Genomic DNA, 59,290 nt, shown 5'->3' with positions numbered 1-59,290 from the left:
TATATATATATATATATATACATACATATACACACACATTTTCAATAAGGATATAATGGTTTATGTAGTGACAAACTATTAGGTCTATATGGTAATGTTACCATGTTCATTCAGGCCTGTAGCAGGTAACATGAAATACAGATACTGTGTACTGTAGTTTCATTTGTATACCGGGATTTAGAGTTAACACCCCCCTCCCGCTCTTCTCTCATTCTGTTTTCCACATGTTTTATTTTACATTTTCTTCTTTGAAGTGCACCATAGATTGGCCAAGTGCAAAATTGTACCTTCCAGATAGTCGAATGCGGAATAATGCGCACTAAGGAACACCTACTACATATTAAAACATGCTGCACTCTAAAAGTGCCATTCCATTATATTTATTTTCTTTATAAACTTATCTCCAAATGAGCCATTAACACACAAATAGAGTCTGGTTCCTGTTATTCAGTGGTAACTTGGAAATTGTGCATTTTATATAACTAAATCTGTTATAACATTTTGAGATGTATTATCAAATATCATTGTTCTTGAGCACTGCTACTGCCACCATGTGTCCAGTGTGCATACTGTAGTTGTGTTTCTATTTGAGAAAACAGTCATAAAAATGCAGCTGATCAAATGACTAGAAACCAGTGACTGCAACACACTTTCCTACGTAATAACTATTGGCTAAGCCCAAAACATGGCTGATAGTCTACTTGAAACCAAACTTACAACAACGCTACCAATCTCCTGTTACAGGCATTAAGGGGTTTTTATGAAAAGTAATCCTCAATTTTTATGCTCCAGGATCTTCACATTTTTTATTCCAGTGATTAACTCATAAGAATCCAGACTGGAGGCATCGAATGTTGTGCCAATTGTAAAACGGTCTTCCCTGAACAAAAGGTTGCGACTAGGGTGGCCAATCCCAGGATCGGGATCGGCGGCATCCTGGGATTTGGCCTCAAAAAGTCCGGGCATCTCATCGCACAGTACAAAAAGTATGTGGTGCACATACTTTTTGTACTGTCTTTTGATCACATCACATGCACAACGCATGTAATGCGATGCGATTTTAGCACAAAAAGTACCGGGTAATCAGTAAGTGTATGGGCACCTTGAGGCAGGATAATAGATCAGGATAGAAACCCTTTCTAGCCTTCCCCCAGATGGCAAATTAATTGAAAAAGAATACTGTTCTTTTATTTCGGTTTTAGTTTAAAGGCCCCCCATAAATCAGGGGAGAAGTCACAGCAATCCACGTTGAGCCGCCCAGTACCTGATCACATGGGATCCCAGCCAAGCCTGCCCAGCTCAGAAGCAATCCAAGAGATTGCTTTTGCAGCTGGGGTGACTCGCAAGCTCCGATGCGTGCATCGGACCTGCTGTAATTAGGCAATTTAAGCTTTTTTTCCCCGTGATTGATTGCTGTAATCACAGGAAAAGAGCTCAAATTGCAGGAAAATTGCAAAGTGTAGTGGGGGGCCTTTAGATTGCATTTATACTTCTGTATATTTTTGCTACATACTTACCTACCTGACCCTCTCCATGCTCTGTTCCTGGACTTTCCTGATAATGTATGATTGCCATCACCTGTGGTGAGCTAGGTAATTGATAAGAAAGGCGTTTCACCACAGGTGATGGCTATTCTACATTACCAGGGAAGTACAGGAACAGAGCATTTTCTCCCTGAAGGAGAGGGTCAGGTAGGCAAGTATGTTTTGTTAACACTAGACATTGTGACTTATTACATATCAAATTGCATTTATTTTTTTAAATTTCAACTTTATTTACGTTTTCCTTTTTTGCACATAGAAAAAGTTACATACATTTAAAAAAACAGAAATACCTTACATACACTGCCCTTCAATTTCCCCCATTTACAATTCTCCATTCTATTTTATGTTGCCGAGTTACAGCTGATCTTTGTATCGGGGGGCGAACTCCACCTCTCCTATATTTTCATAATTTGTTTAATTTAATTTATTATTTCTTAGTGCCTTCTTTAGTCCTTACTTTTATCAACTTTTACTATAACTCTATGTGATTAGTGTTTTATTTATTCAGTGATACCCCTTACTATCACTATTTGAGTTTTAATTTTTATCCCCCTATCCCTACCTATATTCTATTACCGCCTTTCATCTGCTACTCTTATATATAATTTCCTAAACTTTACTTCTTCTATTTTTGAGGTAATTTCAATGTGCTTCAACTTTTATTTGTTTCCTTATTCAGTATATGTGAAATTTAAACACCTATTTCTTTTAAGTTTCATTTAAGTTTCATTGTGCCCTCTATTGTGTCTAGTTTATTCCCCCCGTGTACTCTAAATTTTTATTTTATCTTCTTCTGATATATGTGAGGTTCAAGTGTCTATTTCTCTAAATTTCATTATTCACTCTATTTCGTTCCCCCCCTCTTAAGGAGCCGTGGGGTTCGCCCCTCGATTTACACTTATACCGCTTCCATCCTCCCATAAGGGAATTTTACTTTTTTGTCTCATTCCCATCAGCCTTACATTGTTCCATAATTTTGGGTGTGCATTCCGGCATTTCTGCATTACATCTTACCATGACATTTATAACTAATTTCTATCCCTCCTCCCCCCCCCCCTCCCCTCTTAGGTTGATTTTTATTTTTCTTGCCTTCACCTTCTATCCTCATATTGTGACCCTGTGTCCTTTGATCTTTCTTGACTATTAAAACTCATCTTTCTATATAGTCCAGTTATTCCAGACCCTATAAAAAGTACTTATCTTCCCCCTTGCCATGTACGTAAATTTTTCATGCGCCATATTAGTGTTCATAAGGGCTTTCCAAGTGTCTACATCCGGGCCTTCTTTGGCCATCCACTTTCGGGCTATACAGGTCTTAGCCAGAGTGAGTGCTATAATAGCAAACAGTCTTAGATGTTTTTCCATCCCTCCCTTCTTTATATTGGACAGTACACAGGCGGATGGTGTACAGCTTTCCTTGGGAACTCCTCTATCAACCAACCCTTTGATTACATCCTCCCAGAATTCAATCACCTCTGGGCAGGCCCAAAGCAAGTGCCAAAATGTACCTATGTTGTTTGTGCATTTGGGACAGTTAGCACTATCTCTCCCCCCAATTCTATATAATAGTTCTGATGTCATATATGTTCTATGAACTATAAATAGCTGGATCTGCTGCAGACTCACTTGGTTGGTTGCCAACCGTATATTTGCAAGGGTCTCCTGCCATTCTTGTTCGGAGATCGGACCTAGGTCTATCTCCCATTTAGACTTTAACTCCACTAGATCGCCCCTATGAATTACTTGGCCGAGGGCCCGATATATATAAGATACCTCGTGGCTCCCTGGGCATTTCTTCAACAGTTTTTTAGTTTCCGCATGCTCTAATTTTGGGCTAACCCTCCCAAATTGGGTATTACAGGCATGGCGCAGTTGTATATAACTAAACAAATATTTATTGGGGAGGGAAAATTCCAATTTAAGGGACTGGAATGACCTTAACTCCTCATTCTCATATAATTGTCCCAGTGTTTTAACTCCTTTTGGTCCCCATATCTTCCCTGTTTGCAATTTCCCCAATTCTGTCAAAGTTTTAGCCCCATACAGCGGCGTTTCAGGGTCTATTCCCCGGCTTCCCAGTAGTCCCTCCGCCTGTTTCCATACTAAGCTCATCTGCCTAATAATTGGTGGCCATTTCTGTCTCATATTGCCACTCAATAACATCTCTAGGGGGGTGTGTCCAGAGGTTAGAATCCTTACTATCTCTCCAAAGCCATCCTCTTCTGTCCCACTTTGAATCAGTGATCTCAAATGTGCCAATTGTGTGGCTAGATAGTACAGCCAAAGGTTCGGCAGTGCCAACCCTCCCTCCCCTTTTGGTCGAGTTAGTGTTTCTAATTTCAATCTTGGTCTTTTATTAGACCAGATTAAAGATATTAGCCCATCTATCTTGCGGAAAATTCGCCTTGGGAGGTATATTGGGGAGTGCTGTAACACATACAGGACCTTCGGCTGCACTATCATCTTTACTAAGTTGATTTTCCCAGTTACCGTCAAAGGGAGACGCCCCCAAGGCTCTATTTTAGATTTAATATATTCAATTTGCGGGGTTATATTTAATTTCTCGAACCTCGAGGTGTCCCTAGTTACTTTTATCCCTAAGTACTGGAACTCCTCAACCCATTTAAGTGGGGCCAGGGCCGTCACCAATGGGGGGCATGGGCCCTCCAGGGGTAATATACATGATTTACTCCAATTGATGTTAAGGCCCGAATATCCCCCGAAACTCTCCACCATCCCCACCACCCCCGGCACTGCCTCTAGATGATTATGTACAAACAATAAAATATCGTCTGCATATAGGGCTATTCGATCTTCCTTTTTCCCAATATTAATTCCCTTTATTATTCTACTTTCTCTTATAAGGCATGCCAGGGGCTCAATGGCCATGGCGAAGAGACCCGGGGACATCGGGCATCCTTGTCTTGTTCCGCGTTTAATCTCAAATCTAGGGGATATGTAGTTATTTACCGAGACTCTTGCGGCTGGATGGCAATATAATAATTTTGTCCAGTTAATAAACACTGGGCCAATCCCTATCCACTCCATGGTTTCCCATAGATAGGACCATTCAATGGTATCAAAGGCTTTGGCCGCGTCAAGTGAAATGACAGCCGCATTCTGCCTCTCCTCCTGCTGAACTTGCAGATGGAGAAACAGTCTTCTCAAATTAGAGGTTGTGGACCTTCCTGGCATGAACCCGGCTTGATCACTATGTATAACTTCTGTAAGGACCTGACTTAACCTGTTTGAGAGGACCTTGGCCAAAATCTTCACATCATTAGTTAGCAAAGATATTGGCCTATAAGATTCCACCTCCTTAGGGTCTTTGTCTTTCTTTAAAATTACCGTTATTAAGGCTTCTGACATTGAGCTAGGAAGTTTTCCATGCTCATAGGCCTCATTAAACAAAGTCAAGAACCTAGGGGTGAAAAATCTGCTATACTTCTTATAGAGTTCTTGGGGTATCCCGTCCATTCCTGGCGCTTTTCCCCCTGGTATAGAGATTACAGCAGCATCAATCTCCTCCAGGGTTATGGGGGCGTCCAGGATTTCCCTAGAGGCTAGAGACAGGGTCGGATGGCTTATATTGGCTAGATAGCTTCGGATCTCCTCTGGGGTATATATCTGACTGGATTGATATAGCTGGGAATAGAATTGTCTAAATTCCTCGGCTATCTCTGGTGTCTGATAGACTGAGCTTCCTCCTTTTGCTTTTATTTCTATTACTGTATTTGCGAGCCTGTCCTGTTTTACTATCCCCGCTAAAACTCCCAGGTCTGTCCCCTTCGATATATCTTAAGTGCCCTGCGTACAATTCTCGCATTTTTTCCTTCTCCGCTAGACATTGTTGCCAAGCATCTTGGGCATCCCTCCATCTTACTTTGTGTTCCTCTGTACTGTTCGAAAGATATACTGACTCCGCAGTACAGCAATTGTTTTCCAGCTCCCTTTCTTTAGCCCGAAATGATGCCTTTCGGCCTGCTATCTCCCGTATCAAGGTTCCCCTAACACTGGCTTTAAAGGTGTCCCATATGATTTCGATGGGTGCTGAGCCATTATTAATCATAAAAAACTCCTGCCACATAGCTTCAAATTGCTCCCCGGACTCAAACTGTGTCAGCCAGAATGTATTTAATTTCCAAAATGTGAATCCCCTTTTATCACCTAGGTCTATTTTATACATTATTGGGGAGTGATCTGAAATCCCCCTTGTTAGATAACTGATTTCCTGGGTATTCGGGATCAGTTCTTCGGACACCAGCACTAGATCTATTCTCGAAAATGTATCGTAGGAGCTCGAGAAGCAAGAATATTGTTGTACCTCCGGGTATTTTTCCCTCCATACGTCCCGCAGCCCCATTTCTTTGACTATTTCTGGGAACCCAGTTTTCCGTGTTATGCCTCCCGTGTTCCTTACCCTCTTTCTATCCAGAATTGGGTCCATCACATTATTAAAGTCACCTAACATAATAATGGGAACATTAGGATATAGTGCCATAAAGTCAGCTGCTGCCTTTAGTACGTCATAACTGAATGGTGGTGGTATATATACCGACATCAGCAGCAGAACCCTGGGACCGATTCTACATTTAATGAAGATGTATCTTCCCCATTGATCAGCTATGATCTTATCATTGGAAAATGGGACCCCCCTACGTATCAGCACTGAGACCCCCCTGGAGGTGGAGGTGTGAGTTGAATGATAGGCCCACCCTATCCAGGTTTTTTTTAATGACAACACCTTGCCACCCACCAGGTGGGTCTCCTGTAGACATATTATATCTGCTGCCTGCTGGCGGATATACCTCATTACAAGGGATCGTTTTATTTTGTTATTTACTCCCCTCACGTTCCACGTGAGTACACTATAATTTACCGACATTCAATTTTCCTTTCGTACATATAACAAGGGGTAGTTACTCTTATCTCAGTTTCACAACATGAGGCTTCCTCCCTCCATTTTTTAATCAACCTATCCCTTTCCCTCCACCCCCCTCCCTGCATGCCCTCCCTCTCTTCTACCCATGACACGCTTCATATCCCAACCCACCCACATCAGCCCTTTCCCTTTCCTATTTACACTGTATTGTGTTGAGGCAATCAATCTAATGGCTACAGGTTGGGGGCTCTCCCCCGCTCCCAGAACCATTATAATCACAGGATCCCCAGTGAGATAATTAAACTTTTTCTATCATGGAGGAGTCATTTTCCGTATTCACCATCATATTATCAACAGGAAGGAATAACCCAGTCATATTCCTAATACCCCCTTAAAAAAAAAAAAAAAAAAGGGAAAAAACCACCCCTAACCCCTACCCTCTAATAATAATTATTTCCATTTGACATACGTACTCATATTCCTGCTCTTAATTCTAGCAGTTAATCAGACCAACCAGGCCTATCTTAAATAGACCATTACTCCTTGTACTGACATGTTAATTAAATTCATTATACATTTGCCTGTAGTTTTAACAAAACCAGGGTACATGTTGAGGGTTCCCTCCCGCTCCCGAGACCATTATACTCATAGGATCCCCAGAGAGACAATTAGTCATTTTTTATCGGGAAAAAAAAAAAGGGGGGGGGGGTCACTCTCAAAAATCTCTGTTACATTATCAGACAAGGGTCGGGAGCCCACTCACATTCCCGATATCCCCTTTGTACCTTTACGATCACAGAGAGAGAAAAATAGAAAATAGGGGAGGGGGAGGAAGAAGAGAAAAAAAAAAAAAAAAAAGAGGGGGGGGGGGGGGGGCACAGAAACACTTTTTGCTCTTATACTTATTTTACATTTCTACACATTTAGACATTTCCCTGCCCCGGGTTTCAACCTATAATTAAAGCTCTACTCTGCTCCTTATCCCCCAAGTCAGCTAGCATTCAATGCACGTTTGCCTGGAAATTTAGAGTCCAACCAGGCTGCAGCTTCCTTTGGTGTTAAAAAGAATTTTGTATTTCCCTCATGAACCACCCTGAGTTTAGCCGGGAAGAGCACTGCATATTGAATCTCAAGCTCTCTCAGGCGTTTCTTGATCTCATAGTATTGTGCTCTTTCTCGTTGAACCCCAACAGCATAGTCCGGGAATACTGAAATCCTTGTGGTGTCCCATAGTAATGGACCTTTGACTCTAGTTAATTTAAGAATTGTGTCCCGGTCTGAGTAATGGAGTATTTTTGCAATAAAAGTACGGGCTGGTGCCCCCGGGGGGGATGGTCTCATGGGAACACGGTGGGCTCTCTCCACTGAAAAATATTTAGAGAAGGCCTCTTGCCCATATACTTTTATTAACCAGTTCTCCAGGAACGTTTCTGGATTAGCTCCCTCTATCTTTTCCGGCAGCCCTGCAAATCTCAAATTGTTTCTTCTGAAACGTCCTTCCATATCCGTCATCTTTATGTTAAGGGACTTAAGTTGCGCAGCCATATCCTCAAATTGTGCTACCAGAGGGGTCACTGTATCCTCTAATGACGAGGTGCGATTTTCCACTTCTTTGACTCGTTCTTTAACCCTCTGGACGGACTGCTTGATCGCGTCCAAGTCCTCTTGCACCTTCTCAATTTTACCAGCCAAACGCCCCTCACTTGCCGCGAGGGCATCCAGCACTTTTTGTATAGAGGATTCACTTTGTTCTGGCTCTGGAGGGGTTATTGGAGGTGAAGTCCCTTCTCTGGTAGTAGGTGTTGGGGTGACATACTGCCTCGAGAATTTTGCCAGCTTATTAGCTGCTGCTGTGTTCTGGGTTTTCCCCATTTTACAACTTTTAGGGGCAGGCTGTTATGCTTTCTGTGGCTTTAGGAGGAATTCCTATACTAGGAGGGAGGAGGCCAAAGGGAGGAGGAGTATGGAATGTCTTTTTATAATTTTTTTTTAGGATGTTTAAGTGATAAAAAAGAAACAAGGCAAAACCATACACAGCAAAAAAAAAAAAAAAACCAAGGGAAAACCCGAAAAAAAAATAAGAAGGGATTGCGGGTTACTCACATATGACCCTGGCCACTGTGCTTGACGCCACTCTGCTCCAGTCTCTCCTTCTGGAACCAAGCTCCTATTTTTTAGGAGATGTCAGTCCCGTTTTAGCTATCAGCAATATTATCAGTTTTGTCCGGCTCAATCCTCCCCCAGCCAGCCACCCACACGCTCCTTGCTCCCAGCCACTGTCTGAAGCTCCCAGCCACTTGTCTCAGGCTTATGCTCCAGCTCCCAGCCTGCCCGTTAGTCAGCTGCAGCTGCTGGCGTCCCCGTCCTCTTGCTAGAAGCCGGACGCCTGTTCACTGGGCACTTCTCCTCTCCTAGCCGCTCACAGCTAGTGCGGCGATGCTGCTGTACGGCTCCGTCCTCGAGCCCTGTCCCGACGTCAGCTCACTCGTCAGCCCGCCCGTCAGCCGCCTACGTCACCTCCGCTCCCGGCGTCCACCTTCCTCGCCCGCAATACAAGCCGCCGGTACGCTGGATTCTCTGCTCCACGCGATGCTGCAGCCCAGCGCAGGTAATAGACGCCGATGATGAGGAGAAAAAGACTCCTTTCTTTTGCCGGCCTTGGTCCTTCCTCACTGGGGAACTCAGTACAGGATAATTACTATTAGTATGGAGCGGGAGAGAGCAGCGACCTGCGTCTCACTCCCTACCCTCCGTAGCCACGCCTCTCTATCAAATTGCATTTACTTTGAAAAGTGCTACATAGTAAGTTTAACCTCATGTATATTTTCTCACCCTTGGTTAGTACTTTATATAGGGTAGCTTACACAATGTATAGATATGGTTCCCACACGTCTAATTATACCCCTGCAAGAAAACCTCATCACTGCCAACTTATTCAATGTACCTTCTGAGACACTGGGCGAGATGTACTAAGCTTTGAAAAGTGATAAAATAGAAAGTGATAAACCACCAACCAATCAGCTCCTGTCTGACATTTTTCAAACCCAGCCTGTGACATAACAGTTACAAGCTGATTGGCTGGTGATTTTTCACTCTCCATTTTATCACTTTTCAAGCTTAGTACATCTGGCCCCAATTCTTCCCAATGCTTACAACAAGGAATTTGGGTAACACTCTGGCTCATAGCATCCTCTGACCTAAAACCACACCCAGACCAAAAAGAACAGGTAAATTACAGACCATTTCTACGGAGAAAACAGTGCTTGCTGCATTCAATAATTCAATTTCAATAAATGAACTTGAAAAGATTCAATGGCTTAGAACCCTTTCTCTCTGCAAAAGAAAATAAAGAGATGTGTTACACATCAAAGTCTCACAGAAATAGTATATCAAATAACAGATGTTTCTATTTTTTTTTTTATTCCAGGTGCAGGTTTCTAGGGGAGAGAAACCTTCATCAATTAAAAAAAAAAAAAAAAACACGGGGCAAAAGCAAACCGTACAAGACCCAGAAAGTATCCTAGCAGTGGGGATCCTGACCGAAGACCGAACACAGAATCCCAAAGAACAACATTTCATGAGAGTTTATGCAACTAGGGGTTATATTTGTGATTAGGGAGGGGTGTTTTGGAGGTTCTGAGAAGTAAAAATACAATGGAGGCCTACGGCCCCTGGAATGGGTGATGGAGGGAAAAACACCCCCTAGGTAAATTTTTAAATTACATATTTTAGAAATCTCTTCAAACAAACTTCTTCAAAACATTGTTAAATTAAAAGAAAATATAAAATAATTTGAGCGGTTTTGATGATGTGGCTTACTTCCCTCTCAAGGCATGTATTTTAATAATCCCTAAAGACCATGCCCAGTGCTTGAGTTACAGTCCGATCTCACTTTTGAACTCCAATATAAAGCAATTTGCCAAACTTCAATCCAATGGATTAGGGTAGAGGTCCCAAACATGGCCCTAGATACACTAACAGTCCAGGCCAGGGAGTGGGGTGCAGGGATGGCGTGTAATTACAGCTCTACCACTGGGATTATTTCACGGTGTGGGGCATATGTATAATGGGCATCTCTGTGTGTGGCATATGTATAATGGGCATCTCTGTGTGTGTCATATGTATAATGGGCATCTCTGTGTGTGCCATATGTATAATGGGCATCTCTGTGTGGGGCAAATGTATAATGGGCATCTCTGTGTGGGGCAAATGTATAATGGGCATCTCTGTGTGGGGCATATGTATAATGGGCATCTCTGTGTGGGGCATATGTATAATGGGCATCTCTGTGTGGGGCATATGTATAATGGGCATCTCTGTGGGGCATATGTATAATGGGCATCACGGTGTGGGGCATATGTATAATGGGCATCACGGTGTGTGGCATATGTATAATGGGCATCTCTGTGTGTGCCATATGTATAATGGCCATCACTGTGTGTGCCATATGTATAATGGCCATCACTGTGTGTGACATATGTGTAATGGGCATCACGGTGTGTGACATATGTGTAATGGGCATCACGGTGTGTGGCATATGTATAATGGCCATCACTGTGTGTGGCATATGTATAATGGCCATCACTGTGTGTGGCATATGTATAATGGGCATCACGGTGTGTGGCATATGTATAATGGGCATCACGGTGTGGGACATATGTGTAATGGCCATCACAGTGTGTGACATATGTGTAATGGAGCATTACGGTGTGTGGCATATGTATAATGGAGCATTACGGTGTGTGGCATATGTATAATGGGCATCTCTGTGTGTGGCATATGTATAATGGCCATCACTGTGTGTGGCATATGTATAATGGCCATCACAGTGTGGGACATATGTATAATGAGCATCACGGTGTGTGGCATATGTGTAATGGAGCATCACGGTGTGTGGCATATGTATAATGGGCATCTCTGTGTGTGGCGTATGTATAATGGCCATCACTGTGTGTGGCATATGTATAATGGCCATCACAGTGTGCGGCATATGTATAATGGCCATCACGGTGTGCGGCATAAGTATAATGGCCATCACGGTGTGGGACATATGTGTAATGCGCATCACGGTGTGCGGCATATGTATAATGGGCATCTCTGTGTGTGGCATATGTATAATGGCCATCACAGTGTGTGGCATATGTATAATGGCCATCACAGTGTGTGACATGTATAATGGGCATCACGGTGTGTGGCATATGTATAATGGAGCATTATGGTGTGTGGCATATGTATAATGGAGCATTATGGTGTGTGGCAAATGTATAATGGAGCATTATGGTGTGTGGCATATGTATAATAAGCGTTACGGTGTGTGGCATATGTATAATGGGCCAATTCTCTGCGTGCAGGTTGCAAAACCGCGGTATAAAGTAGTCTTTTCCTGTAATGCTGTGCCCCTTGAAGTGAGGCTACACCCCTGTTTTTTGGGCATGCGCATATTCTCCACTTTGCTTCTGGGGATTGTTATGTTACTGCCACTGTTGGGAGGAATTATAGGTTTTTTTTTACTGTAATGCCCGCCCCTTTTGTAGCTCCTCCCACATCACCGCCCACTTTCTGCCCCCGCCCACAGTTCCTGAACCTATTTTCCTACAAAAATAGCACTGAGCAGAAGGGTACGCTTTGATGAATAGGTGTGTTTTCAGTGCCCGTTTAAAGCTTTGCAAGGTCGGGGAGAGTCTAATGGAGCAAGGAAGTGCTGCACGGGCAAAGTCCTGTACTCTAGCGTGGGAAGCAGTGATCAGGGTGGAGGAGAGATGACAGTCGTCGGCCGACCATAGAGGGCGGGAGGGTGTATGAATGGAGATGAAGTTAGAGCAGTGGTGGGATTCAAATAAATTACCAACAGGTTCTATGTCCTAATGACCATTTTAAGTATACCAAAAGATATATAGGCACCATAATGCTCATCGCCACCCTTCACCCAGTGTCTCTCTTTTACACACCCCTTCACCTAGTGTGTCTCTCACACACTCCTATCAACCCCAGCATGCCCCCCCCCCCATTCTGTGTGGCCACCATTACCACTAGCCTGTAGCCCTCAGTCCCCCTTCCTCTGCATTACCCTCAGCCTGTGCCCCTCAAAACACCCCACTACACTTGGTGTGGCACCTGTCACTCCCATCCCATGCCACTTATATTGCCTACACTATGACTTGTACCCGCTCCCTATCAGAGATCTCTTTTTTGTTGTACTTACCTCCTCCGGCATCTGCGGGTGGACTGTCTCCTGCTCCCCATAAGCACTTCTGTCTCCTGCTGCCGTTCAGCGCACCTGTCTCCTGCTCCATATCTGCACATCATTCTTCTTTTCACCATGAGCGCTCCTGCAAGGCATTTGCGGGCAGGCAGCCAGGCCAAAGCACAAGGTTGGGGGGGGGGGGGGGGGGGGGAGAGGGACATATGCGCAGGACGCGGGGGGTCATCAACCTTAACGCAGCCGTGCTCAAACAGGGATATAGGATCCTGCCTTCTGCAGGCTGCTGCTGCACAACCGATTGGTTGGTACAGCGTTAATGCTCTGCGGGAGGCGCTGGCTGTAAGTGGATATCCAATTGGCGGGGGGGGGGGGGGGTGTAGCCCTGGGAATGGTCACCGGTGCTGCAGAAGCAAGCTCTGCTGCGGCAGCTAGTCATCTCTCCTCCTCAGGGAGGCTCAGTCAGGGTGGCTGCAGTGCAGCGTTGGAGGCCAGCCCACGCCCAACACAGAGCTCTCCTCTCCCTCAGCCGCTCCTGGTGAGTACGACGCCAGGAAGTGCTTAGGGGCTTGCGCAGCTGCAGGTGAGCCCGTAATGGGATTGTGTGTGGGTAATTCAGTGGTAGGATTCAGCCTCTGCCGGGCCGATGGCACACTCATTAGCAAACGGGTATTGGTTCTGCAGAACCGGCGCGAACCGGCTGAATCCCACCACTGGGTTAGAGATATATATGGAGCAATGGAATTAGAGATGACCTTGTATGTGAGTGTGAGGTGTTTGAAGAGGATTCTGTAGGGGAATGAAGCCAGTGCAGATTTTGTTGAAGAGGAGTGGCAGAAGTAGAGCGGCGGGAGAGGCAGATAAGCCTGGCTGCAGAGTTGAGGACAGATTGGAAAGGAGCCAGTTGGTATTGAGCAAGGCCAGTGAGGAGAACAGTGCAGTAGCTGAGCCGTTAGATGACCAGTGAGTGGATGATAAGCTTAGTTGCATTCTGTGAGAAAAGGCCGCAATGGCGAGCAATGTTGCGTAACTAGAATCGACAAGATAACCATTACACCGTCCGTGCTACCCATGGACAGGTTTGGTAATTGCCAGAATATGATATGAGATAGTACAGTAGACACAATAAAGCATTGGAGGTGGTGGTTTTATGCTGTGTGACTGTTACAACTGGTCTTACAAAAAATTTGTCAACCCAGATGGACAGGCCAGCACAGACTACAGATCTTAACTCCATTGAGGATGTATTTTAGAATATGGTGCGTTTTAGGCCACTTCGACCTTCTTCAGTGTCATAGTTGCTTACTGTACTTAAGACAGAATGCAAACAAACAGCCTGCTGTTGTTCAGGAACTTGTGGACAGTTTGCCAAAAAGTCTGTCTGCAGTAATCACTGCACATGGTGGACCTACTAAAGTGTATAAATCACTTTTGTATACATAACGTACATTAATGGCTCAGCACAGATTGTTATACCAATTGGACTGCGGTACGCTGAGGTACACTGGAAAAAAAACTTAAGACACCTCCCCCTTTTCCAATCCAGGTGACTCGTTGCTCACACCCTGATCTATAATCCAGAATTCACGCCTGGACTGTCTTTGCCTTCCCACGCTGTTTGGTCTCTGCATGTTGTTATTCCACACTTTGGTCAATTAGTAGATGCTGGCGTGCATCTAATTTGAATGTAGAGCCTATTCATTTTACCTTCAGGATAGACATTACTTTTCCTCATTGCATGCTTACACAGTAGGTTGGAACAAACTCACCTTTTGAGTCATTAGGTCTCTGGCAAAAATTGTATCAAGCATGTCTGGCTAGTTTCACTGACTCAAAGCGAAGTTATGTTTCTGCATGGCATAAGGAGCCATCCAGAGAACTGTCTGAGGACCTCTTCGAAACAGGTGCACAAGACTCAGTACAAGATCTTGTCTTGTTGGTATAGATGCAATGGGCATCTCCACCAGATGTTCCAGAGTCTCTCTGATTTATGCTGTCAATTGTCCAGCACTCTACTTCAAGTAGATTTTTTTTGTTAGCTTGTTTCTGGTGGCTGGTCCATGAAATTTCTAAAAAAAACCATCTTCTCCCCAACACACCTATGTTCTGGCTTTTCAATTTAATGGATATGTTACAATTTAAGATATGACTACTCTGCCATACCTGGTTTTGGAGGATCTCTACATGACCATGTAATTCCCTGGGGTGCCTTGGAACACTTGCAGGGGTACCTTGGGATGAAGGTCCAAGACCAACTCAAATTATTTAGCCAATGTAATAGGCAAAACCATTGCTTGTGACTTCCAATCATAAAACATGATTATGGAAAAGGAAACTACGGTTGTATGGAAAGAATATTTAATTACAGTTGTGTAACCTTACAACTATATGGCAGAATTGGTGACAATGTGCACCTGCCCGGGCCATAGCAAGTCCATAATGCTTTTGCATCCTGTCTCATAACACTGACACCACCGGAATATGGTGCACCATGCGAGACACTACTCTCCATACACTCTTTCATCCTGTGATAAATTTCTGAAGCATGCTGGCCTTCTGTGCAAAGAAATTTGAGAATAGCTCTTTGCACGGATCTGGAGGAATCCATCATGCATATGACCGCGCAAAACAACTTTCCAGGAATGAAGAAACTGGGGTGAAGCCGTTCACTACATATATGCAACTGGGAAAAACGCAATGCCATCTATTGGCAAACACATTAACTCACTGCAATTAGATACAACACCGCTACAGCAAAGGTCTCCTTAACATTTGGGTACACCTTATATGTCGACAACCAGAACCATAAGGATGACAAAAAGCACAATTTACTATTTTTCGAAAAAACTTTTGGCGTAAGGGTACTGTAAAAATAAATAAAAAATCTGATTCTCCCGTTGCCGTGGCTCAAAAAAAGTTTGAGAACCATTGTGCTACCTCCTTCTTCTAAATTACTTCAGGAAACATGGTGGCAATTCCACCCATGTTCCCTCCTCCCTAATTCTCTATAAAACTCTGTGCTCTTTCTTTCCTTTTTTTTTTTTTTACAAAGCTGTATCTTTATTTCCACTTTAAACTGATTCAGGTTACACCGCTGTTATTATAAGGCATCTGACAGAGTCCCTTTTAACTTGCTGCCCTGGTTTCCTACTTGTATGACCTAAAAATGTCTTTCTGTATTTATTGCTGCTGCTGTGTTTCAACAAAAACAGATTGCATAAAAAAAACCTTTGGTTACGTGTGATGATAGGAATGAGCAGCAATTGCTAAAAACTTATGCCGAGTACACACTGGAGCCATGTGTACTCGGACAATATGAAGGTTGACCGATATGTAATGCAGTATACATTACAGCGATGTAATGAAGGAGATAACACTCCCTTGTTTGGTTTCATTACCTTAGACATGAAATCATCCGGTTGGCCATGCAGCAAGACTGACTGGATATTGTACGCCACCATAGAAGCTTGAAGATTTCCCATGCACACTATGATCTGCCCTATATGTTGTTCCAATTCATCTGCAAATGACTAGGATCTGGATTTAGAAGATCTATAAAAACTAAAATGAATTTTTTCTCAATCCATGTTTTAGGATTGTATAGGTTTACTAGTTTAAAGCCCGTCAAAATGACAGCTTAGTCCCCATCTGCTCCAACTGTACCTCCAATCTCCGTCTTCACATCTCCCTCTGTCCATATACAGAAAGTTTGAAACATATAATGTTGGTTTCACTTTCTGTTGAATAATTTGGTCCGTTGAGTGGCCACTATTGGTCACTTGTGGTACTTCACCTCAGAGGTGAGGGGGATTTAGCCTTTTAAATATTGTGATACAATTTCAGTTTCAGAATTTATACATTGTATAACAATAAAATAAAACAATGCAATATATTTGAAATACTGTACATTACAGACGTTCAGCGGAGTCACTTATTGCTTCCACACCAGGTGTGACTATTTTTAAAATGGGAAAAGGCATCATAGGAATGGGGTGTGGCTAAGTGTGTGAACCCCTTGTTTCCATCACGCCAGGGGTCCAGGAGAAGTGGGCTCAGAGACTGCCATATCTGCAGTGCCAGCTTTTACACATTGACAGGAGCAGAGTGCTACTCATAGGGTCCGATTAAAGACAAAACCATGTGCCCCCCCCAGCACCCGCATCACGGCCTCAGTGTGAGAATGCCCAGCGTTCTCATGGGAATGCCCATGAAACGCTGGGCGTTACCATATGCTAATGGAGCTGCTCGACCCCCCCCCGCCAGCTGTGTTCGGTGCGTTTAACCAGCGTACAGAATGTTCGCCGTGGGTACATGCACCCTACATCTGCACATGTGCCGAAGTGTGTCTGCACAGACGCACACCATCGGTCCTCCATGTGAACGCACGAGAACCGAATCAATCAGAATAAGGTTCATGGCCAAGCACATAAGTGCAGTACAGCCGCAGAAATCATTGGAGAACAGAGTATTTCAGCAGGGTTTGTCAGTAAAGCTCTGCATAGATCAGGAGCAATGGTATCCCTGAGGGTGATAAATAAAACCATAATTTTATACATAGTAGTTACGGTCCTTTATAGAAGTGTATTCATAGGACTACAAATGGACCTTGTTTGCTTGCAAAGGTTTACGCTGCTTGTTGGATTTTTAATCATGCTTTGAATTCTATGCATAAGTAATATTTAAAGTGTGATTTATAAGAGCCGCATTTATTTTAAAAGAGTTAATTGTGAAGACCTTAGAAAAATACCCTATAGCAGTTCCCAAACTGTGTGCGTAGAATCTAAACAAATTATTTATGCTCAAATTGATTGGCAGCCACCAGCACTGGTTTTGCCGGTCATAAAAGGTATGGGCAATTAGAACCACAGCTATGTTCCCCACAACATAACTGAACCTGAGGGTGATAGATAAATAAAAAATACTGTCATTTTTGCTTATCCATAAGAAACTTTTTGACTAGGGGTGCCTCGAACAAATGCTGACACTCTCGGGCACCCTGGTCAAGAAAGTTTGGGAACAAATGGAGGGTCCGTCAGAGCGGATCCACACACAATGAACGTCTAGCAAGGAAGATTTGCCTTGCAGCTGCATTCAGGATGAATTGTAAAGTCTCTTTTTGGTGAGACCAGTAAGACTTGCAATAATCAATGTGGGAGATAATGTGAGCATGGATTACAGTCATTGTGTAAGGTATGGTCGTATTTTAGATAAGTTTGTTAGATGCATGTAGCATGATTTTAAGATAGATTGAAAGCGGGGAACAAAGCACAGTTCAGAGGCAAGGATGACACCTTGACAGGCAGCAAGCTTGTGGGGTAGGGATTATTGTCTTGGTCTGAACAGTGAGCTATATCAAGGTAGTAACTACTACTGATCGGTGGTAACATAATTAATTCAGTTTTGGAAATATTAAGTTTGAGGTGGCTATATGACATCCAAGAGCAGAAAGGAATTCAGTGACACTGATCAATACTGATGTTGATAAGTCTGGGAACGCTAGGTAGATTTGTCATCTGCATATAGAAGACCTTGAACATAAGACTGAGCCATGCGGTACTCCCAACTGATCGAGGTAGTGAGGAAGAGGGGGATTTAAAGAAACAAACAACAAAAGGAGCATCTACTTAGGTAGGCTGAGAACCAAGAAAAAAATGGTGTCCTGAAGAGCTAGGGCCTGTAGTAATTGTGGGGAACATTTATTAAGCTTGGTGAAGTGATAAAGTGTCTGGTCTTTATCACCGGCCAATCAGCTCCTACCTGTCACTTTTCAAACCAAGCATGTAACTTCACAGTTAGGTGCTGATTGGACAGTGATAAAGTACCAGCCACAGTATCACTTCACCAAGCTTACTAAATCTGCCCCTGTATGAAAAGAGAGTAAGATCATTCAATACTTTAGTCCAGTGGCCCCAACAGTTCACATTTTCCAGGATCACCTGGCAAGTGCACAGGTATATTCAAAGGAAAGACAAAAGTACTCTCTTTTTTTGGGGGCACGCTTAGAATTAAAACTTAACGTTTAATTATAAATTCATTTAAAATTGTTTTTGGACATAACTGGACAGACACACATAAAACATACAAATGCTCTAGATACTCTACTTTTGAGTTCTATGTTGCATGTGGATTGGTTTATATTCGGGTAAGAGTTCACCTATTTAGGGAGAATTCTCTATAATCGCTGCCAATCTCACACAATTGGGGTGCCACAATCTCTATGGAGTGGGCTTCGAATATTTTTTAATTTTCCTTAAATTACACCATAATAGCCAGGGAATATACCTGAGAGAGTGCCAATTGGTACAGTCAATTTATAAGTGCAAAAATATAGGGTAGAGAAAGAAAAGGAAATTGGTGTTAGTACACCCCTGCAGTTTGTTTGTTGCAACGGTGACTGCTGCTGATTGCTCTATCCGGCCTGGCTCAACCAGACCTTACAATTGAGCGGGTCTATCCGAGCTACAGTTGCAGATTCGGGTTCGAATAAAGTTAGGGTGTTCAGACTCTCAGTGTTAGAGTGGGTGACTCCCTGGTTAGCAAGAGCCCTTGCAGGGAAATCTACCCCAATCAGTGAGATTTCAACCCTGAAAGTGTGTAGCTTTAAAGAGAAAAGTTAGTTGCCATATCAGGTGTCTGTACACGCTGCTTTCTCCCACATGCTTTTCAGTATTGGTGGGCGATGAGCGGTGTACCCTACCTTTCTGTGCAACTTGAAAATTATAAATTAAATAGATATATTTAGGTAAAGAAATAAAGCAACAGACTGAAAAAAGATATTACTATACAAATGCACTGTGTCAGTGAATATATGGTTTTGGGGAGTAATCACAGTCAAGTAGGAATATCAAATTTCTACCCTCTCAAATTCTTTTGATGTGCACCGCAATAATTTCTGTACAATAGCTGTTCATACTCTCTCTCTCTGGACAATATTACCAATTAATAATTTTTTACATAAGGATGGAATTATCGTTGAAGTTTATACAGAAAAAAGCCTCGATTTGGCTCATATTCCAATCTGTACATCATGAAAAGGCAAAGTGGGGAAGGAGTGGACAGACTAAAGTAGGCTGGGCACAGCAGGTACAAGCAATTACAAATACATGAAGACCACCAAATGCAGAAATGAGAAAGCCGTATTATTTGCTATTCCCGGTGGCAGGTGCAAATGCTGCATATGTGCAGATGTACATTATTTTTGCACTTTTGTCATTTTAAAAAATCTGGATGGGATGGAAAGGCTGGAAAACATTTAAGGTAAACAGAAAGATAAAGCAACATACATAATCAAGGTTACAGTATGTGCATACCAATAAATGTTATCTGTAGGTGGAACCCCATATGCAAAACCCATTACCTGAGCAAACAGGTAAAAAAAAGAAAAGAGAAACAGGGAATATTGCTGTAGCATACAATGATGCAAAAGAAGAAGAGTTTGCTTATTCTAGTCCATGACTACTAAAGCGGTCACGTGCAAAAATGTGGCACTACTAAAGGAATAGAGAAAAAATAAAAAAGTAGTGATACAGCGCTGTTCCATCTCACCTACAGCAAACAAACATTTTTGTCCTGTTTGACGCTACGAAGGGGGTTTTATGAAATAAGTGAGTATTGAACGAAAATGAGATATTTCAAACCAGCAGGGTGTTGTAACAAACACAAGATATACTGTACAAAATGTTTTATTTGTGGCACAATGTGATTTGTTTCTACAGATTACAACATGAATTATCTATAAACGACCATTTACCAGACGAGTGTTGATGTTCTGGACCGATCTCATTATGCACCAATGAGATTTCATTGCTGTGATGATAAAGCGAGGCAGAGTTTAGAGAGACAGTTCTATTCCCCACCCGTGGCAGCTTCTCACGTAAAGCATTCCAGGCTGCTCTTGGCACGTTCCATCTCATGCAGAAAACTGTAGAACTGGGGCAGGGTCAGTTCTAGGATAAAAAAAAAACACTAGGTCAGCTAAGACACAGTCCATCAATCATCCACTCACACTAATACAGTGACTTTTTACATAATTTTATATTGGAACTGTTTTACAATTATCAGGAACAGATAGGATTAAGGGCAATAGGAGCCTGGATAATCATTTTTTTTAAAGGCCTATACTGAGAAGAAGAGGAGCTGTAATCACGGTTGTGAGGGTGTGGCCAGTGCCATGTGACACTATTAACTCCACTGTCTCACTAATTACATAAAAATGGAAAACTTTTGTGAGAAAACTAGAATTTTTTTAAATATATTTATGATTTACAGCAGACTGTGGAACCATGCTGTCAGGCATGATGCTGTCAGGCATGGAGCTCCATCTGCCCCCATATATAAATTTGCATCAGTCTCAAACTCACCTACATAGACCGGCTCCAGTTGGTGACCTTTTTTAATAACCAACTTCAGCTGAGAGAAAATACACACAAAAAATGTAAGATATCACATAATACAAAAACACACCTTTTAAATATGAAGACTACTTTACAGAACAGATATTGCTGATATAATTGTGCAGCTTATAAACTGACAAGGAATCTATGATAATGTGGGTTGAGCGCACCTCCAGGAAAAAAATAAAAACATTTTCGGTACTCTTTACCTAGAACGGCGCCCGCGATTGGAATCGCGGGCGTCGGGGGTAAATCGCGGGTACATAAAAATCGGGTGCCCGCGATTTTCCCATAGGGAACAATGTTAAAAAGGAAGATTGACCGCGATTTTACTGTAAAATGCCTCAATGCCCGCGATTTTCCCATAGGAATCATTGTTAAATGGGCTACAGACCCCAAATAGGCACAATTAACCCTTAAATGTCCCCCTTAATTTTTAACGCCACCCCACGATCCACGCCAACCCGAAGCGTGGCAAGTGCAGCGAGCCCGCGAGGGGCGGCGGTACGCGTCCTCCGACCTTTTCATGCCCTACTATCCACGTCGGCGTGGAGTTGAGAATAGAATAGTGTGGCGAGCGCAGCGAGCCACCGAGGCCCGAAGCGTGGCGAGCGCAGCGAGCCCCGCGAGGGGACGCGGATACCTTCACAGGTAAACGCGTCCCTTCGCGGGCTTCACAGGTGTCCGCGTCGCCACGGACACCTGTCAAGTCCGCGAGGGGACGCGTATAACTGTGAAGGTATCCGTGTCCGCTCGCCACGCTTCGGGCCTCGGTGGCTCGCTGCGCTCGCCACACTATTCTATTCTCAACTCCACGCCGACGTGGATAGTAGGGCATGAAAAGGTCGGAGGACGCGTACCGCCGCCCCTCGCGGGCTCGCTGCGCTCGCCACGCTTCGGGTTGGCGTGGATCGTGGGGTGGCGTTAAAAATTTGGGGGGACATTTAAGGGTTAATTGTGCCTATTTGGGCTCTGTAGCCCATTTAACATTGATTCCTATGGCCAAATCGCGGCCATTGAAGCACTGAATGTAAAATCGCGGTCAATCTTTCTTTTTAACATTGAAGCCTATGGGAAATCGCGGTGATCGCGGGCATCGCGTCGCGGCCGTTAATGTACTGCCCGCGATCACCGCGATGGGCGCCCTTCTAGGTAAAGAGTACCACATTTTCTTTATGGATTGGGTGGAGACCTCTGACATCTGGGAAGGTTTCAGCAAATATTCTATCAGGCAACCCAATTAAGGATTATGGGGCAGATGTATTCAGCCTTAACAAGAGATAAATGCAAGGGTGATAAGGAGAGATAAACATCCAGCCAATCACCTGCTAACTGACTTTTTTCAAATACAGCCTGTAAAATGGCAGTTAGGATGTGATTGGCTAGACGTTTATCTCTCATTATCACCCTTGCATTTATCTCTTGTTAAGGCTTAATACATCTGCCCCTATGTCTGGAAGTGTTTCATTATACCACCTGATATGAGAAACATTTCTCCACATAATTAAGTGGGTCTTAAACGTGGTTTCCAGGTCACGCAGCAGGAGCACAGGTGTACTCATTCAGTTTATGAGATCCACAGGTGGAGCTAATTGTTTTACTGGTTATTATATGAGACCTAGAAACATGAACTGTTTGTGGTCCTGATGAGTTTCGCAAACTATATCATTACCTTAAGCACAGGTGACTTAATAAGTACCTTACTTAACCATGATTGACTCTTTAGGGCAAGCATGTCCAAACTATGGGTCCTCCAGCTGTTGTGAAATTACAAGTCTCATCATGCCTTGCCACAGTTTTGCTTAGGGAATACTAAAACTATGGCAAGGCAAGCTACTAGCTGTAGCTCTCCATCTCATACATCCTTTTTAATTATCTTGACGGTGCCCACTTGCACTAAACTTCAAAAGTGTGGGGGACACTACCTGGCGCATTTCTGAAAGGCTGCGGGGGACGGGGCGCGGGGAGCTCGGACGGGGGACGGAATCCGGCCACGCTGTGAGCGGCTGAGGCCCTGTTCCTGCGCCATTTTGGAGCCGGAGACTGATGGGAGCATATGCGCGGCGGGACGTCACTCTCCTGCCCTGCTAGACATATTGACGCTGGCTGACCTCCTGCATTTCAGCGGCTGGCTGCGGTACCCTTATCCCCTGCTGTGGCTTAGTCCTGCTCCGGGGCATTGCTGTCTGGGCTCCCTCCTGTGGAGAGCAGCCTCGGGAACTGTTCTGCTGTATACTTGCGCTGTGGCTCCGGTGCGCCCAGGTCCTCCTGCCGGCAAAGTCCTACAACTGAGGCTCACAGAGTGCGGGACCTGCCTGCACCTCATGTAGGTGAGATCCTCATTTATTTGCCTTCTATTCGCGGCCTTTTTGAGAAGCTCCTGACCTGCATTTTAGGCTGTTGCAGACAGCTTGCTGCTAATTGCCCTCTACACTCCTATTGGGAACAGTCCAGTGTGTTCTAGCTGATTGGGATACTGCTACCAGTCTCTTTTGCACAGCACAGTGACTGCCCTAACGCTGTCTCCAACTGTCCTTTGTTACTCCATATAAACAAGACCTGCAGCTCCACACCGGTCTCTTGCCCTACTCTGTTTGCGGTGTGCTAGCCACCGCCACTTCTGCAGTTGCTGTGTGGTCTGATTATTGAGCTGGACATCTCCTGTGCAATATCCGCATATATTATCTTACAACATATCCCATATCCTGGAAGCTATCCATGCCTCTACGCAAAGGCTACTTAATATGTTTGAGGAACCTACAGTGGATAAGTCTCCATCCTCCTACAATCCTGTGACAGTTTAAATCAGAGATATTTATGCCCTGTGAACCATCTACTCTTCGACTCCCAATAGCTGACTCCATCTTGGACATGCCCCTGCCTGTACCTATGCCTAACAATACAGTGTCTGGTCATTACATATTCAGTCATTATAAAGTTGCCGTGGACTGTCTAAAATTTTCTCCTGTTCACTCGCTGGATGTCATGGGACCTTGGAATTTGGGGGACATGCCTCTGATGTGGTACACCTTGTGTCTCGGCTCTGGAGGGCCTCGGGGCAGGGGTGGCACTTTATCCGTTCTGGGACGGGATGTCAAGAGTTGGCCGGACTGATTGTGCTAAATTTGATATGTCGACCACTACCACACCTCACCACGTCTATTATTCTGCATGCAGATGTGCATTTATAATTTCTGTAAATCTCTACATTTTTTTATTTGCCCGCTTGCTGTTAAGAAGGCTCAAATAGGATATTTGGTTATATGTTTCTCTACTTGTGTCATATTGCAATGTGGCTTATATAGTGCATCCTTGAGTAAATCTTAATGCTATGTAAATATATTTTTACACTTTCTGTGGACAAAGCATTGGGGTTGCGTGGCAAACGTATTTTTATTTTATGTTTATTTCTCTCTCACCATTGGCACCGGGGGAGCAATGGTTGAATATTATGCCTTTGGGTCTTAAAATAATTTACTCCTGCTTTGTATTTCCCCTGTCAGCCATCCGTTTCTTTTATCCTTTAGGATAAGGGGGGAGAGGGGGTTAGATAGGTAATATCTAAATAGTTGGGTGGGTGGGACGGGAGGGGTAGATTAGCTACTTGGCGTAGATTAGTTAATTTTTAACTGATGGCCACTAATCTAATTCCTCTTGAGTTAATGTAGTTTAATATAGGTTGGGGGAAGGTTGCAGTTTATTGGGATCCAAGTATGCCTAGGGTTGGGTTAGGCCATACAGGGTGGGGGGTTCTTGGGAAGTTTTATTTTATTTAACTCTATTTCTACTCTTTTATCTGGTTGTTCAGACACGATTTGGCGATATATATTTAATAGCTATTGCAATGGTGATTTATAATTCTGACATCTCTATAGCTATTCTCTTAACATTGGGGGTGGGTTGGGTGACTCCGAATGGGGCCTTCGGTCGCTCAATCCACGACCACTTCCTGATACAATATTTTGCTTTCTACCATGCTATCATAGCTGCCTAAGTCTGTGCCAATTGTGATATTTGAAATATGTGTCTGATACTCCTGCTACTGGTTTTGGGAGTTGTGTTTTGTTTTTGTTTTTTTTGTCTTGTTTTCCAAAAATCTCAATAAAAATTACTTAATTAAAACTATGGCAAGGCATGCTGGGATGTTTAGTTTCAGAACAGCTGGAGAGCCATGTCTGCTTTAGGATATCCTCAAAGCCTGGACTGTTATAGAAACTACGGACATGATGGATAATACTGCAAACTGTGCTTACCCAAAAGACCCTAGATATAATCAGTGGCATGCACTGCAATATTGCCTTGCACATTTATGTCATGTACAGTATTTGAATAAAAAAGGTTATTATAAAAAAAAAAATTATCATGAAAAATATCAACCATAGTGTTCATTCAAGATATTGTTGGTGATATATATATATATATATATATATATATCAGGATTACATTTTCAACTCGCAAAATTTCTGCTTTTCATATAAGAATAGGTACTTTTTAAAAAGGCTAGCATACTTATTTTGTTCCTATAACAGTGCCACATAACACAATGTTATATGTACTGACTGTTAGTGTACAGTACAGAGGGCCTTATTAATCTTCGACCACAAATTGGCGAAAATCTCAATCTGCGAGCCCTGAAACTGAGGTTGCATTGCGACATCACACGTAGGCACTGCGACCCGTAAGATGACTTCCTCGCAACTTGCTTTGCATCTAGGCTGCGCAGAAAGGGTGCTACGCACAATAGCGTTCGATGATGAGTAGATTTGTACATATTTACACAGCGGCAATGTCATTCACAGCTGTGCACATGGGCGGGATTTAACTCTGGCAGGCCGGCGGCTATCTGGTCGACGGGCTCCGAAGATTAGCAGCCCAGCAATCAGGTCAGAATTACACTTAATATTCTGAAACCAATAAATGATTGGCAGGCAGCATCAGCGGTGCTTATATTAGGCCGGACAGTTTTTTTTTTTGTAAATACACTACTTTCAAATCTTCGTCTCCTGTTACACAAGTTAGATGAAATACAGCACCTGCGGGGAGTGGCGCTATTAATCTACCTGCCACTAACTACTTTATGCACAAACTAGAGACAACACTTGAAGTGATGGTGAAGTAAACTGTGAATAAAAACCATAATGGGTGTGTTTAGAATAGGTTTGATTGGATCGGTAATATCACATTTTAGTTGCTAGTTCAATTCAAAAACTGTGTGTGGATTTACAAGGTTATTTTATAGTTTTGTTACAATGTTCATTTTACATTTCACTTCAAAAACAAATGCATGCACAACTTTAATGCAGTAACCTATTTGTTGTGCACATACAAGATGTACCTGCAAAAAAATACTTCCAGCTTTCTCCAGCTCACTGCTCGCTGCTGTAACTAAAAGAGAAAAGTACAGAGAATGACTATCAACACACTGACACAAAGAGAACCACAGCTAACCAGCAATAAGGCACTCACCCCCAAACTTCCACTCCATGTCCACCAGCTGGTTAATACTGAGTGTCCTTCCAACTGCAAGACGTGCGAGTACAGCTGCATCACTGCGCCACTGCAAAGAAAATACAACAAAGTTTATACCCAACTTAGTTACGTAGTAGCTTACGTCAGTGGCTCTCAACCCCGGTCCTCAGGGACCCCCAACAGTTCACGTTTTCCAGGTCACCCTGCAGGTGCACAGCTGCACTCATTTTTCACTGACACATTTTAAAAGATCACAGGTGGAGCAAATTATTTCACCTGTGAGTCTGTGTGGAGACCTGGCAAACGTGCACTGTTGGGGTCCCTGAGGACCGAGGTTGAGAACCACTGCCTTACATTACACAGTATCTGAAGATATCCAAGATGGCTGGTGCCTCAACACTTCAGAATCAGCACTCCAAGATGGCTGGTGCCTCAGCACTTCAGAATCAGCACATTATTTAATACTGAAAGTTTACTGCAAAGCAAAGTAATAAAGCTCACAAAAATATCACACTCAAAACTGGTAGCACTCGATTAGTTATTAAGCATATAAAAAATAAAAAAGGTACTTGTGTAGTTTCACAGCGGCAGGCTATGCTACGTTAAGCTAAGCTACGTTGTCAGCGTAGCCCAATGGCTGCCTAGCGTAGTCAGCTTAGTGACTCCGTGGCAGACCTGCGTAGTGAGCGTAGTGTCCCCGTCAGGCAGCTAGTCAACGTACTGTCCCTGGGAGCTGCAGCTCTGTCCCCGGCAAGCCTAGTGAGCGCCTCTGCCACAGCGCCAGTAACCGCCAGATCCCCTGCACTGGCGGAGAGGGGATCATGCGGGCGCCAACGGAGAGGCGGTCCATCTGTCTGAGACGCAGGAGTGCCTCAATAATTATTGCGGCTGGGTACGGCAACCCTGCCCGTGTCCGCTTCAGGTAGAGGGTCAGGGTTAGGGGTTCGGTAGCGTGTGCGTCTCATGCACAAAGGAGGTGTTGCAGGCGCAAGTGCGTCTCATGCACAATAAAGGACGCATTTGCCAGTGCTCCATGTTACATACTGGCAAATGCCTCCATTTGAAACCCCCCTCCACGCCAGCCCGAAGTGTGGCGAGTGTAGCGAGCCCCGCGAGGGAACACAGTACACGTCCTCCCGACTTGTTCATACACCCACTATCCACGTCAAGGTTTTTAACCATGTCAAAAACTTTTAAGTAAAAAAACCAAACAAACCAACAAACCATACAGTAAATTCTCTAATAATCCATACCCACTTTTTAAGACAAATTTAAAATAAATAAATGGTCTGGATGGAAAGGTCTAGGACGGCAATCAATAGCTGCACATGTAAAAAGGTCGACATATGTAAAGTCACCCAAGTCAACCATGAGGCTTTTTTTTTTAAAGGGTTTTTGTCTACATGGAACCTCATACAGCCAACAACCCACAGGTTCAGCCGGTCCCGGTGACGGCACTGAACGTTATAGTTTACCTAGAACCAGGGCTGTGGAGTCTGAGTCGAGGAGTCTGAGGAAATTTCGAGTACCTGGAGTCGAAGTCAGAGTCGGCAAACAATGCACAGACTCCGAAATTTATAATTAATGACTTCTCTACTGTAAGAATGAAGTCCAATGCATGCAGTGCCTCACGTAACCGCAAAACGAACACGTTAAGTGACCATGGAAAAGCATGCTTTTCATGTGTTTCACTATATGGCACGCAACGCACAATTCGGAGCACCAATACTTATAAATGTATTCTCCCTTGTAGTTTACAACTTACTTCCAACGTTCAATAAGGTTTTCAATACCTCGTTGGTAGAAACCACCTGGTGTAGACTCGAAAAATTCATTCAACCAAGCTCTCCCACCATACTCACATCTTTTTACGCGGATGAAGATCTTGTTTCATGCGCGGGGTCGTTTGTTTACCTTGGCTAAGCCATTCCTTACGCTGGTTCATATTGATGTACAGGCACCATTTTTCGTTGCCAGTAACGATTCGGTAAAGAAATCGTTCCTTGTGTCCATGAATTGAACGGTGACGAGCAAGCAAACCAGCGGAGATTGTGGCTCGTTGATTTTTGTTGTCGTCACAAAGCATGCGGAACTCATGCTCCACACTTCTGAACCTTTCCTATTGAGTGAAGATTCTTCTCTATAGCTAGAAGAGCTTAGAAGGACTTGATGGAACAGCTTCTTGGATTCAACTGTGTTTATATTTTTTTTAAAACCTGCATGCCTGCTTGTCTGTATGAGGGTAGACATGTGTACATGTTTCTGGAAGAAACTGTCTATCCTAGGTTTTTAAGTGTGGTGCAAGGAATGTATCAAATACATTCACATATTAATACAGAGGAGTCGAGGTAAGAAGTACGAGGAGTCTGAGTCGGGTCGGAGTCGGAACATTTATCTACAGACTCCACAGCCCTGCCTAGAAATACTCAGTCTGTACGCTCAATTCATCCACACACGGCCGATATCATATACGATATCGTCCATGGTGAATGTCGTTTACTGTGAACGGCGTTTTAAGGCTAATTGCCCCATACATTTTGGGAGAAACTCATTGAAATCATGCCAGATTCTTTGAAGCGATTACATAGACCAGTGGTTCCCAAACGGTGTGCTGTGGCTCCCTGGGCTGCCTCGGGACCCTTGCAGGGGCATCACGGGTTGGTGGTCGAGGACCAATTCAAATTATTTATGATCAATTATTTATGGCCAAAACCAGTGCTGGTGGCTGCCGTTCATAAAATATGTGTACAATTGGAAGCAAATCATGCACTTTAACACATACCTGCTTTGAGACATAAACCACAGGAGGAGGGCTAAGACCCTCATTCCCTACCAGGGCTCCTAGCAATACCCACCAACACCCAGAACGACCTGTAGTACCTTCCAGGTCACAGACTGACTTTTTCAGGCCATATACCTTTTAAACATTTGTATTTACCCACATTAAATGTATTTTCACTTCAACAGACTGCATTCCATATCATCTGTACACTGTTAATACACACCAGGTTAGCGCATGACAATTTTTTCTTTACCCATAAACAACTTTTGGCAGATGATCATGAATTGAAAATATTTGGAATTATCATCTTTTGGCATTTGCATTTAAAACCAGTAAACAATAATTATATACCAGTGGTCTCCAACCTTTTTTGGGGCATGAACTACATAAGACCAAGGGAAATCTGCATAGGGGGCATGCCATACTATCGTGGTACTCCTGCGAGGGCCACGTCCCCCATTTTTCCGCTATGGGGCATGGCCAGTGCTATGAACTGCTGGCCATGCCCCCAGCCCAGCGCCTCTCTGCATAGGCGCTGTGCGCATGTGCACACCGTCTATTCACAGCTGCTCCACCGCAGAGTTGGAGTGCTAGAGTTGGATCCCGGCATAGGCACAAAGTTAACAAGTCTTAACACATGCCGGGACTTCTGCTGGGGGTCTCACCTGATAGCCAGCAGCCAGAGGCAGCCTCCTCCACAGCCCTGCAAGCACAGGCATCCTCCAGGCGCACAGCAGACACTTCGTGATTCCTGCCTCTCCCCAATGATCATAGCAGGTAATCTTCTCGGCTGACAGCGCTTGCAGCTGCCTCTCCTGTCTGCATGTATCAACTCCACTTCCTTCCTGCCGGCTACCGCCCATGCCAGCCTTTCCCTCACATCCCCAACTCCATGCCAGCCTTTCCCCCACACATCCCCAACTCCATGCCAGCCTTTCCCCCACACATCCCCAACTCCATGCCAGCCTTTCCCTCACACATCCCCAACTTCATCATAAGGAGGCTAAAAACGGGAGCGCGCACGCAGCGATTTATCGTCGGTGCACACTCCAATCACTGGCAATATGGTCGCTGAGCGACCATATTGCCAGCGATTTTTGCCTGTGTGTACACAGCTTAAAAGTATGGTAAACAGGATAGGTATGATCAGCCTGTGGTAATCCTTTGTTCAGAGGCAACAAGTTATAGCCTAGCAGAACATTCCTGAATCAGTGTGCCCTAGGGTATCAGGAGTTTTTTTATTGTTAAATTTGGAACACATTAAATTAAGTAAATTGTGCCTGTCATCCTTATGCTCAATTTGTTTTGGTCCTGGACCACTAGCATAAGGCACCCCAACAAGTAGTTCCCAACACCTCAGTTTGGGAACTACTGCCTATAGAATACAGAAACATTTGTTCCCACCTCTTCTGCAAAACATCCTGCTTTTTCCTCATCCAGCCCTGCAGGCGACATAACATACAGATAAGAAAACATGCCAGTGCAAGGAGGATGAAGAAGAGATGCCAAGTATTAATATTCTCACCCAAGACAATCAAGTCAGCTTGCAATTCCTCAGATTTCAAATTCCTCTTCAACGCACCTTTAAACAAGTGAGAAAATAAAAAAAGGCATCACTGACTGTATTCCTAATACATAGAGTAAAAAGTTCAATTAGTCACAGTTCATTTTTCCACCAAAACAAACACTGTGCTTTTTTGCTCAATGGTTTATTTGAGCTATTCAATTAATGCCCGTTTTTTTCCCCCATGAAAACATTTACAAGTTTATATGCAAAAACATACAGGTTCTAAGAAAAGTTCCTGGATCAATGTGTTTTTTCGTAATTGCGGACACAAAAAAAAAGGAATTACCGTGGGTTTTGTTTCTTCGGTGTCCGGGCAGGAGAAAAAAAATCCCCAATAGTGCTGGCTATCTGTGTCAATTGAAGTATCCCACGGTGATCAATAAGCCATGGGTATTTACCATGCAGCCCAAACATTTTGTGTTACAAGGGTATTAAGGGACTTGCTGAATGTAGTCTCTACAGTTTTATTGCTAATAACTTGCACTTTATCTAAGACTACAATGTATTACTGTATTATTAATCTTGTTATAGTGTAGTGCTGTGGATTTATTGCTACTAGATGTTTTCACAGGCACTCCTAACTACAATGCTGGCAAACCATTATTTTCTATATGTGTGATGTCAAAAACAAAAAAACTCTTTCAACCTCCTGTCAGCCATATTGAGGGCTACGTTGCATTATGCCACCTTAACCCTCCAGTAAGTGCAGAATTTACGGTACTCTTTACTTAGAAGGGCACCCATCTCGGGCATTGAATGCACTAAAAAATCAGGTGCGATGCGACAGACGAGATGCCCGAGATTTCCCATAGGGAACAATGTTAAATGTCTTAATTGACCCGATTTTCCTGTTCAATGCCTCAATTGACCCAATTTTTCCATAGGAAACAATGTTAAATGGGCCACAGAGGCCAAATAGGCACCCTGAAGTGAATAATGGCCACCCGAATTGTTAACGCCACCCCACGATCAACGTCAACCCGAAGCGTGGCGAGCGCAGCGAGCCCGCGAGGGGCGGCGATACGCGTCCTACGACCTTTTCATACCCCCACTATCCACGTCGGCGTGGAGTTGAGAATAGAAAGTGTGGCGAGCGCAGCGAGCCACCGAGCCCGAAGCGTGGCGAGCGCAGCGAGCCCCGCGAGGGGACGCGGATACCTTCACAGGTATCCGCGTCCCCTCGCGGGCTTCACAGCTGTCCGCGTGCGCTCGCCACGCTTCGGGCTCGGTGGCTCGCCACGCTTCGGGCTCGGTGGCTCGCCACACTTTCTATTCTCAACTCCACGCCGACGTGGATAGTGGGGGTATGAAAAGGTCGTAGGACGCGTACCGCCGCCGCTCGCCACGCATCGGGTTGACGTTGATCGTGGGGTGGCGTTAACAATTCGGGTGGCCATTATACACTTCAGGGTGCCTATTTGGCCTCTGTGGCCCATTTAACATTGTTTCCTATGGAAAAATCGGGTCAATTGAGGCATTGAACAGGAAAATTGAGTCAATTGAGACATTTAACATTGTTCCCTATGGGAAATCTCGGGCATCTCGTCGGTTGATCGCACCCGATTTTTTAGTGCATTCAATGCCCGAGATTTTTTACTAACGATGCCCACGATCAAAATCGTGGGCGCCCTTCTAAGTAAAGAGTACCGAATTTACTCCCAACATTTCCTGTTTGGTTGTATACTCACCATTCAGAACAAGCAGTATACTCCTCACTATGTTCTTCAAAGGACCCAAGCTGATCCCGTTATCTTTGACAAAGTCTTCAAGCTGTACAGTAAACTGGTCTATCTACAGGAAAATGGAGATACACAAGCATTTCAATATGGCTTGATAAACCTAGAGTTCTTTCCAATAATCCTGGACATACCCATAACAACATCAGGACCACCATTGTATAGGGTAAAGGCCCGAACCCCTCAGAGCGATTTCAGGGCTATTTCTAAATGATCTCACTAGTTAGAAATTAAGCACACATTGCCATGTGTGTATAACCCTCAGCGATGGCAATGCGAGGTCCCACACATTGCTGTCGCCTGACTAGATCTTGACTGCATGCACCAGAGAATACTGGACGATTCTCACTATCTATTCCATTTTGTCTATATGTCAAAATGGAATAGAAAGATAGTCAGAACCGCACTGTGTGTACACAGCATTAGACATATCCGATACTTACTGTGGACAGCAGGGGTGTTCCGGATGACGTTCCGACAGGGGGGATCCCGACACGCGGGGGCTATTTTCCCTTGTGGGGGCCAACAACCCTTATAGAGGGAGAATATAACCTGTGGTGAGTGAAGTGACACACCGGGCCCACAAGGGGCTTCTTTGTGCTTGCCCCCCTGTCAGAGCCCAGCAGTTGGGATCCTGACGATGGGATACTGACTGACGGAGCCTTATACCACTCCTGGACAGCAGGACATTGGGCCTTATTCTAGTTCACTCTTAGAGGCAAATTCCTTCTCAGATGGACAAAACCATGTGCACTGCAGGGGTGGGGTGGGGGGCAGATGTAACATGTGCATAGAGAATTAGATTTGGGTGAGTTATTTTGTTTCTGTGCAGGGAAAATACTGACTGCTTTATTTCTACACTGCAATATAGATCTCACTTTGAAGAAAAACCCCACCCAAATCTAACTCTCTCTGCACATGTTATATCTTCCCCACCTGCAGTGCACATGTTTTTTTCCATTTGAGAAGGAATTTGCCTCTAAGAGTGAACTAGAATAAGGCCCATTGTGAGGAAATAACAGGAGCATGGGAACATAGAAAATTAGTCTAGGTGCTAGAATAATGAAGGCTTGGCTAGCAATAGGCTCCATAGAAGCTACATAGAATTCTGCAACAAATATTTTCAAACCCCTCACTAATTTGGCGTACCCATGGTTCGATGTAGTCTATTTTTCTATTTGATTTTGCTTATATAAATCCAACACATTTGATACCAATGTGCAGCATCAAAATCAAATAGAAAAATAGACTGTGCAAGCAAGACTATATAGTACAGATCTGTACTGCATAGGGTAGTGTTCAATGCGGCCAGCGAGGGGGTTAAACAGCGAGGATTGCAGAAAAATCCTCACTGTTTAAACCCCTCACCAGCCGCTCGCCCTATTCAACGTTCCTGGGGAATCCTCACCGTCACAGGACGGCGAGAATTCTCCAAAACAGCTAAACCCGCGGCTAATGCAAAAAACTCACTGTATTTAGCCACGAGTCTCACTGCTTCTGGAGCCGCAAACGCTAAATTCCCCCTCGCTCAAAAAAACGGAGCAAGGGGGAATTAGCGTATGAGGGGGGTGCGTTGAATACTGACAGGGCGAGTGGTGACAGCGAGCAGGAAGCTCTGCTCACTGTCGCCGCTCGCCCACGGACACCCCATAGTCTACATCCAATGTGTACACAGTGCCGTGCAACTCTATCATGATTCCATAGGGACCTAATCTGGATTGAATAGAAAGTAAATAGCACTGTGTGTACACTACTTAAATAATAATATTGAACAAATACAGAGAACTTAAAATACAGGACTATATAAATATAAAAGTTTAAGGAAAGCCAGCCGAAAGCCTCAAATAAGCTATTACTCCTAACCCAAATGGGAGACCTCAGCAGTGGGGAGAGGTGGATTTCAGGTGTATCGCGGGACTTGTGTTTAAATTACCTCTTTTTGTTCCTTTAAAAAAGAAAAAATCACTTTGCATAGCCGGGAAACTTGCTGTGGAAGAGAAAACATCAGTCAAATTGTACAATATAATACAAATATTGCAAATCAATTAGAATCAGAACAGGTGTGCTGTGTTTTCTAATCACAGTGGGAATTTAAACCCTGACTGTAGACCAGTATGCACCACCTTGATAAAGCTGAGAACCAGCGAAATGCGTCATTGGTAATTAGGTGTTACTACAATACTCGTTATCTCCCTGATCAGGAACCTGCAATATTTGTGACCGAACCAGTCCCTTGTCTCAACTTGATTGACAAAGGACATCCAACTTGATTGCATTGACTCAAGGGACCTTTATCCGGCTAAGCGGATGCCCTTCTGGAAGGCATGCCACCTTTCTAAACCGGACACCATTCAGGTACCCCATTTACACAAGTGGAGTCATCACATCCACGGTTTACTAAAAGGGACATTTTGGAACGGACACTGGATCTACTCACAGTTGTGGACTAAGGGTGACTATAAACAGGGCTCATGCACACCTTTACTACAGTTATCTTAGTGATATTTTAAGTGTATTATTATTGCTTTATTAATGTATCAATAAATATAATTTGAAATTCACTGCACACTTCTTTTAGCGCAGCATACACCCCATTTTTTTCTGTATGTTATGCTGCTTTCAGACCGCAAAACTGGCTTTGACCCTGTATTTGGAAACGTTTCCAAAAACGGGTCTGCCAGGTAAAACCCCTTTCACACCGCATCTCTTAAATGGTATATTACCGTTTAAGTGCGTTTTTTTTTACACTGGCAGACCCGTTTTTGGAAACTTTCCAAAAACAGGGTCAAAGCCAGTCTTCAGCGCGCGCCGCCCCCACCCCCCCTCCCACGGGCGTTAACACCCCCAAATCCCCCCCACCCCAGGGCTAACAACCCCCCCCCCCCCTGTGCAGCCGGTACCTCCGTTGCGTGATCCGGCACTGCAGTTGGTCGGGGAAGCACTTATGAAAAAAAAGCGTCTTTCAGAAAATGGCTGCCCCATAGGAAAACCAGTTTTAAAAAACTGTCTTTCGTATGGGGGCAGCCATTTTCCGAAAGCCACTTTTCTTATATGCGCTGGTCAGATTTTTTTCTGTCAGCAGACATGGAGGACAGTGTTTCCGTGTCTGCCACAGACTCACTCTATATGTCCTCCATGCCTGGCAGTATGAAAGGGGAGAGAGAGGCCACTCTCTCACTCCTCAACAGACACATCCTCTTCTGAGGAAATATTTGCCAAAAGAAAGAAAAAGTCAGTCAGACAAGTGGTACAGACTGACTCAGATTCTGAGGTAAATGAGTCTCCCCAAGAAGAGACAGGGTCACCCTACACCTCAGGGAGCCCCATTCCACACAGGAAAAGTCTTAAGAAGACAGATAAAAGTAAGTCTTCTAAAATGGGGACCTGTTCAGGTGATAAACCCCTTTTTCCTGGCATTGCCCGTATCAGGCAACCTGATAGTGCTCGAAGCAAGCACACATCCTCTGCCCGTAGCTGGCAAAACTTTCCTGCCCGTAGCAGGCAGCCTGAAGGTACCCGTTCTCAGTACAAAGGGTCACCTGTAAAAAAGTCACATCACTCCCATTAAGGGTCACCTGTAAAACAGGCGCACTCCCATAGGGAGCGTAACCCCCCTCCCTCAGTGGACTGGGAGTCAGAAGAAGTAACCAGAACATCAGCTTCTTCAAAACGGGGGGAATATAGTGACATTCAAATGGCTAGAGTGGCTCTTGCAGGGAAGACCCCTCCACCTAAGCTATATGCTACCCACTGGGCACTAAAACAAAATTCTGAGGTATAGAAGTTTGCTCAGCTAGCATTCAGAGCAGCACTGATTAAGGAAGATGAGCTAGTGTTGCGCTCTCATACAGGGTTACCAGATATCCCTGCCCTATTTGCACCTGGTATTGACCCAGCACTAATGTCCATAGTGGGTGAAAAGAGACAAAATGCCACCACTGACCGTACTCTAAAAAAGATACAATACAAAATTGCAGACGCAGCTGGTCCGCTATTATATGTGCTAGACAAGGCAGAGAGGGAGGGAGAATCTAGCGTCTCCCTAGATGCACTGGTAGCATCTAAAATGGCTCTTCTAAAAGCTATTAGCAGAGCAACACTGATTATAGGCCAAACCTTTAATCATATTACCAATACCCGCAGATCTAGATGGCTCACTACAGCGGGTTTGGCAGACTTGGCCCCTAAGTCACTAGAATTCCCCAATCTGGATAATGCCGACCTTTTTGGGCCCCAATTCATAGAAGAGGTGAAAATACGCCATAAGGCACGAAAATCCTTTTCTGACCTCAAAAAAGGGAGTGAACACTTCAAGAGGCCCTTTCCCCAAGGGGGTCGGACTTCGAGGCCCGCAGGTCCGTCCCGAGAATACCAGGGCACGAGCAGAACCCAGACTGGAGGTTTCGGTAACAGATCCGGTGATAACCCCAAAACATCGGCAGGAAATAATTGGAACAGCTCCAAGAGAGGCCGAAATTATGGTAAGTGTACCAACACACACACCACACTTCACAAAACTCTGGGCCAAGCCTATACAGAATGGGAAAACATTTCCTCAGACAAATGGTTACTAAAAACAATTCGATTTGGGCTGAAACTCCCTCTAATACGTTTTCCACACCAGTTCCGTCGCATTCCTTGTTCAGGGAATTGCAGTCCTCGACTAGACGAGGTCCTGGCATTAGCCTTGAGCCAGGGGAAAATAGAACCAGCGAACCCAGTGCTTTCGGGCTGGACAAGTCACTTGTTCCCCATAGCAAATCAAGACGGCTCTGTAAGACCGGTATTAAACGTCAAAGGTCTAAACAGATACTTAAAAACCAAAAGGTTTCGTATGGAAGGCATATCAGACATTCCATATATTCTGACAAGAGACTGCTTCTACATAAAGATAGACCTGAAGGAAGCTTTCCATTCTATATCGGTTCATCCCAACCACAGATGTTTTCTCAGATTTGTCTGGAAAGACAGTATATATCAGTGGACTGTCATGGTATTTGGCCTCTCATGTGCACCCTACACATTTACACGGGTCATGAAGGCAGTTATATCCCACCTACGCCAGCGGAGCATACTGTGCATCGTCTATCTAGACGACATACTACTGATGCACCAGGACATCGATACCTTAACAAATCACAGGGACATAACTTTATCTCTCCTGTCCACCTTGGGTTTCACTCTAAACACTCAGAAGTCCATCCTCAACCCTACCAAAACGATAACTTTCTTAGGGTTCAACCTGGATACCCATTCTTTTTCCCTGGCAGTCCCTCCAGAGAAATGGCTAGACACACAGACCTACATCCACAATACATTAAAGAAACGCAGACTAACCCTACGGGACTTAGATGCAATCATTGGGAAGATGATCGCCATGTCCCCGGGTTTTCGCCATGTTCCCCTTATGTGCAGAGAGATGCAGGGTCTCCTCAGATCTCTACTACATGCACATTATACATGGAAAGATACGATATTCCTGTCCAGGAAAGCGAAGACAGAGCTGTCCCACTGGAACACTCTTCCTATCCCTCCTCCTCGTCCTCTGATAGATCCCCCACCGTCTATGACAATTACCACAAACGCTTCCCTAACGGGTTGGGGAGGCTTCTCACAAGACAAAGCAGTCCGGGGAGTCTGGTCAGCAGAAGAAGCCCAGATGTTTATAAACATCTTAGAATTGCGAGCAGCGAAACTAGCGATGAAAGCTCTAGTTCCCAATCACATGACGAACACCCGCATACAGCTGTGCCTAGACAATACGACAGCGGTGTCGTACATAAACAGAATGGGCGGCACAAAGTCCATTTCCCTATGCAGGGAAGCCCTAGAGATTTGGGAATGTGCTACACAAAGGGAGATTATCCTGGTGGCATCTTACGTCCCAGGCCAACTAAACGAGTTAGCAGACTCGCTATCTCGCGAAAAAAATTCTCTAGACTCTGTGGCCCTAAAAAGCCAACTTTTCCAAAAGATAAGGGAATCCTTCGGAGACCTAGAAATAGATCTCTTCGCCAGTCCCACAAACTCCACGTTTCGTATCCAGAATATGGACTGAGGGAGTCTGGAGGATGGATGCAATGTCCTTCCCATGGACAGACCTTCCTCACCCTTACGCCTTCCCTCCCCCAGCCCTCCTCCTGAGAGTCCTTCAGAAGTTCAGGGAAGACCGGGTACCTCATATAGTATTAGTATACCCCGTTTGGCCATCCAGAGTGTGGTTTCCCCTAGTCAACCAACTACGAATAGGCCCGAAGATTCCCCAGGGACTATCCAGGGAATGCTTCCAGGGAACCCCAGACATACTAGAGACCCTTCCCCAGTGCATGTGGATGGCAATATTACTGGGTTGCTGACTGACCGGGCTCTAGCATCACCCACAAGGGCACTAATTAATGCGTCCTTGAGACCACGCACTAGATCCAGATACTGTGCAATTATCAAAGAATTCGATCTATGGAGAAGCCAACGTAGCTCACAAACTCGGGGCTCACCTCTCCATTTAGCCCTGGATTTATTGGAATCCAAATACCAATCAGGGTTAGCCTCAGCTACCATAAGGTCATATGGCTCAGCCTTGGCCATTTTGGTTCCTGACCTAACAAGTAATAGACTTTACCTCCGACTACTGAGAGGTATCCACCTTTCCAGACCCCTCACGCCAAAATATTCTAATACCTGTGACATTGAGCCATTCTTAACTTTCTTGTCTTCCCAGGATACAGTCGATGACATCATCTTACTTTCCCGTAAATTAGCATCCTTACTAGCTCTGGCCATAGCAGCAAGAGGGGCCGAACTAACCCTTATACACATCGAAGATCCATGGTTGTCACGTACGCCAACAGGTTACCATATCATCCTGAAAGGGCATACAAAAACCTCGTCCTTTAATACACCAATAGTGGAATTTGACATCATTAGGGATTCCACCGACCCCAATGTTTGTGTATCATCATGTCTATAATCGTACCTGGCCTTAACGGCACCTGTTAGAGACAACATCTCCCAACTATTCATCACCTGCAGAAAACCCTATCGTCCCGCTAGACCCTCTACTATCAGAGGGTGGATAGTAGCTTCTATGAGGCAAGCGGGTATAGATACAGATCAGTTCAAAAGCCATTCCCTGCGGGGAGCGGCTGCCACTAGAGCAGCTGCTAAAGGCATTCCCCTGCATTCGATTATGCGAGCAGCAAGATGGTCCTCTGCCCGTACCTTTGCAAAGCACTATTGGAGACCAACCGATCTTCAAAAGATCAAATTTCTCAGAGCAACCACCAGGTATGTGGTAGTCTGCCCACCTGCTGTTGCTAGGTGGCAAGCCTCCCGAAGAACAAAGTAGTAGTAGTAGTAGGTTTATTTATAAGGCGCCACAAAGTGTCCGCAGCGCCGTACATAGCAAACAAAAAAAAACAAATTACAAGGTAACGTACAGGGTGTGTAGAAAGATACAGTATAAATAGGGGTATAGCTGGTAGAACTAAAATCAGCATCAGTTCAGAAGTAGGTGTCAAAATAGTCAAGGAGACCGAAGATGAAGTAGAGGAAGGGAAGAACAGGACAGGAGCACAGGTGAGGTAATGAGGTAGGGTGAGTACGTGAGGAAGGAGGGCCCTGCTCATAAGAGTTAACATACTAAAAATAGGTGGGTGGACGAACGAAATACAATAGGATAAGTAGGAACGGAGGGGAACGGAGGCAGGATAGGAGGATCAAAAGAGGTTAGGAGGAGGGATAGGCTAGTCGAAAAAAGTGGGTTTTGAGGGAGCGCTTGAAGGAGGTAAGGGAATCAGATAGCCTGATGGGTGGCGGGAGGTTGTTCCAGTGCAGGGGGGCAGCGCGAGAGAAATCTTGGACACGGTAGTGGGAGGAGGTGATTAGGTGAGAGGTCAGTCGGCGGTCAGCGATGGAGCGAAGAGGACGGGAGGGAGTGTGGATAGAGATCAGTGAAGAGAGGTAGGGAGCTGTGGAGGAGGAGAGAGCCTTGTAGGTGGTGGTGAGGAGTTTAAAGAGAACTCGGAAAGGAATGGGGAGCCAGTGAAGAGATAAACAGAGGGGGGAGGCGGAGGTAGAGTGGCGGGAGAGGAAGATGAGCCTAGCAGCAGCGTTAAGAATGGATTGGAGAGGTGCGAGGCGGGTTAGAGGTAGCCCAGAGAGAAGGATGTTGCAGTAGTCAAGGCGGGAGATGACAAGAGAGTGAATGAGAATTTTGGTCGCATCAGTGGAGAGGAATGGTCTGATGCGTGAGATGTTGCGTAGGTGAAAGCGGCAAGACTGTGAGAGAGCACGAATGTGGGGGGTGAAAGAGAGGGAGGAGTCAATGATGACACCGAGGCAGCGCGTTTGGTCGGTGGACGTGATCTCGGTTTCACCAATGCTGATGGAGATAGTGGGAGAAGAGGGGATGTTCGGGGGATGGAAGATTAGAAGTTCAGTTTTAGCCATGTTTAGTTTCAGGAAGCGTTGGGTCATCCAGGCTGAGATGGCCGTGAGGCATTCGGAGACCTTGGACAGAAGTAATGGGGATAAGTCGGGGGAGGAGAGATAGATTAGGGTATCATCAGCATAAAGGTGGTAATGAAAACCATAGGAGCTGATGAGGGTGCCCAGAGAGGTGGTGTAGAGGGAGAAGAGGAGAGGGCCAAGGACTGACCCTTGGGGAACACCGACTGGTTGGGGGGTAGTAGGAGAGGAGGAGCTCGGAGTGGAGACGGAGAAGGAGCGATCGGAGAGGTATGAGGTGAACCAGGAGAAGACTGTGCCAGTGATGCCAAAGGAGCGGAGGGTGTTGAGCAGGAGAGGGTGGTCAACAGTGTCAAAGGCAGCCGACAGATCAAGCTGGATGAGGATAGAGAAGAGGCCTTTGGATTTAGCCGATAGTAGATCGTTAGTGACTTTGGTCAGGGCAGTTTCAGTGGAATGTAAAGGGCGGAACCCGGATTGGAGGGGGTCTAGAATGGAGTTAGCAGTAAGGTGGCTTAGGAGACGATTATAGGTCAGACGTTCTAGGAGTTTGGAGGCAAAAGGGAGGAGGGAGATGGGCCTGTAGTTGGATGCAAACCGGATTTGTTCTAGGGAACAGGATTGCCACCTAGCAACAGCTCCCACCCGGCCACCCTTGGTTAGCACCAAATGTTGCTAGGTCTGGTGCATCCTCTGTTAAATTAGTTGGATTATAAAAAATGTCCTTCTTTTTTCCCATAAGGCGCACCGAGGGACCAAAAGAAGCCTCAAGCAGCTGCCAATGAGGACCAGAAGTAACCTTCATCCTACAGTCGGCAGTTAATCTTCATACTTCACCAGTTTTCTTATCTGCTTCAAGTTCAGTCTTAAGGAATTCAATCCTCCTTACAGAAGGATCGTTCACTAATTTAGTTAGCCCGGTTACTCAGAAGGGCTTCCGGTTTTACAGATTAATAAACCTTTCTCTGGTTTCAAGGCATTACTGGTTTGTGTCGTTCCTTACCTAGGTATTTGCCAAGAGTAGACCAATGGAAGGTCAATATACCTTCTCATATTCTTGGAGGACAGGTTGCCACCAGTAAGCTTCCGTAAAAATCTGACCAGCGCTTGGGGGGCGCGATCACGCGTGCGTGTGACGCGGTGCGCGCGCCCCCAACGGCGCTGTAGCTGTATAGGGAGAGATAAGTGAAAAAAAATTTTCATTTCCTCTCCCTCAGCACTTTCGGGAGGCTTGCTGCCTAACCCACCTGCTGTTGCTAGGTGGCAATCCTGTTCCCTAGAACAAATCCGGTTTGCAGGTCATAGATTCCTGCAAACCAGTGTTAACCACTTGCACATCCCTGAACTGAATAGTTAACATGGGCATCTATTCAGTGATCACTGGCTTCCCCAACTATGCCCCCACAGGACACTGACTCGCAGGTGGGACAGTGGTTCAGTGTCCAATTAGCAGGAATTATGAGGTATGCAGTGCAGACAATGGGTCTTTCAGACTCAGCAGACAAAGGAAGGGCTATTATGCACAGCAATCTCAACTATCACATAATTTATTTACAGTTTCTTATATAGCGCAGCATATCCTGTTGCGCTTTACAATTGGAAACAGTGATCGAACAAACTGGGTAGTAACAGACTGACAGGTAGGAGGGCCCTGCTCAGAAGCTTACATTATGCTTTATCCATCAGTACACAGTAAATTCAACCAAAAATCAGGGCCGTCAGCACTAAAGGGATAATAGTATTAATATACCATTTCATGGGTTTCCTTGCATCAAAGGTTGCATACTCTTAAACTGGGTACACAGTAAAGGCCCATACACACTGGGCGATTTTGAGCGGCTTACAGCTCAAAGCCACCCAGTGTGTATGGCCCAGCAATGAGCACTCCAGCATATGAACGGCTTTGCATAGTGCAGCGCTATGCAAAGCCCCCCACCGACAGCACCAGGCAGGGGGAAAGCCACGCAGTGTGTATGGACCTTACGCAATATTTGCAATTGATATGCAAGATAACAAAATTGTAATTACATTATTGTACATACCCACTATATTGTTAATAATGATCGCTCCCGCCGTTTGTTAATGAACATGCATTCATATCTGCCTATATCATCAACCACTGCATGTTCAGCGGGGGCCTGGTAACATCACTTGCAGTGTTTAGGCGCTAGATTTTTCGTTCAGGATCAATATGGTGATGATATTGGTGGTGCTGAAAATCACATAGTGTATACCTAGCTTTATCCTCTCCCTGTTACAGATACTTCTCTATTACGGTGTATGCCCCTCTATGGTACAGACACCTGTCTGCTATCTACACTTTTTTACTTGATCTCTCTCTGGGCCAGATGCACTAAGCTTCAAAAGTGATAAAATAGTAATATACAACCAGCTCCTACCTGCCCTGTCACAGACTGTGTTTGAAAAATGTCAGACAGGAGCTGAGTGGCTGGCTATCACTCTCTGTCTATTTTATCACTTTTGAAGTTTAGTATCTGGCCTCTGTAATTTCCTCTTGCTGCCATCTCTGCGTGACTAATTAATTTACCACCCGCGCTAGAGACATTGCCCATCTTATCACTCTGATACTGTACCACTCAGTTGTCCTCTTCACGGTCAGTGACACAGCTACATCACCTACCGCTGACACTCGCTAAATATAAACTTGCCAGTCGCTTGCCCGCATCTCCCGCCTGTGCCTGGCTATACTTACCTCCTCTGAGAGCTGCCGCATATTTTGTATGTCAGCTGCCACTGAGTCTGGTAAGGGAGTCGGGGAACAGTGCAGCGCCATGATTGCTGTGACAGCTGAGCGTGTCGCCGTAGTCATATGATACGGGTGCTCATGTGATGCACAGGCGTGTTAAACACAGGGCAGACGCTACGTTTTCTTTGTCTCTCCGGGCGGATACATTTTTCTTTAGCCAATTCCTTAACCATACGCACATAAGGTCTTTGAGAAAATGGCCCCCACTGTGTACATTTAATAAAGTATTTGAAGACACAGTCTGTCCAAGTATCCATATACTGAGTCTGACCCGTGGTTTCTGCTTTAAAGCAGCAAGTTAATGGTGTTTATAAATAGCATGTAGCTAGATAGATAGCTTTATATTTATGTATAGATGTGTATGTATATATAATTGATTTATATTTATGAAGAGGAATATCCAGAATTTTGTTGGCCCTATGGCAGCATATTGAAGGGGCCCCTTTCAAGACTACTTCTCCACGGCAGTTATTCCAGGGTTGCCTACCTGACCCTCTCCTTCAGGGAGAAAATGCTCTGTTCCTGGACTTCTCTGGTAATGTATGATTGCCATCACCTGTGGTGAAACACCTTTCTTACCAATTTACCTGTTCAACACAGGTGATGGTAATTATACATGAAGAGGGAAGTCCAAAAGCAGAGCATTGTGTCCCTCCTGGAGAGTGGTATGTGTAGGCAAATCGATCATGCGCCGATGTATCGATTTCCTTATCTATTAATTACCTTAGTTGACCTCAGTGTGAAGACCCCTTAGAGCTCCGTGAGAGTGTAACCTTATATGATATGACCAGTAACAAGGACCACAGGTACAAGGTTGAACTCTGATTTAATTATGACAAATCGACATATTTATACATAACATACGGTCGCTGGTTCAATTACATGATTGGATAATATTTGGTGCAGAGGTAGGGGAATAACAGCATCTGGTGGCTTATACGTCGCCTTACAGGGGAGTAGCATTCGTTAGTTAGGAGAAATCACAGAATGTACTATTCCATAGAAGTTACAAAGTATGGGAAAGCAAGCGAGTACTGGAAACATTCCAGAACATAACTTCTTGAGATAAGCGGGGACAAAGACTATAACACAGAGAAACAAGATGGCTGATTAACCCTTCACAGAGAAACAAGATGGCTGATTAACCCTTCACAGAGAAACAAGATGGCTGATTAACCCTTCAATCCCCTCTTAGAATCAATGTCCTTTTTAGACAATTTGATTCTTGTAGATGGCATCTTGCTTGGTACGGTGAATTTTGACATATTCACCATAATCTTCTGGTGAGGGAGGGCTTTTGGCGAGATCAGTGTACATAGCAGGTGTTACATTATCCAGGTACTTGGAACCAATCTTCTTGCATATGGGAAAGACACAATATCCTACTATCATAAGTACAATAATTACAATGAGGATAAATATGCCTATTTGTGTTAGTGCGTGTTTCCAATCATCTAACCATCCAAACCAGCTACTCCAGGGGTCCGTGATACCTGAGTTCTTCTTGAGTTCGATGGATAAATCTTCTAGATGTTTAATAGCTAGGGTAGTTTTTCCATTAGGACCTGTGTTGTCTGGGATATAAGTACAGCATCCATCAACTTTACCTATGTACACACAGGTCCCTCCTTTCTCGGCAAGCATCATATCTAAAGCCATGCGATTCTGAAATGTCATTTGTGATGTAGCTTCTAACTGTTCAGCAATACCTTTCAAAGCGTCCCTAGTATCATTAACGAAGCGCTGTTGATTATAATATATGTAATTTATCCAGTTCACATTTTTATTGATGGTTACCTGGGGAAGCAGGGACTCGAAGCCGGCAGCGACCTCATCACGAGCCTTAAATTCTTTAGGAACTCCCCGGGGAACACCAATAGTGTCTATGTATATGTGTGGATCGAAGCTTTCCTTTGGAGCTTCTCTTTTGTTTCTGGAGTTTGTGGTAGGTTTATTTGTGGGAGGAGGCTCAGACAAATCGGCTGGGAGAATGTGTATGGGCATAATGATCTTTGCCAGGGCACACTCTCCTTTCCAAGGATTGTCCAGCTTTGTCCTGAGTCTCATGTCTCCACAAATAAAATAAATGTCTCCTAATGATTTTTTCATGGTGGGTATACTGATATGTCTTCGTTCAGCACAATACCCATCAGGAAACAATTTCAGATCTACAATGTTTTGTGCAGTGCTGTTTGAGTAATAACATGTATAATTACCAGGATAAATGGTTATGGTACTACCAGGATTGGTATTCTTTACCATTATGGGATATTCTTTCTTCCATTGTTCACATTTGGTTTCTTCTACAATAGTATCAGTATACAGGCTAAAAAAACATTTATCTTGGTCTGAAGGTATGTGTATGGGCACCGTACCCAAGTGGGGTCTGGATTTTCCACACACATAACAATCAGTTTGATTAACTTTACGTGCATTATATTTCATCCATTCTAGCCAATAATTTACGTCAGATAATCCAGTCTCTATGGATATAGTGTCTTCGTAAGTGGGGTTGTTAATGGCTAACATTTCATTAAAAGTAGTGACATGTGGTTTAAAGAATGATAGTGGTGATCTAGGTTTTACAGTGGTTTTGAGGGCGGTGTATTCTGGGTTATCATACATGTCTTTTAAATGGAATCTTCCCCTTGGGCCCCCGCTTTCTCCTGATTGATGTTTACCCATGACATATAGTCCGGCATCGCCGGGGGCCGGGTTTTCTAGGTTAATAATAAATTGGCTATTGCAAGTGCCCTTTTTTCGTAGGGACATACGGGTTAGTAAGGATCGACCATGGGACCATTTATGGAGGCCAACATCGGGGCAATATCCCCAGTCTTGGCTGCTCTCAAAGACAGTAGTATCTGCCCTAGTGTTCCACCCAACAGCCCCCCATGAGTTGCAAGAATCTCCCCAGTAAGTACTAGTGACACAGATATATACGTGACTTACAGCGTGTGGTGTGTGTTGGATGTTACACAGCCAGGGCAGCGGTGGTTCTCCTCGATTCCCGCCTTGATTGTTTGAACAAGATACAATATCACAATAAGAAAATATGAAAGTAGCAACAGTTGTACTAGAAGAATTATACCAGAAGGTAAAACGTCCATCATTCTGAGTAATATCAACTTCAGCAAAACAGTTATAAAAAACAAGCCCGAGTAAAATCACTAGGGCTAAGGTGGGGGGAGTCATATCCTGTAGCGTCGTCCTCGGCTTCAGAATGTTGTACCCCTGATTCCTCGTCACCTCCAGCCTGCAGGTCTTCTCCAAGTTGGAGGTCAGAGCCACTGGCCCCCGTTATTACCTCTCTCGTCCCGTCTGTGTCAGTCTCGGGATCAGTGTCGACCTCTGTGTTGACGTGTGGTAGAGGTGGAATTTTCTTCACTCTGGATGCATGGATCCACGTTGGTCCTTCGTCGGTGAGGACAGCCGTCCTGGTAACCGCGACCACTTCTGTTTCTGGACCGTAGGTGAAATCTCCTGGATGCTTATTTCTGGGTAGGATCTTTACAACGACCTTGTCTCCAACCCTAAATGGGTGAGTGGGTATCTGTGGATGAGAAGGATTCTTAAAGATAACATTTTGTTCAACTTCATTAAGTTTCTGTATTAGGGATCTGACATACTCTTCTCTTATTATTTCTAAGTCTCCTTCTGTGGTAACTAAGGGTTTCTTTGCCCAGGGAGTGGGGAAAGGTCTGCCCATTAGTATTTCAAAGGGGGAGTAACCTAGAGTCTTTTGTGGTGTCATTCTAATTTCAGCCAATACGATAGGAAGGACTTGTTTCCATTTTGCAAATGTACCTCCTGTTGCTTTACGTAGTTTATCTTTAAGAGTACGGTTCATGCGTTCCACGATACCGGAACTCTGTGGATGATATGGAATGTGAAACTTCCATTCTATTTGCAGTGCTTTGACTAGTTCTGCTGTGACCTTGGCTGTGAAGGCTGAACCTTTATCACTATTAATTTGAAGCGGGCATCCCCAGCGCGGAATGATTTCTCGCGTGAGTATGCGGGCTACTGTTTTTGCATCTTCTGATTTAGTGGCATATGCTTCTGGCCACCGAGAAAACATGTCGACAATGACCAGGGCATATTCCTGTCTTCCTGCATTATTGATATGTGTAAAATCGATTTGCAGGTGAGTGAATGGAGTGGTTGGATATTCTAGGTGCTGGTGTCTTGCTTTGTCTGGGTTATTTGGGTTGTTTCTGAGACATATTATACACCTACTGATGTATTGTTTAATGAGATCTTTTGCATTAGTAATGTAGAAATCATTGGAGAGGAGTAAAGTAGTTGTTACTATACTATGGTGTCCTACTCCGTGGTAGTGTGCTATGAACAATGATGCACTGGTTTGGGGTATACATGGTTTCCCCTCTTTGCAGATTAATCCAGTCCGTGGATTCTTCTGCAGTATTGGATATGTCCAATCTGATAGATCTGAATTAGAGGCAGCAGCCTGTAATTCTGTCAGTAGGTATGTATCATCTAACGAAGGAGGCGAGATGACAGCAAGAGTGAGGTTATATGTTGCTATAGTGGCAGCACGTTTAGCAGCGGTATCAGCAAGAGCGTTGCCTTTGCTGATATCATCCTTTCCTCCAGTGTGTGCTTTACAATGAAGGATGGCAATTTGAGATGGTAATGTAATTGCGTGTAAGAGATCTGTGATGAGTTGCGCATGTGATATGCCTTTCCCATCAGCGCCAGTGAAGCCGCGGCGTTGCCAGATCATACCATGATCATGAACAACTCCGTAAGCGTATTTGGAATCTGTGTAAATTGTGACAGGTTTGTCTTTGTAAATGTGACAAGCTCGAGTGAGTGCAATGAGTTCTGCAGCTTGTGCTGACTGTAAGGGGACTGTCTTTGCTTCAAGGGTGGTGTTTGGAAGTTTAACCACTGCATATCCTGCCTGGTACGTGTTGTCATTGGGACGGCTGCAGGAGCCGTCAACAAATATTATGTCGGCATCGGGAATAGGCACAGTCGACATGTCTTGTCTGGGTGAAGTTTCTGAGTCAATTGTCAGAGTACAGTCATGTTGAGGCGGCGCCTCATCGTCAGGTCCTTTAAGACCTAAAAGTGCGTTTAGTACAGGGACAGGTCCTTCTGAGTTTGTTGCGTATTTTACAGTGAGAGAAGGGTTCCCTAGTAGGAGTACTTCATAGCCGCTGAGTCTTTGGGCAGACATGTGTTGTGTGTGTAGACCTTTGAGGATGGAGAGGACATTATGTGTGGTATGTAACACAGTGGGATGTCCTAATGTAAGTGATGTGGACATCTCAACAACCATTGCACAGGCAGCCAGTGCTCGAAGACAAGCTGGCATTCCTTGCACAGTGACAGGCATTACCTTTGAAAAGAATGCGACTGGGCGCATTTTGCCTCCATGAAGTTGGGTCAGTACACCCGCCATAGTTGTACATGTGTCCCTTGCAAACAAGTGAAATGATAACATATAGTCCGGGAGACCAAGCGCGGGACTCTGTACTAACATTTCTTTCAATTTTTTAAATGCAGAATACATTTCATCTGACCATTGTATAACCTTGGGTTTGTCTTTGAGTGTGCATTGTCTCAAGATATTATCATAGTAGGAACAATCAGAAATCCACTGTCTGCAGTAACTTACCATACCCAAGAAAGACAACATATCCTTCTGGGTAGTTGGGGTGACCAGACCCAATACAGACTGTATGCGTTGTGGACTGATTTTCCTTTCTCCCTCAGAGAGTACAAAACCCAGGTAATTGACATGCGTTTTACACCATTGCAATTTTGCTCTTGACACTTTGTGTCCACATTCTGCTAACCAGTTCAACAATGAGATTCCATCTAACCGGCTGGTCTCCTCGGTGACACTACAGAGAAGCAGATCATCTGCATACTGTAGCAGGACAGAACTATGGGGGGGGTGCCATGGAGCCAATGTGGCTTGGAGGACTATGCTATAGACCACTGGAGAGTCAATATAGCCTTGGGGTAAGCGACACCAGGTTAATTGTTTACCTTCAAATGAAAAAGCAAAGAGTAATTGGGTCTCTGTGTCTATAGGAATGCTAAAAAATGCGTTTTTCAAATCTATGACATTAAAGTGGGTTGCGTTTGCAGGGATTGCTGAGATGAGTGAATTGATGTCAGGTACTATGGGTGCAATAGGAACAATGAGATCATTTACTTTTCTCAAGTCTTGTACGAATCTAACAGAGCCATCGGCCTTAGCAACAGGGTTGATAGGTGTCGAATAAGGTGAGACAATGTACCTGAGTATGCCTTGTTCGAGGAAGTCATGTATCATAGGTCTAAGACCTTCAATCTTTTCTGGTGAGAGTGAATATTGTCTGCAGAACACGGGTTGTGTATCTGGTTTGAGCTTGGCTTTGTATGGTGTACAGGGTATGAAGCCAGTGTCATAAGGGCCAATGGCCCAAATTCTATCATCAATTTGATCAAGTGAGTTGTCCAGAGTATTTTGTAGTGACACAAAGTGTGGGGAGGTGACTTGGAGCCCACTCCCTTGTGGAGAGGGTGAGATGGAGATGTGGAATTTACTAAACAAGTCACGGCCCAGTAAGTTAACAGGACATTCTGGGATAATCCTGAATTGGTGTATCCCTAAGTGTTTTCCCTTGTCAGAGCGTATGATAACTGGGTCAGTCAGGTAGGTATCAGTGGGTATCCCGTTGATTCCCATTGAAGGAGTAGTCTTTTGCAGTTCACCATCATAGTTAAGGGAACATAGAACACTGGTAGTGGCCCCACTGTCTACTAGGAAGGACAGTTTCTTATCATCTACATATAATGTGATGAGGGGAGAATCTTCCCAGTGAGTAGTGAACTGTACAAAAGATGGGATACCCTCCTCCGGGCCCCGTCAATGGGTAGGGTCGGTCCAGTCAACTCTGAAACGTACGTGTTCTTGAGGTGGTGTAGGACCCTGTCGGGAAAGCCCTTGTTGGGGTCTTGGCGTGTAAGGTTGTTGTGGTTTCTGAGGAGGGAAAGGGCAATCTTTAGCCCAGTGTGTGTTCTGGCCACAGTTGAAACAAGTAGTCTGTTTATGAACTGCGCCAGTGTTGTTGTAATCCCTGTTGTATGGTGGTGCACGAAAGGTTTGGTTCTGTGGAGGCCTAAACGATCTCCTGTTACCTTGTGGGGGTCCCCTATTTTGTCTATTGTGCGGGCCCTTATTACTGTTCTGGAAGTTGTGAGTAGAGGAAACTGCAGTTTTCCTCATGTCAAAACAACCAGCTGATTCTTTCTCATACAAGTGATCACTAAATTGAGTGATGTTGTCAGAAGTCCAGGTAGAGACACTCTGTTTGACAGTGGTAATAATAGATGGATGTAAATTATTAATAAATGTGGAAATGAGGAGTGTATCCATTTCAGGATCCAAACCAGCCTCCTCAGACCAACATTTTTTGAATCTTTTCCAAAATTCCGTGACCGTCTCAGCTGCCTTATGTTTGCAGGCCACTGCGACGGGCAGGGAAGACTTAGTTTTAAATACTTTTGTCATTTCTGTACTTATTTCTTCCCACATGGTTTTTACGCTGTCTGTTTTGTTTAAAGGATAATCCTTAGTGGACATTTTAGCTGGACAGTCGACGATGGTTTTTACGTTTTTCCAATCCCATTTGGAGTTGTGGTCAGTGACGTTGTCAATAATTAGTATGATGTCATCATGTGTATAGTTACGGCCTGTACAAGCCTTTTTGAGGTATGCTATAGTGCCAGTGGGACTGACATGAGGTTTGGGACAATGTTTAATTATCTTATTTAATTCCTCAAGGTCCATAGCCTTGATGAGGAGTTGGTCTCCTATGGTCATGAAGGGGCCCACAAACGTGGAACAGGCGGCGCCACCAGAGGCAGAATCTTCTGTGTCTGATTGCGCATCACCTGAGGTTTCCAGGTTGGTGCCTTTTCTAGTAACTCTGGGTTTTGTTAGGGAGCTTTGGTCAATTATGGAACCATCGGCAGATATTCTAGTTTCCCTTTGTTCTAATTCTTTTAATTCTTTTGCTCTTTCTTGTAAGTCTAGAATGTATTCTTCTATTTCCTGTGAAGTGGGTTTTTTAACGGGAAATTTGTATTTATCATCAGTGGCTGGCTCAGAGTCACCACTGGAAGTTGATGCCCTCCGTGGTCTATCAGGGTGACCATCAATAGGAGGGGGAGCTTGGTCCGGTGGGTGTCTTTCCGGCGCGGGTGGTGCGCCAGGGATGTTAGGTGCACTGGGATATAAGGTGTGGTGACCTATGGCTAACAGGTCTGTGTCTGTGAGTGAGGGATATATCGGACTGTAGGGGGGTGGAGATAATATTTTAACAACCTTTTTAATTCTCTTTTCCTCTTTGTCATGTAATGATTTAGATATGAGTTTTATCTGTCTTTGTTTCTTGGTGATTGTGGTGTCATGCCAGAAGGGGGCAATGGTGAGCCATTGTTCACCTCCTGCAGACATGTATTTCATGTCCCAGGACGGATCAGCATCATACCATGGCCAGGCTTGTTTGTCTCCAAGACACAATCCCTTAACCATTTCCATGTAATAGGGGTAGTTGCTGCCGTCTCTGGGAAATGCATCTTCGCTCCCACAATTTTCAGTCCATCCCGCTAGATTATCTATCCATGAGTTGATTAAAAAATAATTAGTGGGTGAGTTACGAGCTACGTAATCTTTACATGTCTCGTTAGGTAGGGGAGGTGGATAGACTACAGTCTGTTTGCTTTGTTTTGATCCCATATTTGTGTACAGGTCTATTATGATTCCGTGTGAATGTTTTCCACTTCTTTACCTGTTGTTGGTGACTATAATCTTCACTGAAGTCTAAGAAATATAGTATCTGACTACTTTCAGGTAGTTTGTGAATTTGTTCTACTGATTTGGGACAGATGATTGGGTAATTAAAGAGATTAATTGGTATATCTGTCACAAAGAAAGGGTATGGTTGATCAATGTATTTTTGAATAACGTCTGTGCGCAGATGGCAGCCTAATACAAGGACCGCTTCTACAACAGTACCGTTAGACAGGGACGTGAGTGTAGATTTGAATCTTATGAGTTCACTATTGGCAGATACTAATTTTGGCCAATAATCGTCTCTTTCAGGGTTGTGGTACCAAAGCACTATACTACACTGACAATCTAAACAGGTTCCTATTTGTGGGTGTCTAGGGTGTGACATATGTGACTGTGGTATGAGAGCATGAAAAATTCACAGTGTGCAGACCAGGGGCGTTGTCACAGAAAGGCAGGTATAACCTATAGCAGCAATCTGCGAGAGTTGGTCTTTGTCTGCTCACTTTTAGAATTATGTATTCACTTTAGACATCTCATACAATTTTAAATGTATAATGATTTTGTTAGTAGAGACCACAGACTGTCTACGTGACAGTGGATAGAGTCCAGTGGTTTCGTTGCTGAGAACTGTATATGAAGCCTCACGTTGCGTTACTCCGAGAAGGAGAGCATAAAGTCCGCAAGTCTGTTGGCATACAGTAATCAATGAGACAATAGAGTTATCGTGCGTGAACTTACCAACCGCACGGTTTACAAAGAAATACAGATATCACAAGTGTGTATACTTACCAATCACACAAGGATATTGAAATAAGAAAAACTTATACTTCAAACTAAACATAGTAAGGAAATTTGGCCAATGAAATAGTGGGTGTTCAAAATGAGGTTCTATTTGGATAAAAGACCCGTGGTCTCTTCGTACACCAAGTACGGTATCTGATCCTAGATCAGTGTGTACACAAAACAAAGATAGAAGATTTTAACTTCTATGAACTGACATCCGATATCCCCCAGGGATAGAGTCATAGGTTCAGGATCGAGTTTGTCCGTAACCTCACAGCGGTCTCAGATTAGACTTTTGGAGTCTGCTGACAACCGTGTAGGAATGAACTTCGAATCCCGCGGCGAGCCCCCAGCTCTGTATACAAATCGATCATGCGCCGATGTATCGATTTCCTTATCTATTAATTACCTTAGTTGACCTCAGTGTGAAGACCCCTTAGAGCTCCGTGAGAGTGTAACCTTATATGATATGACCAGTAACAAGGACCACAGGTACAAGGTTGAACTCTGATTTAATTATGACAAATCGACATATTTATACATAACATACGGTCGCTGGTTCAATTACATGATTGGATAATATTTGGTGCAGAGGTAGGGGAATAACAGCATCTGGTGGCTTATACGTCGCCTTACAGGGGAGTAGCATTCGTTAGTTAGGAGAAATCACAGAATGTACTATTCCATAGAAGTTACAAAGTATGGGAAAGCAAGCGAGTACTGGAAACATTCCAGAACATAACTTCTTGAGATAAGCGGGGACAAAGACTATAACACAGAGAAACAAGATGGCTGATTAACCCTTCACAGAGAAACAAGATGGCTGATTAACCCTTCACAGAGAAACAAGATGGCTGATTAACCCTTCAGTATGTTGGGAGGTATGCACCTTTCTTATCAATTACCTAGCTCCCCACAGATGATGGTAATCATACATTACCAGGGAAGTCCAGGAACAGAGCATTTTCTCCCTGAAGGAGAGGGTCAGGTAGGCAACCCTGAGTTATTAATTTGATGCCCCATAAATGTGCCTTAATTAAAGCACATAAATGTGCTGTTAATTTTCTGAACCATAGTAATGCATACCTCCCAAATGTCATACCAATTACAGCAGGACAGTCAGTACCTCTAGTTGGAGACTATCCCCTTGGCCCTCCCACGGGTCACAGTGTCCCACAGCAGTGGGGACACTTTTGGGGGAGCGCATAACCATACCTCCCAACATTGGAAAGGCAGAAATAAGGACACTTGGGAGAGTGGCCTATACCCATACCTCCCAACATGACCCATGCCAGGAGGGACACATTGCTCTGGTTCTGGGATTTCCTCATAATTTATGATTGCCATCACCTGTTTCATACAGATACAGGTTAATTGATAAGAAAGGTGCTCCAACACAGGTAATGGCAATCATTAATTAAAGGAGAAGTCCAGAAACAGAGCAATGTGAGCTCTGGAGAGGGTCATGTTGGGAGGTATGTATACCTGCGATGCTCCCGCCAGGCCACTCCCCATTTTTGCCGCTGTGGGGGCCTGCTAGCCATGCCTCCAGCCCCTCTGGCTTCAGGAATAGATGCTGTGTGCATACGCACAGCTTCTATTCAGGGGAGACTCCCAACTGCCACCCCCCCTGCCATTGGACACTGCCGGCGGGAACGTCTCAAAAAAGTCCCTCTGCAGGAGGGACAGAATGCTCTATTCCTGTACTTTAGAACAAACAAGGTAAAATGGTAGGACGGCGCAATATAGCTACCCATAGGAAGTGCTTCTGTGGGTCCCTCAAACTCTTCACCAACACCAAAAAACAAAACGATGAAAACACAACCTATCAGGCGCTCAGGTTCTTGGTTGTACAGGAATTTCTCCCATATGGTAGGTATGGTAGGGAATTTCTCCCATATGTAAAAAAATTATAGAAGTACAATGGTAAAGTACATTCAAACATGAATTCCCTTTTTAATAACAGGCTTCTGGAAATACATACTAAAATTCACATAGATATACAATAAAAACAAATCATCCATAGAGACACTCATAAAGTGCTAAGTGCATGATGGTCAATCCTTATAAAAGACACAGATGAACATTACCGGGTGTGTTGGGAACTAGAAAATATGCTAATGTCTGAGATTTTGGGATCTGTATAGAAATGCATACCAATTGTAAGTAATAATATACAAGATCTCAATTTCCAAGTCTATTCAGTGAACTTTTACCACTAGTTTTTATATAGTTTATATTTTATAATAGTATAACAGTGCTTCTTTTGTTAACCCGTTCGCTGGTACTCCCGAGAATTTTCCAGGCTATGCGCCAGTGCCCAGACTGGCAAACCTGGAAAATCCTCAGGAGTGCCACTGCCCGCCCTCTTCTGGGCAGCGCTGCTGAGCACTGAGATAAGCGATGCGCTCAGCTTCAGCCACTGCATGGCTCCTGCGGCCCAGCCCTGCCTCCTTCCCCCACGGCTGTGTGCGGCGTGACCTTTCTAAAGTCTAAGTGGGGTTACATGTGGCAGGGCCGGGCAGCGGTTGATCAAGTGCGCAGCACTACCTGGCCACTGGAAACACAGTGGGAGTTTAAAAAAAAAAATACGCCACTGAAGGGGTTAAAATAATAATAATAAATAATTTTACTTATACAGAACCCTTTTTCCAGTAGGACTCAAGGCGCTTTACAGAGATAAAAACAATGGGCCTCAATCAGTAACAGCTCAATCAGTAGCAGCTGTAGTTTTGCTAGAAATAGCAAAACTACAACTGCTGCCTCTAGCATGCGGGGGCTGCCTAGTACAGTGCAAGACCGTACCGTAAATGCATCGTTAAAATGTGTGTACTGAGCATAATAGTGAAGAAATGAAATAATGTCATTGCCTGCGCAATGAGTCTTAAATAAGAGCCAGCCAGGGCAGGGATGGACATCGGAAGCTCACCAGCAAATGATGGCTGTGCTCTTTCGATGCCATGGTAACTGACCATCGCATTAAAAGAATTGGATAGAAAACAAATTAAAATTATTTGTGCATGTAAAGCCTTTTTGGCCTATGGGCAAATATCTTCAGCACGGACACACATGCCTGGCCAGGGGGGCAGGACCATAGACTTGCCATCAAATGTTTACCATTCGATGACGGCAAGCATCGGACTGCTGCCATCGAATGGCGAAAGTACTACCAGCAAAACAAAATCACCGATAGTTAAGAAATCGTGATGATTATCCCTAAACCAGGGTGCATTATGAAAGTCAGAATGGTTCTGAATGTGAAGTCAGAATGTTAACATACTGTCGACATTCAGGTATTAACATGTTAAATGTCAATATTCTGAACATGTCAACCTTATGCCCATGTGACATTCTGTCACTATCCTGTTCACATTCTGCTCAGAAACTCCCCTGTACTTTTATGAAGGGTGTGATACGGAACGGTGCTTTCATTTACCTCTATTGTGCTTTTTTCCTACTAATGTTCTATTCCTGGTGTTGCAGCGTACTTGTACTGTACTTGTACTGTACACTTAATAAGCCGTGTATTATGCGTACCCCTATACTGTCCTCACTGAACCACATTATATATGTAATGCATACCTCCCAACAGTCCCGATTTTAGCAGGACAGTCCTGATTATCAGGGCCTGTCCCGCTGTCCCTCCCGCGGCTGGTAGTCTCCCGTGGTGAGGGGGGGCTGTTGGGAGTCCCCCCCTGTCGGCTGCTAAGCAGCGGGGGAATAAGCGCTGTGCGCATGCGCACAGCGTCTATTCCCGCAGCCAGGGGGCTTGGGGCATGGCTAGAGGCTCACAGAGCCTCTGGGTCATGCCCCCATAGCGTCAAAATGGGGGCGTGGCCACACGGAAGAGCTGCGGTATAGGCCACGACCCTGAAATTAGGTCACACCCGCCTCCGGGAGCATCAAAGTTGAGAGGTATGGTAATGAGTAACTTTATATTTTGGAAGTACATTTCCAAAGTACATAAAACACAAGAACACAGGTACAATAGGTTCAGAATGCTTTATTATGGTACAATGCTACGATAAAGATTATAGACACCACTACACTACAGGAGCCATCACCACCCCCTCAGTCATCATCACTGGAAACTGACACCACCATTACCTTTGGTAAAGGCAGAACTGGCATTACAGAAGCCACCGTCCTTTACCAAAGGATATAATGGTTTCAGTTTCCAGTGATGATGAATAAGGAGTGGTGATGGCTCCTGTAGTCATAGTGGTGTCTATAATATTCATCATAGCTTGGTGGAGATTTCCATTTTATAAGCTTGATGCTGTTAGTTGTTCACCGTGCCATATCCCAAATATGCCGAGATGGCAGTTGTTATCCTGCAGGGGCGAGAGGTCTCTGATGGCCCTTTTAAAGAATGATCTTATAGCCCCTTTAATGGTATTTCTGGGGGTGCAGTTATTTATATGTGTGCTGGTGGCCTCCCCAGTGCTCTGGGCATGGATGACATCAGTAGTGCTTGACCAGTGGGAGTGCTGGTGCTTTCCCCAATGCTCATCATATCGGGTTTGCAGGAGCGCTTTATGATGAATGTGATGTTCCTTCTGACTGGACCACTGGTGATTGTGGAAGGTCCATTGTGAGCCTCAGCACCGGTGTGTGTTCTGGGTGCCATCACAGCTTTTATTTTCGTCACTGATGCTGTCCTCACAGAGATGCGCGATGGGGAGCGTTCATCCTCTCAGTTGGTGCTTGTTTCAGCCTCACTGGTGCCAGTTGTATCTGAGGCACTTGCTGCTTGCCATGTTCTTGTTGCGGCTTCATCACTGGTATCCGCGATTGTGGAGCTCGCAGCCTCTCAGTTGTTATTTGGGGCACTGGCAGCATCTTCACGGGGATGCGGGATGGGGGATTATACTGCCTAACAGATAATGCTTGTGGGACTGGCAGCCTCCCTATCACTGGGGGCCTTATTTTGGTTCATTCTTTCTGACAAAATCCTTCTTAGATGGACAAAACCATGTGCACTGCAGGGGGGAAGATGTAACATGTGCAGAGAGAATTAGATTTGGGTGAGTAATTTTGTTTCTGTGCAGGGAAAATACTGACTGCTTTATTTTTACACTGCAATATAGATCCCACTTTGAAGTAAAACCCCACCCAAATCTAATTCTCTCTGCACAAGTAACACCTGCCCCACATGCAATGCACATGGTTTTGCCCATCTAAGAAGGATTTTGTCAGAAAGAATGAACCAAAATAAGGCCCTGGGTCTTTTGGCACCGATCTTATTTGTGGCTTCATCACTGGTATCCTTGATGTTGGAGTGTGCACCCTCTTGGTTGCTATGTGGGACACTGGCGGCATCTGCACAGGAATGTGGGATGGGGGATTATACTGCCTGTCAGCTAATGCTCGTGGGACTGGCAGCCTCCCTATTGCTAGGTCTTGTGGCACCGATCTTACTCGTGGCTTCATCTTTGGTAACTTTGAATTGGCCATAGCCAGCTATGGTTAATCAGATGTCCCTGGGAGCCGCGGCAGCCTCTGTGATATATGGGTGCTGGCCTCCTCAGTGTGTTTACCGATACTATAAAATAAAAAAGATATTTAAATCAGTGACACAGCAATTCAGATAAAACAATTGACCATTACAAGGGGGCACCTACAGCAGCACTTTCCTACCCTACTGGCTGAGAGAGTCTCTATGTCAGCGGTTCCCACCCTGGGGTGCCTCGGGACACTTCCAGGAGCACCCTGGGCTGGTAGTTTAGTAGGACCAATTCAACTTATTTATGGGCAATAGAACAGGCAAAAAAAGTGCTGGTGACTGCCCATCAAAACACATGTGGACAAGCAGAAGCAAATCCTGTCCCTCACCATATAACTGACCCTGAGGATGCGATATAAACAAAATTTACTTAAT

At 44.5% G+C, this 59,290-nt stretch overlaps 1 protein-coding gene across 1 annotated transcript; it reads right to left on the bottom strand.

Annotated features, from left to right (window-relative positions):
* Positions 1-20,291: 20,291 nt before the first annotated feature.
* On the bottom strand, positions 20,292-43,909 carry COMMD7 (COMM domain containing 7). Its single transcript, XM_083146572.1, has 9 exons — positions 43,752-43,909; positions 34,506-34,559; positions 32,525-32,627; positions 30,795-30,851; positions 30,674-30,711; positions 26,485-26,575; positions 26,354-26,403; positions 20,986-21,034; positions 20,292-20,571 (listed from the first exon to the last, which is right to left on the bottom strand). Exons 1-9 carry the CDS (start codon positions 43,866-43,868, stop codon positions 20,495-20,497), a joined length of 636 nt encoding a protein of 211 aa, XP_083002698.1. The 5' UTR covers positions 43,869-43,909; the 3' UTR covers positions 20,292-20,494.
* Positions 43,910-59,290: the final 15,381 nt, after the last annotated feature.

This window comes from Crinia signifera, chromosome 6 (genome assembly GCF_055691185.1).
Source record: "Crinia signifera chromosome 6, ASM5569118v1, whole genome shotgun sequence".
Taxonomy (NCBI): Eukaryota; Metazoa; Chordata; class Amphibia; order Anura; family Myobatrachidae; genus Crinia; species Crinia signifera.
The sequence above is the reverse complement of the archived record's forward strand: the minus strand, read 5'-3'. Positions and strand labels throughout refer to the sequence as shown.

Coding starts and splice junctions, on each gene's coding strand:
- COMMD7 (XM_083146572.1), bottom strand. CDS start 43,868: ATGACTACGGCGACACGCTCAGCTGTCACAGCAATCATGGCGCTGCAC. Junction 34,560..43,751: donor TGCGGCAGCTCTCAGAGGAG/GTAAGTATAGCC, acceptor TCTCTTCCACAG/CAAGTTTCCCGGCTATGCAA. Junction 21,035..26,353: donor CTGGAAGTATTTTTTTGCAG/GTACATCTTGTA, acceptor ATTTTCTCTCAG/CTGAAGTTGGTTATTAAAAA.